At 36.9% G+C, this 72,089-nt stretch overlaps 4 protein-coding genes and 1 pseudogene across 4 annotated transcripts in view; 2 read left to right on the top strand and 3 right to left on the bottom strand.

Annotated features, from left to right (window-relative positions):
* The first annotated feature begins 17,265 nt into the window (after positions 1 to 17,265).
* On the top strand, positions 17,266 to 19,265 carry LOC148585783 (uncharacterized). The gene is made up of 4 exons (XM_088516747.1): positions 17,266 to 17,964; positions 18,120 to 18,309; positions 18,589 to 18,918; positions 19,036 to 19,265. Exons 1-4 carry the CDS (start codon positions 17,266 to 17,268, stop codon positions 19,263 to 19,265), a joined length of 1,449 nt encoding a protein of 482 aa, XP_088372873.1.
* Positions 19,266 to 37,861: 18,596 nt separating this feature from the next.
* LOC132182974 (trihelix transcription factor ENAP2) lies at positions 37,862 to 39,100 on the top strand. Its single transcript, XM_059596350.2, has one exon. It carries the CDS (start codon positions 38,068 to 38,070, stop codon positions 38,866 to 38,868), a length of 801 nt encoding a protein of 266 aa, XP_059452333.2. The 5' UTR covers positions 37,862 to 38,067; the 3' UTR covers positions 38,869 to 39,100.
* A 6,889-nt stretch (positions 39,101 to 45,989) lies between these two features.
* Positions 45,990 to 46,456, bottom strand: LOC132181840 (uncharacterized; annotated as a pseudogene).
* A 13,523-nt stretch (positions 46,457 to 59,979) lies between these two features.
* Positions 59,980 to 62,229, bottom strand: LOC148585782 (uncharacterized). Its single transcript, XM_088516746.1, has 4 exons — positions 62,150 to 62,229; positions 61,706 to 61,934; positions 61,297 to 61,525; positions 59,980 to 60,230 (listed from the first exon to the last, which is right to left on the bottom strand). The coding sequence occupies exons 1-4, from the start codon at positions 62,227 to 62,229 to the stop codon at positions 59,980 to 59,982; spliced, it is 789 nt and encodes a 262-aa protein (XP_088372872.1).
* Positions 62,230 to 71,825: 9,596 nt separating this feature from the next.
* Positions 71,826 to 72,089, bottom strand: part of LOC148585781 (uncharacterized) — a 1,810-nt gene continuing 1,546 nt past the window's right edge. Inside the window, exon 3 of the mRNA XM_088516745.1 lies at positions 71,826 to 72,089. This exon is cut by the window's right edge and continues 228 nt beyond it. Coding sequence (XP_088372871.1) covers positions 71,826 to 72,089 — 264 coding nt within the window.

Genomic DNA, 72,089 nt, shown 5'->3' with positions numbered 1-72,089 from the left:
TAACACCGCTCTAAGTAGAAAGCAGACTTCATGACAAAAACCTATCACCAAGTTCAAACCTTTTTACCAAATATCCAACATTCTTTGTTTTGTAGGCCTTGCACGTTTAATTAACTGGATAGTTTGATGCCTTCCTTCCGGAGTTGTCCTTATTAATTCCTCAGAAGAAATAAAGAAAATGTCAGCCTCAGAATTGATCAACCTTGTTCTTCATTGTGAACGTTTAGGTGCCATAGACAGAAAAACCAAACAACCAAAAAAAGATGGTCAAAGGTTTTGGTCTCAAATTTGCAAAGCAAGATCTTACACACATACACACACAAAGCTTAAAGAAAAATAAAAGAAGAGGAAAAAAAAAAAAAAAAAAAAAGACAAATCCTTCTTTAATCATTGATCCAAATCAGGAAAACTACAACATGTCCCCAAACAATCATAACCCCAATTCGGCAAAAGCCTACAACATTTAAGCTGATAATTGTTGAGGAAGGTTAGTCCTTATTCATTATTTTGATTGGAGAATCTATGACACGTGCCATGTCACCAGTTAAATGATGTGCCAGTAAAAATCAACCTTTATTTATTTTTTAAAATTTATAAAAATTGGTTCAATAATTAATTTTCATTGCTATATCATTATGGCAATGGTATAACTGTCTACTAAATAATATAGTACAAATATTTATAAAGGGTGGGCTCTGGGTAGTAAAGAGCAATAATAAACAAAAACTTTTGAAAAAGAAAAAGAAAAAGAAAAAAAGTTGCATATACATGTAACACTTGCATAGGATGTCAAATTTTATTCAATTTATAAAATAAGAAGATAGAAAACTTTTGAAAGAGTATATGTATATAGCATCAAGCTAGCTAGCCTCTCTCGTATGAAGTATTTTGTTAGTCACACGAAAATAAAAAAATTTTGAATTTACTTTACCTGTAAATTGTTCATCTTGTACCATTTGAATTGGGTGATGATTCTCAAAGGCTTACTTTATTTGTATTATTTATTTAATTTTAAGTTGTGGAATCACGGAAATGCATTGGGGGAGAGAAATAATAATAATAATAATGTGGTTAATTAAATTTTATGGTGGATCATAAGTAAGAGATAAAAGATTTGTGGGGCTCACGTATCTCTATGTTTCTTTTCTTTTCAAACCTTAGCGCGATTATTGTTCCCTAACTTCTTGCTCTTTTATTTTTTATTTTTTATTTATTTTAATTTTAATTTTATAGTAACGAGTTTTAGGATCAGCATTAATTTATTAAGATTTTTTTTTTTTTTTCAAAATAGGGCCCAATGCACTGCAGCTGGCCCCTTCATATTAAAAAAAAAAAAAAAAAATTAGTGTATGTTTCTTTTGGGCCTTTGGTGGCTACATGGTCTGATATTATTTATTAAAAATATTTTGTTTTTTCCCTTTCTCAAATCTCAATTTCACGCATCTTCCTCTTCTCCCTCTCTCTGGCTCTCCCCCTCACTGCCCTCAATGACTCAGTCTCTCTAATATATCAATTTGAGCACATATTTATAAACTTTTATAGATATTTTTTTGTGATGCATATATTGTGTGAATTACCAAATTTTCAGTGTGAAAAAAAATTTTAGGACACGAAATTTTTTTTTTACGGCCCTACATTCTCAAACGTCTGGCTCCGCAACTGTTCTTAGAGCATCACATTGGATCCTTTAATTTTTTTTTTAAAAAAAAAAATTGAAAATTAATCTTATTTAAAAAAAAAAAAAAAATTGAAGAACCATTTTTTAAAGGAAAAATTTACGTAATTCCTTGATCAATTGTCGCTGGCTCCGCAATTTCCTCCAAAAATTTCAAAAACTCTTCATTTAGTGTATCTATTTTTTTAATTTTTCTTCAATTTCACCCATATTTTTATGGTTTGGTGTCCAAATTTTTAAAATACTTTTTTTTTTTTAGAAAAAAAAAAAGAAAAAAATTGCAAGGATTTAGGAGTTGGCCAAAATTTAACGGAACTTGCAAAAAGACCCACGCCTGAATCTTTTAAAAAATTTAGTACTTTTTAATAAAATAATATGGATATTTTGAGAATTTTGACTAAATTAAACGGAAAATCTTAACTGAGGGGCGAAATTGAAAAAAAATGGAAGATGAATATAGTAAATTTAGAGTTTTTAAAGTTTAGAAGTATAATTGCAAATGATGCGACAATTTAAGAGGGTTATTATTTAATATTTATCCCATTTTTATCTTGGAGAATGACTCATTATTTATTTATTTATTTTTATTGTTTCTCTATTAGGTAAGAGAGAGAGAGGAAGTTTTTTTTATTAAGTGAAAGAGAGAAAAATAAATAAAATAGGAGATAAAAAAGATCATCTCATTTAAAATGAACGATGGGATGCTTTTTTATATAATAAAAAAAAAGAACGAAGGATGGGAAAAAATAAAAATGAGAATGGATTTAAGATGGGGTTGTAAAAGATAGAAAGAAAATGGTTGTTCAAAGCATATATAAATAATAAATATGATGTGGATGCTCTTAGGTCTTTGATAAGTTCTAGCCGCCGCCATCATGAAACTCGAGAGATCGATAGAGATTCTTCTACAAGTAGATGAGTAATTGCGTGTCACAAGCTCAATGCATGGATATCAGCAGCTTAAAAAAAATAAAAAATAAAAAATAAAAAGAAGAGAAATGCTAAATGCCTAATTTTTTTTGTCCAACAAAAGTTCAATTTTTGCCTTATTTTTTTTAAAAATAAAAAAAAATAAAAATAAAAATGTCTGAAGTAACTCTATCTATTTTTGGCATTTCTTTTATTTAATATTTTTTTTAAAAAAAATGAAAAATGGTATTTTTCTTCATAATAATGACATTTTCTTAAAAAAAAGTGACATTATTATGAAAAAAAATACTATTTTTCATTTTTTTAAAAAATACCAAATAAAAGAAAGACAAAAAATAAATAGGGTTGCTTCAGACATTTTTTTCATTTTTTATTTCCTTTTTTAAAAAAAAAAAAAAAAGAAAAAGGCAAAAGTTAAACTTTTGTTGAGCAAAAAAGTTGAGTCCCTATCATCCCTAAAAAAAAATTAAAAAAAAAAAGGCAAGGATTATTGGATTTTATCAGGAAACAGGCAAAAATATTGCAGTCAATGTCATCATGTTGTTTTTTTTTTGTTTGTTTGTTTGTTATTTATTTTTTAAAAGTTTTTCACATAAAAATATATTATAATATATAGATATAGATGCCACGTTAGTTAATGCCATTCCACCGCTCAGCCACGATGAATTCGTCAAAATACGACCAGAGTTTCTAGAAGATTAAAACAGCAGTATATATATATAGTCTTTTGTTTTTTAATGTAAAAGAAAGTAGTAGTATTTAGAAGAATAATGGATCATCACGCCTCTTCCTTTATATATATATATGGAGTTAATTAAATATGGAAATAGTAATAGACTAATAGTGGTGAGGAATTTGCATAATTATTGTCAATCCTTCACGAAGAAAAAGTGGTATCCAAGATAACCCCACATTTATACTCTCAACCACTTGCTTCCAACAACTTGCAACTTCTATGCCAAAATTCTCTTCAACACTAAACTTTGTTCAAAGAATCACAATATCATATAAAAGGGAAGCTTTATACTACTAAATATTATTTTTAAACTAAAAGAGTATTATTAGATTTCTTTCGACGGAAAATATTTTTTCCGGCAAAGAAAATAAGTTCGGTTTCTCGTATGTAAAGTCAGAAACTGTTGGTGACCTCTGACAGTGGCTAGAAATGATCGGCCACTTCTGGTGAATACTTGTGGGGGATTCTAGTGACTTCATGCAACAATCGGCTAGAAAATGGCTGATGACTTTTGGTGAACTCCAGTGGTGGATCCCAACAATCTCTAACGGCGGCCGGTGGTGAATCTCGGTGATCTCTAATGACTGCAGAAAATAAACTGAGAGAAAGAGAGTGGAAAACTTGAAAAATGGTTTACGGAAATAAAAGGAAAAACAATTTTGAAATAACTTTACTTTATATTTTTGAATTACTACTCGATTTGACAAATCTGAAAACTTCAAAACCTCTCAATTTAGTCTCCTGAACTTTTAATTAAAATCAATTTAGATCCCTCTCTTAAATTGAATCGTGAACCTCAAACACAAGCGTCAACACGTGACCTTTTTTACCCCTTTCGTACCCGGTACCCTCACTGTCATGCTCACCCTTGCTAACTTAAGAGAAGACCCGCTCGAAGATGCAGTCCTTCTGACCCACGGCTGAAATCTGCTCTTGCTCCTTGACAAATCTAGAAACCGAATGCTTGGTAAATCACCAATAAACTCTGGGATTGACCCGGATAACGCATTGGAACTGAAATTGATCTTCCACAATGTCTGAATGTTAGCATATTCTTGTGGGATATTACCCGAAAATTGATTTCGAAACAATGTTAAAATCCTCAAATACTTCAAACCCCAGCAAGACTAGTGTTCCACAACACAATCCTTTCAACGAATCCAGCTGTAATATTGGCAAGGATCCCCACTCCAAACCCATGAACTTAAGCTATTGTACGGATCATTGGAAATGTTTCCCTTGAATTGAAGCAAAATCTCTTTCTCAGTTAGCGGCGAAACTGTAGCAATTCCAAGAAAGCAAGAAAGAAGGCACAAAAGAGCATGAGAAAGACGGAATTGATATGAGTCTTCTCATGCTCTCAAGGGCTGGTAATTGAAAGAGTCTATCCGTTTGGCATTATCATAGTTGTATCCAACATAGAAAGGATCTCGGTTTTCTTCCTGCTGAATGTTAACAATCTTTTGAGTATGAGAAATAGAGCATCGCGATCATGAGCAAAGAACAGCATATTTCTTTTCGAATGTGTTTGCCAAACTGTTTTGATCGAAAGATTTTTCACAGGTTAAATTTGAGTTTTTTTTTTTTTTTTTTTTTTTTTTTTTTAAAGGAGGGTAATTTGGATATTTAAGTTAAATAAGTATGAGGGTATAATGGGTATGGAAGGGATAAAAAATCACGTGAAGGTCATATGTTGAGCTTCCATTTGAAGTTAACGATTGAATTTAACGGATGAGTTCATCTAAAATACTGAAGCGTCACTTAATAAGTGGTGGACATAAAAGGGGTGGGATTACACCACCTCCTTAGAAGTCACTCTCTAAATCAATACACAATTATACCAAAAAATTAAAAAGAACCACCAACATAATTATAGAGGGCTTAAGACCGCAAGCGCACTGCACGGACTTTCTTGGACAGTGGCGCAGAAACTTCTTACCATTCTCATCATTCCCTGGCATTATTTTTTAAAAACTAAGTCAGCATCATATATATATATATATATATTTTTAAAATAATAACCATTTAGATCACAAGAACACTATAAAAACGTAAGGAAAACAGCTAACATTCTTTATTTCGAAAATTATACATTTTCTTTGAAAAAGAATTATATTATGTGTAATATATATAGAGAATAACTTTAATTAGGTCGTAGTGTAAATTAGTGTTGTTTATATTCCAATAGAAAATAAACACATTAACTTGAAACCCCAAAAAATAATATAACCCTTTACGCCAAATATATATATATATATTGCTTGACAATATACACATTGATAAAACTACTGGAGTCACCGTCTTAGTTGGTTTTAGATGCACGGGCATTTAGGACTCGGAGGTGGGTGGTGGATGTTAGGTTAAAACAAATGAAAAAGTAATGAAATTGATTTAAATTAAAAATACTATACTTTCATCATTATTGTATATGATATTTTTACAGAATGTGTCAATTTTTTATTAAAAGCGATAAAACGAAATTTTACATCACATCGGGATAGAAACGACTCTCCATCAAAATCTTCAACTTCAAACTTTTGTTATGAATTATAATTTTGGAAAAAAAAAATATGGACTATTCTAATATAAAACTAGGAGTGTTTAAACTAATCATACTTTTTAGATCAAAATGAAAAAAAGAAAGAAAGAAGAAGAAATAAATAAATAAAGAACACAAAGTAGATTGTAGATAAAGTGGACTAGGCTGCCTACTTTACCAAGAGTTCTTTTCCTTTTTGGGTATTGATGTCGTGCCAAGGACAAAGGTCAAAGAGTATGGGCCGCAAGTGCTTAGGAATTATCCTTTTTTTTTTTTTTTTTTTTTTTTTTTTTTTAATTTTTTTTAATTTTTAATTTTATTATTATTATTATTTTATTTAATATATATATTTTTTATAATTCTTAAAATTTAATTAAACAAATAAGCAAGTAAAGAATTGAGCATTTATTTTTGTGGTGATTAAATAAATTAATTTGTTGAATTAATGAATGAGAAAAATAAAAAATAAAAAAGGCAAAGAGATTGCGGATAATGGGCAGCTAAGCCTAAGAATGTGAGATTATGGAGAGGTTTATAGGCTTATCCTGTAGAGGGTGGGATTCTCTTGAGATTAGATTTTTGGTTCTTGTTGGGGCCCAAAAGAAATGCCTTTTGGCGTTGATTGATTTGGAGGGTTCTGGACTTTGAAGGCGTATTTGAATATATTTATGTGGAACAACAAGGACATTCATCATAACAATTGTCCACTAGGATACAGATTGATGTGGGATCCAATAGGATAGGGATTGATGTGGCATCTCTTCCATGTGCCACGTCACGGTCATATACCTGGCAATTTCTTTAGTGGGCCTATAACACCTTCCTCCAGCCCACTTGGCATAGGTTGGCCCATTAAACTTTATTTTTAATATTTTAATTTTTTATGTCAGTCCAACCCAGTCGGGACTTTCATTGATTTAGCAAGAGAGAAAAAAAAAAAAAAAAATGTTAAAGCAATTTTCTGCCTAACTATTTCCGAGCTGTACATTCGAGGTGTGAGTGTACTAGATTTGGAATATGCTTGTGAGGCTTCTTGATGACTGCAAAATAGTAAGAGAAACCCCGATGCCTAGGTTAGTTTCTTGGAGGAAGAACAACTTGATAAACAAAGCTCAATAATCAGATATTAGATTATGAGAGAGTATGAGAGGGGCTTATTTATAGACTAAAGAGTTGGGGTTGGGTTGAACTTAGTCTTCCTTGTTTGAGTTGATTTGGGATTCCTAAGAGTTGTAATTGGATTTTGGCTCTTATTTTCTTGTATACTTGGAATAAGACTCTTTTATTCCAATATAATCCTAATTGGAATATATTTTCTTCCAATTAATTAAAGGGTTAAACCATGATTTTCATTCATTAGCAAGCTTAAAAAAATAAACTCCATCTTCATAATGAATAAGAATTTTAAAGTCTAATTACTTACAAAAGACAGGTTAAGACATCACAAGTTTGAAACAGTGTAAAGTGAACTAACACATAAATATGAAGCTTCTAATTATTTCCAATGTGCACTGCCTCAATATCTAAAATTTCCATTAGAATGAATAACTATGACATAAATTTTTTTTTGTTAGGCTGTGCAATGTTTGGTTCCCTTAAGCTTTCTAATTGACCCATGTAGTGAGTGTTAGGCCAATGACTTCCAAACCAGGTAGTTTTAAGGCATTAAGTGTAAAACACCTCTAATGACTTACTAACTCGAGTAAAAAAGGCTACGAAGCCAATTTAACCATGACATTAACCAAATCAAAATTCTTCACCTTTTGACATGAACACTCAATGATTTGAGGCAAGATGTCCAGTTACTTAGTGAAAAGCTTATCAATGATCATTATTTTATTTTATTTTTTTTCTATTTTTTTTCTATACTCTTTTTCTCTTTATATATATATAAATACGCCAAAGTATCTATCAAATAAGTTATCCAGTTTTACTCAAGACATAGAAACAGATACATCCGACTTTCATGTCATACCCAACTTATGTGCTATAATGTGTTTCTGTAAGATCAGATTAAACATGTGAATTTTCAACTGCCCTAAGCAAGTAACCAAATTGAAAAACTCTATCATTAGATCCTGTGTTCAAAATTTTAAGCTCACCAATGAGAATCAAATCATAATTTTTTAAGATCAACAAAAATTTTATGACAACATGAACATGCATATTTTTTTTCTTTTTCAAAAATGGGACAAAGTGTGTGTAAAGTGTCTCTCATATCCTCAAACTTAAATTACACATTGTCCTCAATGTGTGTATAATATAGAAAGATCTTACCCGGGAGATGGACGAAACTGTCTAGAATAGCATACCTCAAAACTTGAATTGAAGCACACTTGTCCCTGTAAAATAAAACACTATAGTAACAAAAGAAAACAAAAACAAAATAAAAATAAAATAAAGATAAAATAAAAAATAAAAAAGAAATAAAAGCAAAAAAACAAAGAAATAAAAAAGATATGCTATGGGGTGCCTCCCATGAGCGCTAAGTTTAACGTCTACAGTCAGACTGTTGCACTTTAAACTTGAAGCACCATTCTTTCCTTCTCTTGGACCAAAGGAAATGGATTTTTTCTATTGCAAGGTGATTCCAAACTTTATAGATCGGGGAGGACCACTTTGAGTTTTGTCCAACAGTTTCTCATCCGGGAGAGAATCATGAATTGGGTAGTACTCAGAGAATTCATCTATCTTGATGTCCTCAATTTCCTCATCACATAACCCCAGCAGACTTCTCTCTTGGATTCTTGGTAATTCGGGAATAGGAGCTGATGTTGAAGAAGTCTCAGTGCTCTCTTCCTTTTCCCGATGTAGCTCATCTAAAACTTTAGTTTGCTCATCTTCTTCTTCCACCTTGTTGTTCTCAGGAGTGGAATTCAATAATGCCTTAGCTTGCTCATGTATCATGTTAAGGTCCATATCAAATTCATATTGAACAAAGTGCTCTTCCAATGGATCCTCTAGACTTGACTCACTAAACATCTCAGCTTGCTTGAAGAACTTGTCAAGATCCAGATCAAATTCAAATTGATCAAAACGCTCATTCAATGTATCCTCAAGACTTGGCTCATTAGAAGTCTCAACATATTGATGCGCAAATTATAATTACTCGCAAGTGCACGAATCGTGTGTAGTACAGCTTATGCAAGTGCGAGGTCGATCTACAGAGAATTGTGTTTGTGAAATTTAATTTATATCTAAACTAATCATATTTTAACCTAGTTCATAATTTTGAAAATTTGAAATTGAAAACAAAACAAATAAAATAAATCAAACTATAAAAACACTAAAGTTTTCATAATCCACCTCAACAAATCAAAGCACATACAATTATGTTTGTTCATACATCCGAATTTCAAAAAAATCTCATACATGTTCTTTTGATTTTATAAAATCCTATTGAAAGATTCAATGAATCCATCTCTATTAAAAAACAAAACATATCTGGTTTAGTTCAAAAGATCCAATATATCTATGCTTTGCACAAAAGACATTGGATATCTAAAGTAAACCAAAAGATGAAATGTATCCGTTGCATGAAACACAATGAATATCCAATGTTTTCATGATTTATAATCAACAATCAATCACAATTTTGTCACACAATTGAATTGAAGCGAACATACATTACATTAAACGACAGAATTGTATAGACTAAACATAAAAATATGTAAACAAATCAATGGTGAGGCTTCATCTTTAATCTTAGTTGAAGATTTAGCCTTTCATGACAAAAGAAATCATAAAGAAACTAATTTCCTTCATTAAAATTAAAAACTTACAAAAGAATTCGAGTTTCAAGCTACAAAAACCCAGAAAACATGAAAAACGACCAAGAACGGTGCCCCCGGCGTGTCTCCGTTTGTTTACAATGGAAAAGAATGATATTTATAATCTAATTTTAGGGTTTTAACGTTGCCAGGTCGGCCAACTTGTCTCCTATGGCGCAGGGTGCGAGTGCGCTCAATCGCACTAAAAGTGCGCTCGAGCGCACTTCCAGTCGGAATTAGCCTACTCTTGTGAAACATAACTTTGTAGATCTTTGAGTTAGTTTTCCAATGACACCAAGATCGCTTCAATCCAAGCTATACAACTCTAGATATGACCTTTTTAGTGGGACTCGTCGGGTGCAAATCATCGCTCAATCCAAATTTGCTGCCAATGTTCCATGAAGTGTCTTAAGCCCCAGAATTAATGGAATGAGTTGCAAATTTCACCTTAAAGCCGCATTTTTCTCTTAACAACATGCAAATCACTAAAACACCAAAACTAACCAAAACATCAGAACATAATAAAGTTAAAGGCTTAGCAAATGCAAATTAAGGGGCCTAAATATGCAATATTTGGCGCTCATCAAATACCCCTAAACTTACATTTTGCTAGTCTCTTAGCAAAACAAAATAAAAAACAAAATCAAAGCATGAAACATAAGTCCTCTGTCGTGGGAGAGACGATTGCATTTAGCATATGCAACAAGCCTTTTAAACCCCTAGGCATCCCTAGTGGACGAGTGAAGTCTCGTGAGGGTTTAACAGAAATGAAACCCACAAACATTTTTAGCACTATGTCATTGACAAACACAATTTCCACACAAACACATGGTTCTCACATCATGAGTAGGTTTAACAAAGTAAACACCACAATCAAATCATCAAGCCAACCACAAATCATTCAACTCAAAGGTGGAAATTTGAGACAATACAAGCTCCAATAGGTGCAAACTGAGGCTAACACAAAGTTCAGAGGCTTTAATTTTTCTCAAAGTTTGGTGTACCTTAAAATTCATAGGAATTCACACAGATGAAAACACCAAAGACTTAGATCAATACATGCATTATATATATATTCTTTTTATTACTATTATTATTTTTAAAAAATTTTTTGCGTAGGCTGTGCAATTTTCGGCTCCCTTAAGCTTTCTAATTGACCTATGTAACGAGTGTTGGGCCAGTGACTCCCAAACCAGATGGTTTTAGGGCACTAGATGTAAAACATCCTTAAGGCTTAATTATTCAAGTCAAAAAGGCTACGAAGCCAAACTAGCTATACAATCAACCAAATTGAATTTCTCATCTTTTTACGTGAACACTCAATGCTTAGTGAGGCATGAGGTCCGGTTACTCAATGAAAAGCTCAAACTGATGATCACACACACACACACACACACACATATATATATTTTCTATCCTTAATCCAAGGTTTCATCAACACTTCATCCTACAAATCGCAAGGCACACCCTAATCAATTCAAATCTCATACCTCACAGACTTTATGCTAGTGTGCTTGTGATAATCAACTAAGACATGTGAAGTCTCTCTAATCCACCAAATGAGTCAAAGGACTCAGATTTCTAATGACATACAGTCTTCAAAAAGTTAAACACACTAATGACATGCAAACCACAGTTATGATGTAACTCATGCCCAATCAACAACATAGCACAATTTTTCTTTCTTTTTTATTATTTTTTATTATTTTTTAATTTTTATTTTAACAAAACAAACAGATAAAAATAAACAAAAAGACACAAACAAACAAAAAGACAATGTGTTTTTCCATACCCCCAAACTTAAATGACACATTGTCCCCAATGTGGCAAGAGATACAATATCGTGGGATGAGGAAACTCGAGTGTGCAAAGGCCAAGGCGTCCCCCAAACTTGAACACCAAAACACTTGTCAAAATCTAACAGAAATATTTTCTCATAGAAACAAATATCAAAAGATTAATTGCTGATAGAAACAAAAAGAAAACGACACACAAAATAAAATAAAAATATGAAAGAAAGAAAATGTGCAAAAATAAAAATGGGGAAGAAATTTTACAGTGCTTTCCCCGATCATTTGGATGTCCGACCAATCCCTTCCACCCTTTCTTCTTAAGAATTTGATATCCCTCTGGAAGGAGGTTTCACCATCTTATGTAGCCAACTTGCTTGCTCCGAAGGATCTTCTTGGGACGATGGTTCCTAGGTTTGCTCACTTGTTTGCAAAGATTCTTGAGAGTCTTGGCATAAAATGGCTCTTGGAGACATTGAATAAGTGAAGCTTGGGGTTCATGGAGTGTCTCAAGAGGGATTGTGACGAAGAAATGAGCTTCAGTACTCACTTCCTTGTCATTGGACAGACTTGGTGTTGGCAAAGGATCAATTTGCTCAACTTGCTCCTCTTTTTCTTTCTCCTCTTAGTGGTTTCCCCATTCTCAATTCGCATCTTGGGAGTGGAGCCCAATAAAGCATCAGCTTGTTCAAGTAACTTGTCAAGGTCTAGGTCACATCCAAATTGAGCAAAGCACTTTCCCAATGGGTCCTCCAGACTTGGCTCATCAACAGTCTCCTCAACAATTTTCTCTCACCCAATTGGGGTGGTGGCTTGGACATGCTCATGATAAAGATGCTGGAATCATCCTCATCAATCATGTAGTGCCTTTCAGCTATCAACAGAATTTGAAGCTCTTCTTCCTCTATTCCGGTGAGTTTAGCAACTAAATGACCAAGCTGTCTTCCAACTTTTCAATTGCTTGAGTGTTGGCTATGGTTGCATTCTTCACTTCATTTATGGCTTGGGAGTTGACCATGGTGGCATTTTTAAGCTCTTGCAAGGTTTGGCCATTAGACTATATGAACGCTTTGAGGGTGTTTTCCAATGATAAATCTTGTGGAGGATAATTGCAGGGTGAAGGGGTAGAGGATTGGTTGTCGAACTGCGGATATTCAGGATGGTGTAGTTCATCAAATTAGGGAGCATAATTTCCCGTAGCATTAGCTTGCCACGAGAAATTAAAATGGTTGCTCCAGTCTAGGGTGTAGCAATTGAAATTTGATTCAAACCCCAAACTGGAGAAGTTGGTGTTCATCTACTCATGTAAAAAATTGGAAAATTATCCCAAGGATGGACAATTACCTGAACTATGATAAGGGTTAGAGCAGTATGAACATGGTCCATGTGGGTGAAAATGGTGAGGATAGTTGGTAGGAGCGAGTATCCTACAACTAGAGGTAGCATTAAAATTACCTAAAGAAAAATTCATGCTTATCCTCACTCTTTAACCAAAACACACTTCCACTTGAAACGTTAACCAAAATTTTTTTGTTTTTTGTTGGTTTTTTGTTTTTGGTTTTTTGAAAATAAAATAAACAAAAATACCAAAAATTAAAAACAAAAACTCACAAAATGGACCAAACATAAATTTGGCAAAATTCAAGGTGCTGGCTCGTTTTGGTGCAGTCTGCGGAGGTGCGCTTGAGCGCAGGTGTGAGCTGGTCCAGCAGGTGTGCTGCTGTTGTGCGTGTGTGCTTGAGTGTAAGCGAATTGCGCTCGAGCATATGTTTGCTGTGCGCTTGAGCTCAACTAGGGAGGATCGAGCACAGGCGCACTTCGTTTGCTTTCTTGTGCTCGAGCGCGAGTGGTGTGCGATTGAGCGCACTGGCAGGGAGTAGATTCCGTAGAACTGCAGAAAAAAAATGAAAATAGAAACCAAACACTTTTTTATTATTATTTTTTTTTTATTTTTTTATGTTTGTTATGGTTAGATGAAACAAAACAGAAACAGATAAAAATAAAAATAAACAAAAATTGCAAAAAGAAAATGAAACAAAAATCAACCTAAACTAGTAGAAAAATAAAATCAACTTAAACCAAAATCAATTTTCGTAAAAACAAACAACTCACCGGAAACGACGCCAAAAACTTGATGTGCAAATTATAATTACTCGCAAGTACACGAATCGTGTGTAGTACAGCTTATGCAAGTGCGAGGTCGATCCACAGGGAATTGTGTTTGTGAAATTTAATTTCTATCTAAACTAATCCTATTTTAACCTAGTTCCTAATTTGGGAATTTGAAATTGAAAACAAAAAAAATAAAATAAATCAAAAGATAAAAACACTAAGGTTTTCAGAATCCACCTCAACAAATCAAATCACATATAATTATGTTTGTTCATACATCCGAATTTCAATAAAATCTCATGCATGTTCTTTTGTTTTTATAAAATCCTATTGAAAGATTCAATGAATCCATCTCTATTACGAAAAACAAAACATATCTGGTTTAGTTCAAAAGATCCAATGTATCCATGCTTTGTACAAAAGACATTGGATATCCAAAGTAAACCAAAAGATGAAATGTATCCGTTGGATGAAACACAATGAATACCCAATGTTTTCATGATTTATAATCAACAATCAATCACAATTTTGTCACACAATTGAATTGAAACGAACATACATTACATTAAACGACGGAATTGTACAGACTAAACATAAAAATATGTAAACAAATCAATGGTGAGGCTTCATCTTCAACCTTAGTTGAAGATTTAGCCTCTCATGACAAAAGAAATCATAAAGAAACTAATTTACTTCATTAAAATTAAAAACTTACAAAAGAATTCGAGTTCGAAGCTACAAAAACCTAGAAAACACGAAAAAAGACCAAGAATGGCGCCCCCGACGCATCTCCGTCTTTTTACAATGGAAAATAATGATATCTATAAGCTAATTTTAGGGTTTCAACATTGCCAGGTTGGCCGAGTGCACTCGATCGCACTCGTGCAACATGTCTCTTGAGGCGCAGGGCGCGAGTGCGCTTGATCGCCCTAAAAGTGCACTCGAGCGCACTTCTATTCGGAATTAGCGTACCCTTGTGAAATATGATTTTGTAGATCTTTGCGTTAGCTTTGCAATGACACTAAGATCGCTTCAATCCAAGCCATACAACTCTAGATTTGACATTTTTAGTGGGACTCATCGGGTGTAAATCATCGCTCGATCCAAATTTGCTGCCAATGCTCCTTGAAGTGTCTTAAGCCCCATAATTAATGGAATAAGTTGCAAATTTCACCTTAAGGCCACATTTTTCTCTTAACAACCTGCAAATCACTAAAACACCAAGACTAACCAAAACATCAGAACATAATAAAGCTAAAGGCTTAGCAAATGTAAATTAAGGGGCACAAATATGCAATATTTGACGCTTATCACATACTATGGAGATGGCTCTTCTTCATGAAGTTGTGGTGCTTGAATTCTAGGAGCTTGAGCTTGCCATGAGAGATTAGACTGTTGGCTCCATGACGGGTTATAAGAATCAAAATAGCTGTCGTTCCCCGATGTGTTCATATGCCCAAAAAAATAATTAGAAATTTGTCTTATTGATGGACAATTTCTAACATGGTAATAAGGGTCATGGAAAAATGAACATGGCCCATTGGGTGTCAGAATGTTTCCCCACATATACGAAAACAAAAATAAAATAACAAACAGAAGTTAAAATTAAAAGGGAAATAAAACGAAATTAAAAATACTAACTTACGAAAATGCAGACTCGAATGACCCTGCATGAAACAAAAGAAAGAAAAATCAGATCTATAATTAAAACAGTTTCCGTGCTGCTGTCCGGATGTGCGATCGATCGCACTTGCTAGTCCCACTACAAAAAAAAAAAGGTTTAGTAACGCTTGGAATAGAGGCACTTTAATAAAACATCCTCTTATAGGGACGTTTTATTGTGTAAACGACACAAAATAAAATTAGCAATGCCTGCACAGAAAAACATCCCCTTAATTCGGGACATTCTAATAGGGCATGCCTCAATTTAGTTGATTAAGTGCGCCTGGTTGGCAAGCGCCCTTAATTCGGGATGCCTGCTAGCTAGGCGCCCCTAATTAAGTGCGCCTGGCTGGCAAGCGCCCAGGCGCCCTTAATTCGGGGTGCTTGCCATCTAAACGCCCTTAATTAAGTGTGATTGGCTGGGAAGCGCCCGTAATTAAGGGCGCCTGGTTGGCAAGCACCCTTAATTCGGGACGCCTACTATCCAGGCGCCCTTAATTAGGGGCGTCTACCAGCTAGGTGCCCTTAATTAAGTGCGCCTGGTTGGCAAGTGCCCCTAATTAAGGGCGCTTGGCTGGCAAGCGCCCTTAATTCGAGACGCCTGCTATCCAAGCGCCCTTAATTTACGGGCGTTCTTAATTAATTAGGCTGGCAAGCGCCCTTAATTCGAGACGCCTGCTATCCAAGCGCCCTTAATTTACGGGCGTTCTTAATTAAGTGTACCTGGCTGGAAAGCACCGCTAATTAAGGGTGCCTGGCTGGCAAGCGCCGTTAATTAGGGGAGGGGTGCTTGCCAGCCAGGTGCACTTAAATAAGCGAGCCTGGATAGCAGGCGCACCAAAATTATTTTTGTTAGTGCGCGAGCTTAATTTTCCCTAGGAAAATTAAGCTCGCCTATGATTCCTTAGCTCTCGCCTAATACTTTCCCCTTCAATATTTTCCCTCTCCCCGTACAATATCTTTAATTCAAATAAATCTTATGAAATTTTTCGTTAATTCTAGCCCAACGCCCACGCACTCACCACCGAATCCCTACCTATGAACAAGTCGCATATACGTGATGGCCAGTTGATCCTGTCCGACTAAACAACCTTGACTGACAGAATGTTGGTTTTTGGTAACGAAATGATAGTTTAATTTGATGGGGTCGTAATGTAAAGTTGGTAGTTGATGGGGGTATATGGTAATCGAGTGGTCGTAGTTCATTGGGGGGAAATAATAATTGCCCCTAAAATTTACAATTTTTTTTTTTTTTAAAAAATATGGGTTGGTTGCCGGTTAGTAGCCACCCCTGGGAGGGGTTGGCCAAGGAGCCACCCCGGTGGCTCGCCGCCACCCCGGTGGCTCGCCGCCACCCCCGACCCATTAGGGTGGCGAGCGGCCACCACTAGCCACCCTGGGGTGGCTTGCGTGCCACTCCGCAGGTGGGGTGGCCGTCGGGACGCTCCCAGATTTGGCTGGGGGTGGCTTGTGAACCACCCTTACGCCATGGGGGTGGCTGTGCACCACCCTCAGACCCCAGACAAATCAACGATCTCCCGAAGAACACCCCCACCTAAGGGGTGGCACGCGGGCCACCCCTTGGTGGCTAGGGGTGGCCACACGCCACCCCCGACCATTTCTTGGGGTTCGTTGGCCACCCCATCCCTCGCCGTCATTTCTCTAGCTTTAGCTTACCCTGGAATGCCACTTGGAAACGTGTGGAATGACATATTTTCTTTATTGTGTTCCTATCTTGCATCATTCACTGAGCATTTTTCAGCCTTAATTGATCATCCTAATGAAACAAATTTAATACCTTGATCTATCATTTCTCATTAAAATTTAGTATACTAGTAATGTAGAATTCCATATGAATGTTTAATTCCTTCTTTGATGCCATCCTAATTTTATACAAATTTAATGCCATCTGAATCTGACATATTACTCCTCACATCCTGAGCTTACTTTAACTATGTGAAGATTATAATAGTAATTCAGCAACAGTCTAATTAAACAAACCTAAGTCTTATTCATTATAACTTGTAGACCTTTTATAATGTAGTCACGCTATGGACAAGAGTTGGGTGACAAAGTTTAGGGGTTTAGTTGGGTATATGAACGGAGCCAAATCATTTGTAGAATTTGCAGTTAGAGAGTATACAAATAAGGAGTACATAATCTGCCTATGTAAGAAGTGTAAATTCAACAAGAGCCTTAGTCCAGAGTTGGTTTACACACATTTAACAGGTGGAATAGGTATTATGCCTGGTTACTCCGAATGGGTGTTCCATGGAGAAAGGATGTGTGATCTTGTTACTCAAAGAGAACCAACAGTTAAAGGATCTTCTTCAACCCCTGTACCTGACGAGTCGAGAACTATGAATGCCATGCTCCTTGATGTTTTCGGCTTACACCCGTCAATAACAGACGAATTTACTGGTCACATGGAAGCTCAACCTAATGTTGTAGATTCAGTGCAGGACGCAGTTGATGATGAGAGTGCGAGAAAATACTACAACTTGCGTATGGAATCAGAAAAGCCACTACATGATAAAACCAAACATAGCAAGCTAGGTGCTATTGTACATCTATACAATTTGAAGTGTATGGGTGAAATTAGTAATATTATATTCACATTGTTGCTTGAGTTCATCAATCAGTTGCTCCCGAGGGATGGTGAAGCCTTGCCAAAAAATACATATGAGGCCAAAAAGTTTTTGAGGGACATGGGGTTTGGATATGAGAAGATTCTAGCTTTCGAAATAATTGTATGTTATTTTGGAAGGATCTTGAGCATTTAAATTTGTATACAAAATGCGGATTATCAAAGTGGAAGGACGATATTAGAGATGGGTAGTCTCGACCATCTAAAAGACGAGCCATTACGGTGTTGCAATGGTTTTCACTGATACCACACTTGCAGAGGTTGTTTATCTCGCAGCATACCGTTGCCTCTATGAGATGGCACGCTGATGGCGCACAAAAGATGGGAGTGTTGAGGCATCCGGCAGACGGTGAAGCATGTAAGTCATTCGATGAGAAACACCCAGAATTTGCATCGGATTCACGCAATGTAAGGCTTGGACTAACATCAAATGGATTTAATCCATTCGGTAACATGAGCTCAACCCACAGCACTTGGCCTGTCATGGTAATTCCATACAACTTGTCACCTTGGTTGTGCATGAAACATCCGAATTTCATTTTATCCTTGATTATTCTAGGCCCAAGTTCACCTGGAATGACAATAGATGTATACTGATAACCCCTGAAATCAGAACTACTGGAATTATGGAATGTAAGGGTAAGCACATTTGATGTATCAATGAAGAAGTCCTTTGTGTTGCGATTGGCATTGATGTGGACAATAAATGACTTCTCTGCCTATGCAGATATGTCAGGATATAGTAGAAAGGGAAAAAAAACATGTCCAATTTGTAAGGGTTCAACACGATCTAAATGGTTAACACATGGGAAGAAATGTTGTTATATGGGGCATAGGCGATATTTGCCCATTGATCATAGGTGGCGAATGAACAAAAGAGCTTTTGACAGTACACAAGAATTGGATGGTCTGCCTGTTGTGCCAAATGGCAAGGACATCCTAAGGCAATCAGACGTATTATTTGAATGTGAGGATCATGACGCATGTAGAGAGAAAAGACAAAAGACCGCGCAAGATATAAATGGTACAAATGTTGATGTTGGGTGGAAGAAGAAAAGTATTTTCTTCACTTTGCCCTATTGGAAAGATAATTTGTTACGACACAATCTTGATGTGATGCACATAGAAAAAAATGTCATGGACAATATACTTGGCACATTGCTTGACATTATAGGGAAGACAAAGGACAACCATGAAGCCCGTAAGGATTTGCAAAAAATGGGGTTGAGAGAAAAACTTCATCTATTCACCGACAACAATGGGAAATTATATTTGCCCGCCGCTTGCCACACAATGTTCAATGTGGAAAAAACTAATTTCTTGAAAGTGATTAGAGATGTACGAGTGCTGAATGGATATGCATCGAATGTCTCTCGATGTTCAAACTTAAGGAACGTACCATAGTGGGTTTGAAGAGTCATGATAGCTGATAAGTGCCAAATATTGCATATTTAGACTCCTTTATTTACATTAGTTAATCCTTTAGCTGTGTCGTTATTTAATATTTTGTGTTAGTTTTGTGTTTTTAGTGTTTTGTAGGTCATTGAAGAAAAACTGCAGCTTTAAATGGAAAAATGCGAAGTTTGGAAGAAAGCATACTTTGAGAAAACCTAGATTGTGTGGTTAAGTCTAACCAAATCTAAGGAAAGGTTAAATCAGATTAAAGTTCAGATTGGATAAGATTTCGGATCGGATTCAAATTCAGATTCTGCACACGTCTTAGTATTTTGACCATAACTCTCTACTCAAATATCGGATTGAAGTGATTCAAACGGCATTGAAAAGCTAGCTCAAAATACTACAATTTGTTGTGAAATAGAATTTTCATAATTCGGACGGTTTCTATGTCAAAATCGCCCCGCAATTAAGAGACACAAATTTGGACGAATCCTATTCCGATTTCAGACTTCTATTTTGACTGGGAGACAGACTGCCGAATTATCTAGGTATACTTGGGCTTCTAGGATTTTCCTAAGCCTATAAATAGACTTCTTTGCATTCAAGAAAAGATACACAATCCCAGAGAGCAAAATTCTTTTGTTTAATTTTTCTTTAGGTTTAGGTTTAGGTTTAGATTTTATTTTTATGTGGAGCTAAATTCCCAACTATGGTTGGGGATGAAGTCTCACCGATGAAGAACATCAATACTTTTATGTAAGTTTTTATTATTCTGATTTTATTGGGTTTTTTATTTCAATTGTTTTACTTTTAATCAATTGTATGGATTGATTCTTGGATATCTCTTGTGATTCAAGGATACATGTGATGATTTGAGATAATTTCATATGATTGATTGCTTAGCTTTTAACTCATAAAAATTGGATATCCCTTGTGATTTGTTCTACGAATACATCTGGTGTTTCAATTGAATTTGGATTCCTTTTGTGATTTGGTCAATGAATGGATACATGGGATGGTTTTGATTAATTCTTTGAAGCATAGTAAGACATATTTATGATTTAATTTGTGAGAACTTCGGATTAATATTGATGAACATAAAGTATGTTGTTATGATTTGGTGAGTGTGAATTTCCAAACCTTAGTACCTTTATCCTTAGATTTACTTATTTTATTTAGTTTATGTTTATCCTTTAATTTTCAAAACTCAAAAATCAAAAACCCTTTTGGAACTAGATTAGGATTTAATTAGTTTAGATATAAATTGCTCTTTCAAAAATACAATTCCCTGTGGGATCGACCTCGCACTTGCAATCCATAAAACTACAATCGATTCGTGCACTTGCGAGTTAAATAAATTTGCACAACAATAGCCATATACTCATGCAACAAATTAAGCCTATTGGATTGCGCGGATCCTTGACAGACAAGGTTGTCAGGCCTCTGATAGAGATGTCGATATTCTTTCGAGGCATATGTTCGAAAACATTGTCAGAATCAGACCTAAACCGGCTCGAGAATGATATCATCATAATTTTGTGTAAGCTGGAACAAATATTTTCACCAGAATTTTTTACCAGCATGGTTTATGTTGTTGTGCATTTAGTTCGAGAATGGCGACTTGGTGGACCGGTAGCACTTCGATGGATGTATCCGGCTGAGAGGTATTCAAATATATAATATTATATATTTTTCTATATATGTATAATGAATTATTTCCATGAGCAAGGTGATTAAATGTATGTAGGAGTCTTGGAAGTTTAAAAAATGACGTGCGCAACAAATCTGCACCTGAAGAGTCTATTGCAGAAGGTTACGTAGCGAGAGAACTGGCGTCATCTGTTTCAATGTTTTTAAATAATGCACCAACAGTACACAATAGGCCACAAAGAAACCCTGATGAGGCTAAAGGGGCAGTAACACAAGTTAACCTTGACAACCGCACTTTGGCACAAGTTCATCGATATATTCTGTTTAACTCGGACGAATTCCATCAATTGCGGATGTGAGTTGTATTCTTAGCACATGTTACTTCATTTATTACCGTTATTGGTGAATCATAAAACATTTATTTCTAATATATATATATATATATATAGAAGACACTTGGATACAACATAAGGAGTAATTTTGTGATTGGTATCGTGAATACGTAAGATGCAAGACATGTATTCCAAATAATAAGTTAACTTAAAAGTTTCAATAACATATTAAATATTTTTATTATTAATACTAAATCGCAGGTTAATCGAATGGATGCAACATGTCGCACTGAACTGGGGTTGAAGCTTGTATGCCATTTTAAAGGGCCTATTCAAAATGCTCTAGAATATAACCGCTATGTAGTTAATGGTTCATTGTTTCGCACTTTGACCCACGATGAAGGTAAAAAGACTTAAAACAGTGGCGCGTGTGTGCCAACCATTGATGGCTATACATATTATGGGAAGTTGACTAGAATAATCGAGGTAGAGTACTACGACACCACTAGATATGTGTTGTTCAAGTGTGATTAGGCGGACATAAGAAGGGGTATGGGCTACAAGGAGGACCAATATGGGTTCACGCTTGTGAATTTTAAAAACCTGATACACACAGGAGAGCAAATTACTAATGATCCGTATGTGTTATCTTCACAAGTGTCACAAGTATTTTACGTCGCTGATGAAAGGCACCCAGATTGGTCTTGCGTTATAAGGACTAAACCTCAAAATGTGTACGACATTGGTGAGGGCGAAGGCAATGATGATTCATGTGCCAACTACCATGAGAGTGAGCTGCTAAACCTGAATATTACTCATGATCCGAACGGTGTCGTTGAATGTTGCCGAAACGACCTACCGCCAACTGAACTACCCATACCCTCCAAACGACCTACCTCCAAATGACATGGGTTTGCATTTTTTTTAAATTATTATAATTGTTTAAAATTACAATATATATATATATATATATTTGAATGTGATATCACCTTCCTTATTTATCTTGTAGGTGAAAAACATGTCAAGAAAAAGAGCATGGTCAAAGTTACCAGTATGAGATCAGATTCCGGCAATAATACTGCCATCACAACAATCAACTTCGTACGCCGACGATGATACACAGGGCCTGCAGGCCAGACTATACTGACCTATACCACCTCATGATCAGGTTCATGATGATGGTGAATGGGCTAGTGATCAACATGTACATACGAACATAAAAAGGTTAATCGATCCACAATTCAATCCGTTCGATGGTGATGATGAGAATAGGCCTCACTCCATACATGGGTGGGATCATGAGTGCAATGCCACACAGGAGCCGGATGGGCAAGATCATGATACATATGACACACAGGAGCTTGATGATCCTCTGTTAGCCCATAATGAGGTCCGAACAGTAGGAATGTATATGTTTCGTATTTATTTATGTTATAAAATCTTCTAATGATGTCATTCATATGTTATATACATTATATATAATCTTATACGTGATTCATGTGTTACACAAATATAGATGAAGAAGGAAAATTTCATGTGCGGATTCTAAATGATTTGCTTAATATGTGGAGTATCCCAAAGGGGGAGAGGATTGTCGTTGAGTTCAATAGTGTGGGTCAGCCTGTAGGTATTAGCGGTCAAAAATTATGTAGGTGCGCTAGATGTTATGTATGTGGGCATAGGTGCACTTACTTTGAAGCAGGTTCCAAATGATAGAAAGGAAGAAATTTGGAACATGTTGATGGTATTTCTTTGATGTAATTATGTATGTGGTCATAGGTGCACTTACTTTGAAGCAGGTTCCAAATGATAGAAAGGAAGAAATTTGGAACATGTTGATGGTATGTCTTTGATGTAATTTATTGTTGTTTTGTGTTGTTTTTTATTTATTTTCTGCATGTTTCTACCTGTTGCGTCCCTGCTTGTTGTAGATAAAATTCTATGTATCACCCATCTACGAATGGATGATATTAAACAGTGTGCATTCATGGACTTCGGAAAAAAGTTGAGAAATTACAAGCATGTGGTGAAGAAATCTCTTAAACTCAAAGACGACGATACGAAGGAAAGCGTTCTATAGTCGACGCAACACTTTGGACAAGTCAACCCAGTGGAATTGGAAAGCGCCATCAGCATATGGATGACTTAGAAGAATAAGGTATGTCATGTTTGAGCCACTTACCATATTGATGCAATCGTATGAAGACTAACATAATCATAATGTAATTTATGTAGGATATGGCTAAAAAGAACAAGGAAATACGAGATAAGTACAATATGCCACACTCGATTGGTTCGAGGAGCTTTGCCTATATTGCACACGAGATTGTATGTTATTTTCAACATATATAATTGTATTAGTATATATATCAGCAACACTAATAAATTTTATGTTTATTTATTATTATTTTTTTTAAGAGGAAAAAAGAGAAAACACCTACGAGGGCGGTCGTTTACGATATAACCCATACGAGAAAGGATGGCAGTTTCCTCAATGCAGACATTGAGGACAAAGTTGTATGTGATTAACTTGTATATTTAAATTGTATATGCCTGTGTTTATTTTTTCAAAAACACTATAATATGGTAAGTCTTTATGAGTCGATTAGTTGGTGCATAACACTTTTCCATATTCTATATAAATATAGGAGAAGATGAGAGCTTTGAGTTCACAGGACACTTCAGTAAGCTTAAGCTTGACACATGGATCAATAAATTGGGCAACTGATGACGCTTATGCCAAGGTCATGAGGAATGCAGAATACACTGGCCGTTTACGAGGAATGGGACCTAAGCATCTACCAGTCAAAGGCAGCACACATGCAAATAAATCATCGGCCTCAGCTGCACAAGTCCCTGCACTACTTGAGCGTATAAATGAACAAGAGCAACAGATTTCCAAACAAAATGAACAGATTGTCGTGTTAACATCTGCCTATGTCGACGTCTAGAAATTTATGGAAAATTATTTTGCGAGCCAAAGAACGAGCAATGTAAACATGTGTACTCCACATGACACTGAGTGTCCTGGTGTTGTGAGAGCAAGATCATTAGTTGCTAATCGACCTAGTAATTAATTAACCTTTACATTATATTAGTTATATTTACATTTTCATGATTAAAAATGTTACTTAAGTACATATATATGATTACATAATATACATTTGCATCTATTTATATATAGGTGAGAATGGATTGACAAATGAAGATGAGCATGCAGCTGATGCAGAAGGGGACCATCGTGGATCATCACAAAGGATGTGTGTAGATCTTCATATCTTAGTCACTTGTAATATAATCTAATTATATATAGGTTTGCACTTTCATAATAGTTGGATATAGGTTTGATTTAATATTTTTTTTTTGGGTTTTATCATTTGCAAGTAATCGTTAAGTGACGTACGTATACTTGGCTTGTTAGGTTGGGTACGTATTTGACGCCAAATGCTAAGCGAACTCGTTGATATATTTTATTTCATATGCAATATACAATTTCTGTGAACTCTTTTAAGAGGTGGTACACTTTGTGTTTATGATATCGTTTTGGATATTTTATTTCATATGTATGGTACAATTTTTGTTAACTCTTTAAGATGTGGTACACTTTGTGTTTATGATATCATCATTTTGGATTTAGATGTCTTATGAGATATGAGATTGTATATATGATTAGATATGTATTGTGAGATATATATATATTGTATGAGATTGATGAATAGAGAAAATACGCAATACAATATTGTATTACGTATTGTATATTAGGATAAAATAAAAAATATATATGGATTGCATGGGGGAAATATTTTCTCTATATATTAATTATTGGAGGCGCTTCGTGGTGTGGAAGCGCTCCCATATAAAAATAGGGGCACTTTATACGCAAGCGCCCCCTTTTTAGAATGAGGGCACTTCCTAAGCAAGTGCTGCCAAAAGAAGTGCCGCCATTTGAAAAATGGGGCGTTTTTCACCATTAAGCCCCCCTTTTAAAAAAGGGGGCGCTTTGTTCCAAACGTCTCATTTTCGAGGCGTTTTTTAGTAAAAAAAGTCTCAAACTTAAATTCTAGTCGCCATAAAAACCGACGTGTCCCAAGTGCCCCTAATCAAGCATTGCGAAATCAATAGGGACGTTTTTTGGCAAAAAATGCCCCCAATAACCATGTCCCTAAACCTTTTTTTTTTGTGTGGTGCCTGCTCGATCGCACTGGTGTGCTCGATCGCCCTGGAATGGGCGCTCGAGTGCACCTCCGGAGGCAGAACAGTAACTGCGAAAAAACAAAAAATAGAAAACACAATTAAAACAAAAATAAACTAAGGGAAAAAAAAAATCCAAACAAAATCAAACAATCTCCGGCAACGGCGTCAAAAACTTGTTGTGCCAAATACTAAATAAATTAATAGATAATAATTCGTATGTTTTAACTCGCAAGTGCGCAAGATGAAAACAGTAGTATAGTGCAGCAAGTACGAGATCGTTCCCACGGAGATTGTTGATTTCGCTTAGAATTAATTAAAATATCAACTTTGCCATGAAATTGATATTGATATATTCAAAAGAAATAAAAAATAAATAAAAGGTAGGGCTTTGATATCCACCACTAATCATGCTAAAATAATATAACAATATGCCAATGCTCTAATCATATTATGAATACCTAATGTTTGTCAACCTAAGGGTATGAGTGTCTACTCCTTAAGCTATTGATCTCCTTAGGCAATGAATTAGGCATGTGTGTCTACTCTAATTTTTTTCTTTCCTAAAGGATTTAGCATAGGCATCTACTAAGTTATTGTTTAAGAAAGCATAAATTTATGAAAATCGACAAACACATGAGGCCTAGGTCTTGAGTATCTACTCCTGGTTCCTCATGTTGATTAACCTATGAACTCGGGGTGAGATTCTTTTGTTACTCTATTAAACCCAGGACTCGACCACCCAAATTAATTTAAATAACTAATTCATACCACATGCATATAATGGGCAATCACACACATATGAGGAATTCAATAAAACATGAATTAATCAAGTTAAGCATCACAATATGATTATCACAAAGGCACCAATATTGAAATATTTAAATAAACATAATTAGGGCTTCAATCTAGCCCTACTAAAGAGTTGGTTACATATAATTAAAATAAAACTAAAAGGAAAAGGGAAAGAAAAAACCAAAAACGACTCCTTGAAGTAGCCTCCAATTCCTCTCCCCAAAGTTGTCTTCTTGAAATTGTCTATTCAATTGTGAGGCTTAGAAGTCTATTTATAGGGCTTAGGAGAGTCCCATAAGCCCTAGTAATCCTAATTTGGAGATTTAAGTCATAATCCAATTAGGATAAAGAAAATCTAAGTCCAAATCGGAATAGGATTCGTCCAGAATTGGGTTCCTATATTGCGGGGTGATTTTGGTATAGTGGCAGTCCGAATTAGGCAAATGCTATTTCACAATGATTTATATCATTTTGAGTTGGATTTCCAATGCTGCTTGAATCACCTCAATCGGATATTTGAGCTGAAGGTTAAGGTCAAAATACTGAGATGTGTGCAGAATCCAGATTTGAATCCAATCCGATTTTGACTCAAATTTGAGAAATTTCGATTTAATCATTTCCTTTATTTGATTAAACTTAACCACATCATATTATGATTGGTTAAGCTTAATCATATCTTCTTGGTCTTCCCAATTTTCCCTTTAAGTTTGGAACTTTTTCGGAAACATTTTCTTTTCTTCCAAAAACCTATAAAACAAATAAAATACAAAAATGAAATAAAATAGCACAAACTAACAAAACTAAGGAATTAACAAATATAAGTTAAGGGTTAAAATATGAATATTTTGGCACTTATCACTAATTCGTTACTTAGGAAGATCTATAGCTTAAGGAGTATACACCCATGCCTTTAGGTTGGCAAACACTAAGTGATCTTGATATGATTTAAACATTGGCATATTGTTATATTATCTGAGCATAATTAGTGGTAGATATCAAAGCCCTACCCTTTTATCTCTATTGAATCAAAAATCAATCTTTTATCTTGTTTTATTTACAGAATTAATTTTAAGCATAATTTTAGCAATCCTCATGGGAATGATCTCGTACTTGCACCCTATACTATTATTTTGATCTTGTGCACTTACGAGTTAGAACGTACATTTATTCGTCTATTAATTTAGGTAGATATTTGCACAACACCACTCTGGGGCAGCCAAACCTAGGAAATCACTAAATGAAGATTCAGAGTTACAGAATAGATGATATTCATAACCTTAAGGACGTCTAGACTTAGTAAGAACAACAAGCTTCCTACCTTGTCTCCATCCTGATCATCTTCACGGAGTGCATTTCCTCACCAACCCTTTCGGTAGACTTCTTCCTTCAAGTAACCAACTAAGCAATCTTTGTATGGATGAACGAACATACAACATGCCAATCAAGATCAAAGAACAGCCTGAAGCTTTTTCACGTCTTCTCTTGAACAAACACTCCTGAGACACTGAGCCCCAAGAGAAACTTTAAGACTGCATAGAGAAAAATCCTCCCAAAAAAGTCTGCAATGAACAATGCATGAAAATCCTTAAATTGGAGAACATTTCCGTCTTCGTGTCCTAACGGGATACTTTCTCGTTATGAGGGGAAGAACAAATTTGTAGATCTGAGAAATCCACGTCCTAACGAGAAAGTAATCCCGTTCTGAAAGGAAGAACAAATGTCCCGTCTTAACACACCTTTTGACGAGAAAACAGTAGGTCCAACATTGGTCCCATTACATGTCCCGTCTTGAAGAGATTCTTGACGAGAAAACAGTAGCTTCACCTTTACTTCTGTTACATCCCCGTCTTGACGCAACTCGTGATGAGAAAACAGAGACTCTCCATTACATGTTATGTCTTGAAGCAACTCCTGACGAGAAAACAGTAACTCCCTATTACATGTCTCGTCCTGACGCGACTTTTGACTAGAAAATAGGGAGTGACAACAAAAGACCAGTTAGGGTATTTTGGCCATAACATTTTTACCTGAGCTCCAAATGATGCACACTCAACGGCTCTGGAAAATTTTTTCCCTGATCTACAACTTTATCTCTAATGAGCTTTTTCAAAAATAGATGTTTTCTAGGTCAAAAAGGCTTCCAACTTTTTGCGAAAACCAGCCACATCCTAACGGGATTCAGCTTCGTTATGACGGGAATTGGGCAGTAACTTACTGTTTTCTTGTCACGTGTCCTATTATGATGCTCAAGTGACAGGAATTTCATTCCCAAGAGAGCTAATCACTTCTAAGTGATGCCCAAGAGATGTCTGGGTGCCGGAATATTGTAGAACACTTCTGTAAACACATCCAATGCTTTTCCAAGAGCAATGGGAAGATGAAAAGGGTTACATGCAAAGTTTTTCACATTAAATAAGGCCAATTTCTAAAACCTAACAATGTGTTTAAAGGGTTTTCCACTTCGTAAACAAACTTTGTGTTGTGTTTGTGATTGATGCTTTAATTCCACTATGCATGTTATATGTTTGTTGTGATGCTTAGCCCCATGTTTTGTTTATTTGGCAAATAGAGGTAGAACTCGATCCTAGTAATCTTTAAATTGGTATCAGAGCGGGTTCGTGTAGTTTTTGACTTATGTCTTGAGTGTGTTCATTGACCTCCATGGTATGGAGCCGAATACTTTATCTTCTAATGCCCCTCCCATTTTTAATGGGAATGACTATGCTCATTCGAATGTCCGTATGAGAGCCTAGTTGAAAGGGCTTAATGACAATATATGGATTGCTGTTGAAAAAGGGTTTGATAACTTGGATGGTATTTTGACAAGGAGAGTAAAGAAGATACGATAAAGAGCAACTAGAATAATCGAGAGTTAAGTTGGATCTTCAATTGTGTCTCTAGATGAGTTTCGATGAATCACTCTGTGTGAGACCTCGAAGGAAGCTTGGGATATTCATGAGAAAACCCATGAAGTTTCAAAAGGGGCGAGGAAGGCCAAACTTCAAGTGTTGACATCTCGGTTTGAGATAGTGAACATAAAGGAAGATAAAACCTTTGGTGAATTTCACACTAAATTAAGTGAGATTGTGAACTCTATGCGAGGGCTTGGTGAGAGAATTACTGAAGTTAAGGTGGTGGAAAAATTTTTTTCGATCACTTCCTTCTCGTTTTGATCCTAAGATAACTGTGGTTGGAGAAAGCAAGGATGTTGAACTACTGGATGAAGATGAATTGGTAGGATCTCTAATAACCTGTGAGAGTAGGAGATTCTCTCCAAAAGCAAAGAGCGTTGCTTTGAAAACCTCCAAGAAGGAAAATGAAGTGGTACATGAGGAATCCAGTGATGATGAGTCCTTTAATTCTAAACCAATAGCTATGCTAACCAAGAACTTTCAAGAGTACCTGAAGAACGTTAAAATAACTGGATGAAGATTTTCGGAGTTGCTATCTAAAGGAAAATCTCAGAGGGATTCAAGAGATAATTCATTTAGAGAGAAGAGAAAATATTTTCCTTAATGCTATGAGTGTCAAGGATTTGGTCACATTAGGGGTGACTATGGAAACCTGAAGAATGCATGGGAAAATGCCATGAATGAATCATTGAGTGATGAATCAGAGTCGAATGAATCTAATGACCAAAAAGGGAAGAAGGTTGTGTACATGGCAATTTCAGCCATCGCTCAAGGTTCCAGTGATCTGCAGATGTTGATGGTGAGTCATATGTGGAAGACTCAGATGATTCAACTAGTTGTTGTGCCAAATACTACATAAATTAATAGATAATATTTAGTACATTTTAACTCGCAAGTGCACAAGATCAAACGATAGTTGAGTGCAGCAAGTACGAGATCGATCTCATGGAGATTGTTGATTTTATTTAGAATTGATTAAAAATATCAAGTTGTCACTAAATTGATATTACGAAAAAGAAATAAAAAGATATAAAGATAAGTAAAGGTAAAGGTAGGGCTTTGTATCCACCACTAATTATGCTTAGATAATATAACAATATGCCAATAATCCAATCATACTATGAATACTTAATGGTTGCCAACTTAATGGCATGGTTGTATACTCCTTAAGCTATTGATTTCCCTAAGCAATAAGTTAGGCATGGGTGTATACTCTAACTCTTTTCTTTCTCAAAGGATTTAGCATGGGTGTATACTAAGTTGTTTTTTAAGAAAGCATAAATCTATGAAAATCGACAAACACACGGAACCTAGGGCATGAATGTATACTCCCGGTTTTCTATGTTGATTAACCCAAGAATCCAGAGTGGATTTCTTTGGTTACTCTTATTAAACCCAGGACTCGGTCATCCAAATTGATTTAATTAACTAATCCATACCACATGCATATAATGGGCAATCACATACATATGAGGAATTCAAGAAAACATGAATTAATCAAGTTAAGCAACACAATATGTTTATCACAAAGGTGCTAATATTGAAATATTAAATAAACATAATTAGGGCTTCAATCTAGCCCTCCTTAATAGTTAGTTACACATAATTAAAAAAAAAAAACTAAAAAAGAAAAGGGAAAGAAAGAACCGAAAGGTAGCCTCCAATTACTATTATCAAGGTTTAGAGGTCTATTTATAGGGCTGTAGAAGCCCTTGTTACACTAGTAAATGCGCTCGATCGCAGGACTGCAATCGATCCTATGTGTGCGGCGCTCGATAGCAGATGCTGCATCGCTGCTTGTCTTCTCTGGTAGTGCACTCGATCGCAGGTTCCCTGCGCTTGATCGCACTGCCAGGGACTCCAATTTTTCCCAATTTTTCTCTTTGAGCCCAAATCTTTCGGATTTACTTCCTTATCTTCCAAAAGCCTACAAAAGCACGAAAAACACATAAAAGAACTAAAATAGCACAAATTAACCATACTTAAGGAATTAACACATATAAGTTTAAGGGCTAAAATATGAATATTTTGGCACTTAACACACCCCCAAACTTACATATTGCTAGACCCTTAGCAATATGAAACTAAAAACAAAATGAAAAAACAAAAAAACAAAAGGATAAATCGATCTTTCGTGGGATGCACGATTGCATTTAGCATATGCAACAAGCTTTTTAAACCCCTAGGAATTTCCTAGAGGACGAGTGAAGTCTCGTAAGGGTTTTCTTGGAATGTTACCCACAAACATTATGCAAGAGTCCATGTTATCCAAAAATTAAGGTATCACTCAAAACCATGATTTTCATTCATTAACAAGCTTAAAAAGATAAACTCCATCTTCACAATGAATTGAACTTTTAAAATTCAATTACTTACAAAAGACATGCTAAGACATCACAAGTTCGAAATAATGTAAAGTGAATTAGCACATAAATATAAAGCTTCAAAGCATTTCCAATGTGCAATGTCTCCATATCTCAGAGTTCATTGAAATCCCTATTAGAATGAACAACAATGGCATATATATATATATATATATATATATATATATATATATATATATATATATATTTTCTTTTTTGTCAGGTTGTGCAATGTTTGGTTCCCTTAAGTTTTCTAATTGATCCATGTAATGAGTGTTAAGTCAATGACTCCTAAACCAGATGGTTTTAGGGCATTAGGTATAGAGACACCCCTAGGACTTACTAACTTGAGTAAAAAAGGCTATGGAACCAAATTAACCATGACTTTAACCAAATCAAAATTCTTCACCTTTTGACATGAACACTCAATGCTTTGAGGCAAGAGGTCCAGTTATTGAAAAGCTTATCAATGATCAATTTTTATTTTATTTTATTTTATATGCCAAAGTATCCATCTAATAAATTATCCAGTTTCACCCAAGACATAGAAACATACACATCAGACTTCATGTCATACCCCACAAATTATGTGCTAATGTGCTTGTGTAGATCAGATCAAACATGTGAATTCTTAACTATCGTAAGCAAGTAATCAAACTTAACAAATTCTATCATCAGATCATGTGTTCAAAATTTTAAACTCACCAATGAAATCAAATCACAATTTTTAAGATCAACCAAAATTTTAAGACAAACATGATTATGCATATATATTTTCACAAATAAACAAATAAAACAAATAACATGAAAATGGGACAAAGTGTCTGTAGAGTGTTTCCATACCCCCAAATTTAAATGACACATTGTCCCCAATGTATCTAAAACAAGGAAGAATTTACCTGGGAGATGGACAACACCGTCTGGAAGAGCATGGCTCATAGCACACCCCCAAACTTGAATCAAAACACACTTGTCCCTACAGAATAAGAAAAACATGAAAACAAGTAAGAAGAACAAAACAACTAAAGATAAACAAAAAGGTTAAGTGAAACACACTAAAACAAAATAAAAGGATAAACTATATATGGGGTGTCTCCCATGAGCACTAAGTTTAACGTCTTCAGCCAGACTGTGGTACTTTAAACTTGAAGCATCAATCTTTCCTTCTCTTGCATCAAAGGGAATGATTTTTTTCTGTTGCAAGATGCTTCTGAGTGTTTGTAGATCGGGGAGGACCACTTTGAGTTTTCTCAAACAGTTTCTCATCCGGTGGGGAATCATGAACTGGAAGAAAGTAGGAAGAAAACTCAGAGAGCTTCTCTATCTTGATGTCCTCAATTTGCTCATGTGGTAGCTCTAACAGACTTCTCTCTTGGCCTCTTGGTGTTTCAGGAATAAGAGCTAATGGTGAAAAAATCTTAGTGCTTTCTTCTCTTCCCTGATGTGGCTTTTGTGGAACTTCGGTTTGCTCCTCCTTCCCCTCTTCCACTTGATTTTCAGCCACCTCTTCACTCCTCAATGTGACAGCTTGCTCATGATAGTAGGTGCACTCTTCCTCCATGTAGTGCTCATTAGGATTGGCCACCAACTGACTTTGGCGCTCTTTTTTTTTTTTTTTTTAAGTATGTCTGATATTTGCTTGAGGTGAGCCTCCATCCTTTTAAATGATTGCATGCGAGAGTTTTCCATTCTTTCAAGTGATCGACTTCTTTCCTAGGCTTTATAATGAATTTTAGGGAAGCTTCAAATTGACTAGTCCTTATGGGGTGATAGCGCAGATGTGGCTAGCGCTTTTCTCTGGGTCGTTACATATGGTATCAGAGCCATAGCCCAGCCTGAGATGGGGGGAGCGTGCACAAGCCCATGAGGGTCGCCAGCGAGGACGCTGGGTCCTAAGAGGGGGGTGATTGTGACGTCCCACATTGCCTGGGCATGGAAAAGATGAAGTGTTTATATGGAATATACTCTCTCTAAATGGTATGAGGGCTTTTGGGGGTAAACCCAATAATAAAACCGTGCGGGATTGGCCCAAAGTGGACAATAACATACCACTTGGAGCAGGGGTGTTACACAATAGGTGGTCTACGATTTCTCCTAGCAGTTCTTTCTATTTTGGGATCTAAAGGTATAATCTCTCAGTTCAAGGATCTCCGACCAAGCATACACCAAACAAAAAATACTAAAATAAATAAAACTAACAAACACAAAATAATCACAAAATTAAGAAAATCAAAATAGAAAGTAAATGCAAAAATAGAAAACAAAATACTCACAAAATGGACCCAAAAAAAAATGGCAAAATTTTTTTACTTAGCTTCTGCCAGTCTGCTGATACTGTCTGCGGAGGTGTGCAGGTGGAGCAGGATCGAGCACAGGCGTGCAATTGTCCGTCAGAGGTGCTGCTTGTACGCTCGAGTGGCAATGGCTTGCGCTCGAGCATGCGTGTGCAGTGTGCTTGAGCGCAAGTGTCGAAGGGTCGAGCGCAGATGCGCTCACCTTGCTGCCTTGTGCTCGAGTGCGCTCGAGTGTGCTGAGGTGCACTCAAGCGTACTACACCTGGTACGTTCGTCCGAGACTGCAAAATCTGAAACCAAAAACAACCCAAACTTCTTTTTTTTTATTATTATTATATAATAACATAGAAACAAATAAAATAAAAATAAATTTGCAAAAATTAAAAAAGAAAAAAAAATCTAACTAAACTAGTAGAAATATAAAATCAATTATGACAAAAATTAATTTTCACAAACAAAAAACAATTCCCCAGCAATGGCCAAAAACTTGTTGTGAGTTTTAAATGTACTCGCAAGTGCACGAGTCGTTTGCAATATAGCTTCTGCAAGTGCAAGGTCGAATCCATAGGGAATTGTGTTCGTGTAAATAAATTTCTATCTAAATCAATTTAATTTTAACCTAGTCCCAATTTTGAGTGATTTTTCTTGCAAAAAGATGAATTAAATCAAATGATAAAAACACTAAGGTTTCGTAATTCATTTTTCCAAATCAAAACAACATAGTCTCGTATTTTTCTTATACAACTGACAAACAATAATGCCCTATGTGTTGTTCTATGTTTCTTATATATATATATATATATATATATATATATATATATTAAAACATTCAATGAATCCAACCATTAAAAAAATCACAACGAATACCCCATTGAAATCAAATTATCCAATGTATCCGTTTGATTTACAAATCACAATGGATATCCAATTTCAATGAAATGATTTGATGTATCTGTTGGATGAAACACATCGAATATCCAACATTTAACACATAACAATCACAACATTCAATTAAAAGAGATTAATCAACTAATTGAATTGGAATAAAACAACACTTTTATTAAGAATCGGAATTGTATGAACAAAATAACGAGAGTGCAATGATATAAATATTAAAGCCTCTCATGATTACAAAAAGCCTAATGAGATGAATTGCTAACATAAAAATTAACAAACATACAAGGAGAAACGAATTCAAAGCTCAAAAAGGACAAAAAGTAAAAAATATGGACTGAACAGCGCCCCTTTGGTCTGTTTACAAAGAAAAGAATGATATAAATACTAAAGAATTAGGCTTCGGCACTGCCAAGTCAGCCTGAGTGTGCTCGATTGCACACTAGGTGCGCTCAAGCGTACTCAGGCGTGCTTTAGGACTCTTGCGGGGCAGCGCTTGGGCGCTACTTGTTTAGGCTTAGGCGGTGCTGCGCTCAAGCATGGGTGCCATGCGCTTGATCTCGACTTCCAGAATTGCACTTTTTCCCGCTTCTTTGCAATTTTCACATTAAGACCACAAGTTTCTCTCAACAGCCTGCAAAACACTAAGACACCAAAACTAACCAAAACATCATAAAATAATATGGCTTAGCAACTATAAATTAAGGAGCCCAAATATGCAATATTCGGCACTCATCACTTTTCGTCTTAACGAGGATTTTCTTCCGTCAGGACAGGAAGGCTAAAATCTGATATTTTGAGCCATTCCCGTCATAACAGGAGTTAATCCTTGTTAAAACACAAAGAGTAAAAAAGTAGATCTAGATACTTGTCATGAGCCCGTCATAACGCATCAGCTGACGGGAAACTAGGGAGTCCAACTTTTATCCCGTTATATGTCCCGTCCTGACGGGGTTGTTGACGAAAAAATAGAGGCTTCAATTTTGCTCTCGTCACTTGTCTCGTTCTGACGAGGTTCTTAAGGAGAAATGCTCTCGCCCCTTGTCCCGTTTTAACAAGGTTCCTGACGAGAAATGCTCTCGTCACTTGTCCCGTTCTGACAAGGTTCCTGACAAGGAACCAATAGCCTCTCGTTACATGTCCCGTTCAGACGCGACTTCTGATAAGGAAATAGAAACTCCCCGTTACATGTCCCATCCTGACGGGGTTCTTGATGGGAAACCAGAGAGCACTCCTTCAGTGCTGTCACGAGCTCGTTTGACGCCCCATCCAACAGGGAAGGTAAAAAACTCTTAACAAACATCAAATCTTCACCCCGACACTTGAGGAAGAATGGGAAAATACAAACATATGTTTTGATCATTAAATAAGGCCAAACTAAACCTAACAATTTTAAACCTTGTACTACTCAAACAATGCATGAGTATGCCTACATACCAAATCGCCATCTTCAGATTATGTACGAAGTATCTTCTTGGGCCTGCTAGCACCAAACGCACAAACTCTTCTCCCAAAATGAAAATAAAAAACAGAGTAATTAGTGCAAGAATTTTACCCGAATTTGGCAGAACATGCTTGGATAGAATTCAAAGAAATATATACAAGAGTTGCAAAAAACAAGGGAACATTTCTGGTGCAGATAAAAGAAATTAATTCTCATTGGGCCATTACCGTGACCCAAGGGAATGTCAAGCTACTGGTGTGACAATGGGCTTTGCCTCATAGGCCCAAAGAAAGCCCCATTTGCCTCACAGGCCCAAGGAATGCCCCACACCTACACAAGCGCCAAGAGGCCTGAACGCCCCACCTTGAGGCCAAAGGCCCACGAAGCAAAGGAGGCGCTAAGGCATATCGACTTAAACAAATCCACCAAGATCATTCGGTTCAAACAAACTACATGTGTCCAACAATAAAGAAAGTCAGAATCTCTCCAAACAAACCCAATCTAAGTCCAACAACTAGATGCGGTCAAAGAATCTTCATATCACATTTCAAAAGGTGGTTACGAGGAAGATCCCAAAAATCAAGTCAAGTAAAAGTTCCACAATGACTCACACACTCTGCTGCATCTATAAAAGGAGCAGCCCACTACAACACCAAACACACAGTGATCCCTCTCTCTCTACTTTTATCTTGATATTATTTTCTCAATCTTTGGAACTTTTAGAGTGAAAGAGAAGGGAGAGAGGAATAGAGAGAAAATGGATCTTATGGGTTTCCACTCAAGAGGTGGTAATCTCTCTACTTAATCTTGTTTCACTTATACTATATTAGCTTTTTAATCTTAGATTTGCATGAGGTTGAGTAGATTTTAATATCTAGGTTGGTTTCCATGAAGTTATTGATGGGTTGATGGTTAGATAGTCTTGATATGTATTACTATGGGTTATTTGAGATATTATGAGTATTTAAGTTTCTGTTTATATGAATGGAAGTAAATTTATATGATTAAATTTAGATCCATGATTGTTTAGAGAATGGATTGAGGTTTTGATTCGCTTAACAAGCATGGATGATTTTGGAGGTTGTGTTTTCTATTAGGTCGGTGTTAATATATATTCATGATTGGACCATTAGTTATGTTTAGAACACGGATTAGATGGATCTAGAGGCATAATGGCATTTCTAGTAAATAATCGATCGTTTAGTTGCTTAGTTGATCGGACGGCCTTGATAAACAAATGATCGATGGTTTGGTAGAAAGACTATTTTGCCCTTAGCTCAAGGTTTATGACGTATTAGCTTAAATCTAGCTCCGATTAGTGATTCTTTCAATGATTTCAAGATTTGGGAGACCTTGGAAGGTTTTGTGGAGGAGCCTTGCAGTTCCAGTGAGTAAACTCACATAGATACCTGTTATTTTTAGATTACTTTATGGCATGACTATTTAATATGATAAACATGCTTATTTGCAACTTATATGAAAAATCTTTTAAAGCTGTGTGAACTCTAAACCTTAAAAATGACATCACTAGGGCTCCATGTTACAACCCCATGTCAAATGAGATACTCTGTTAGTATTTTTGAGGACAATTTTGTCATTTTACTTTTTTTCTTGGACAAAAATACCCTCTTAAAACAACTAAATGAATCCTCCATTTTAATTGGGATCTAAGCTCAAGCGGGCCTTTATGCCTTAGCAAAGCCAAGCCCGTTAAATTAGGGTGCCAATTTTGACATTAAACGGGTTAGAATTATAAACGGATGAAGCAAGCGGCAAGTGGTAATCTCCGCCCTGAACCTCACGCTCGGCGTCATTATATAAAACTCTCAGCTGCTTTTTTGTGTCTCTCTTTCTCACACATGCATCTCACCGCCCTCACGCCGCGCTCGCTGCCCGCTCCGTAAAATTCATAAAACACACGCACTCACCTCCCATGGGCTCCGTGCCACGGCCGTCACACACCGTATTCCCGGGCCGCGAGGACTGTTGGAGCGAGGACGCCACGCACACTCTCATCGAGGCCTGGGGCGACCGTCACCTGGAGCTCAACCGCGGCAATCTCCGTCAGAGGCACTGGCAGCAGGTCGCCGCCGCAGTCAACGCCCGCCACGGCCGCGACGGAGCCAAGTCCCGCCGCTCCGATGTTCAGTGTAAGAACCGCATCGACACGCTCAAAAAGAAGTACAAGATCGAGAAGGCTAGGGTTTCCGAGTCGGGCGGCGACTACGCCAGCGAGTGGCCCTTCTTCGCCTCCCTCGACGCCCTGGTAGGATCCACCTTCTTCAAACCCTCGCCGCTGGCCGCCGGAGCTCACCGAGAAACCCTGCCGGAGGATTCTCCGCCGTGGACGCTCTCCTCGCCGGTGCCGGTGGGTCCCCGAACTAAGAAACGTCCGGCGGCGTCGATGGCAGAGGAGTCGGGCTCGGACAGGTGGAGGTGGAGCGGAGGGAGCAATAGGAAAGGAGGGGAAAGGGAGGTTGGGTACAGGGAATTGGCGCAGGCGATAGAGAGGGTGGGGGAGATATACGAGAGAGTGGAGGGGGCGAAGCAGAGGCAGATGATAGAGTTGGAGAAGCAGAGAATGCAATTCGCAAAGGATTTGGAGTGCCAAAGAATGCAACTCTTGTTGGAAACGCAGGTCCAGTTTCAAAAGATTAAGCGCGCCAGGTGGTCCGGTGAGAGAGAGCTCTTGCATATACTCTCATCTCTCGGTAACTCGGTTCATGTTTTGTAATGGGTGTGAGTTTTTTTGTTTTTGTTTTTGTAGGTGTTATTTTTCAGTCATTAGTTCCAAAATGTGAAAATTCTTGTTACTATTTACTTGTTAATGTTTGGTATTTGTTTTAGGGGAGTGTTTTTTATTCCTTCTGGGGGTTGGCTTCTATTGTTTGTGGAATTTTTGATATTTTACAGCTTTGGGGATTATGGTCCGCTAATGCAGTGTATTAAGAATATTCTTCATGATTTTTGTTTTTGTTTTTTAAATTTTATGAATGCAATATTTGCCCGTTAATAGAATTAGTATTGTGGAAAAGGAGGATATTTTGCAGAACTAGTTAGTTCTCTTAGAAAAGGCTCGCAGCAAGCATTACATGGAATAAAATGTGCATGATCAAATAGTGTAGTTTTGTTTTGTATTTTTTTATTTTTATTATTTTTTTTTTCATTATATGTTTTTGAAGTACTGATGCTTATTTAGACGAAAACGGGATATTTATTACCGACTTGCATTTTGGAATAAAATTGTTGCCTTCATCTTAGAGGGTCATGGAATTGTCATCAATAATACTTCATTCCTTGTGACATGAGCACATTGGAAGTCTGAAGTTGTTGGTACATATTGACTGGACACAGCTTTATCTGTTCTGCGGGTTAGTATCAATTCTTTTTTCATTGTTGACTTTAGTCATTTTATGGATTCTTTCATACCTTTCTTTGTGTGGATCTTTGTCAAATTGCTTTGATTTTATGGTGTATAGACTGGATTTTCTACAATGGTATCTAAAAATGAAACTTTATTTTATTCCAACACAAAGTTGAACCCAAAGTTTAACATGGGCATTTGTTTGTTAGGATGGATGCATTATTTCCTGTTTGAGACACTTGTAGCCATGCTAAAAGAATAGACTATTCATCTCTAATATTCTTTTTTTTCACTTATACTCCTGGTTCCATTACCAATTTGCTGGTGTGACATTATCTTACTCTACCATCCTACCATCATTGGCAGTCACTTGGAAAGATAAGCTTTGCCCTTCTGTTTGCCTTGGCTTTTGCGCCATTTATACTCTAATAGTATTGGAACCCCTAATTTCACATCAACAATACGGCCAACACCCCTGAAACTGTACACTAGCCAGAGTAGCCATTATACATTTCCCTTTAGAACATAATACCACATTTCTTGTGACAAAAGGACTAAATATAGAAAATTTGTCTGGCCGAAGCAGGTTTGCCCCTCCTGTTGAGTTGTGTTGCTAGTAATTTGCTCCAGCATTTCTGCTTTGTCCTCAGGATAAAGAAGTTGTGATTTTGATAAGGAGCATATCAAGTTAGAGTCTTCTGAGATCCTCATGTTGCTCACTTTTAAAATGATTGTGGTTATGAGCAACAAAAGTTAGTTCATGGATAGCAGTGCTGTGGTTTAATTCAACATTCCACAAGTGAAGGTGGTGGTCCCGCATTAGAAGCACAAAGGGAATTGGCTTTTATATTGTATCAGTGGCCCTAGGTCAAGCAAAAGGATACATATAGTGACAATGGGTAGTACGCTGGCATCAAATTCTATTGATAACTTTCCACTACCTGAGTCATGTTTTTTCCCCTCCTCTTCTTTTTCCGATTCAAGAGAAGCATCTTGTTGCACTCACAATCTCTGGGATAGGAAGCCTGGTTGCTGTCACATACTCTGCGGCCAGCACCCCTTTTAAGGTTCTTATGCATACAAGTCAGTGGCGGAGGAAAAAAAAGGGGAAGGGGGTGGAATACTCAGTAGTGAGAGATGGACACTTGATTAGTTACTGACATGAGCATGTATGTCTGCACCTTTTGGTGCATGCTGTTTATAAGCCAGTAAAATTTGTATGTTTGTCAGCATTTTGATTTATTTGTTACTATATCTAATAGCTTTGAGTATCATCAGATGTTATGGACTCATGTTTCTGCTTTTATGTCTGTTGAAATATTGAGTTACCTACCAATGTATTGTGAATATACTTGATCTTAGTCTGATGATGCTGTCATTGGTAAATTTTCTGATGCATGGAAGTATCATTTTGTTTGCTTATTGGGTTCACACCATCCAACATATTGTATTTCTTCTTTTATTATCTAATTGGTGATCGACTCTGGTATTTGTGCCAATGCTAGTGGTGGATTAAGAGACAAAGGAAGTATCTCTTTCCACTTTGTCACAGTCATTCCTCCCTCGTTCGTCCCTGTTCAACCAAATCACCAGGTGTAGTGGACTGCTTCATCCCTACTATTTCCCTTTCCCTCCCTCCATTCCGCAACCGTAGTGTAGAACATCTCTGTGTGCGCCCATTTGTGTGTGTGCATATGCATATGTTGTCTCATATTTTTCTTAATTCTGTTGAAGTATGTTTCTCTTAGTGTTAAGCTGACGGGTCTCTGTGTAGTGTTTAACATCACTATGAACATCAATGCATATATGGTTACCATCTTCTTGAGATCACAACAAAACAATGGCAATGACTTTTGAGACTTTGACTTTAACAATTTGCGTTTTATTTAGTTTCAGTTTTTTTTTTTTTTTTTGGGGGGGGGTGGGGGGGAATAGTAAGTGGTATTTTGTGGTGAAGGTGGTTATCGATAATGACTTCTTTGCAATTCTGAAATATCCCTTTCTAGATAAATTTTCCTTGATCTTGTTCATATTAGGCTTCCAATAAGATTTTATAATATCTTATAATTGTTGAAGAACTTGACACAACATGAATGCTAATGTTACACTGATTTTGAAATTTTTTGTTAACTTATCTTTTTTATTTTGAACTTCGCAGACAATAACTCATACCCAACAATGTGATGCCCCACAAGTATTTGTTGGTCGTTTCAATTGAACATGTCAACATTGACTTAATGTATATTATTAAATGTACCAACTTTAAAATCTTAACCATAAAATGAATATTATCAATTTCATTTGAAATTGAGAGCACTCTATTCTTATAGGACCCTATTATGGGAAATGGATTTGCGCCGTGGTGCTTGGAAGCAAAGAACAGACAAATTTGAAGTAAATTTGTTTCTTTTTGGAACATCATAAAGTCTGAGGACGCCTAATATTTTCAACTAAAAAAATTTTCGTTATGAATTCCTGTTTTATCTTTCATTGCTCTTGTTATGGTCAGACTTCAGAATGTAATGTGTAATTTGCGTTCTTCTACTTTTAGCATTGCATCCTTTACTCATTAACTTGAATCCGAAAAAGGGAAGGAAAAATGTTGAACTTTTGTAATACCTAAGAATATGTAATGGAGTCTAACGACCAGTATTTTGTGAACGGCCTTTTAGCCTTATGACAAATTCTGCACCTTTGCATATATCGAGCAACATCCTTTGAAGATTTGGCCAATATAAATTCTCTTCTACTATGGCTGTGTTTTTTCCCTTCCCAAATGTTCTCTAGGGTGTTACGATCCTAGTGTCCGACATAGGTTAAGAGTATGTTTAAGATTGTATTTGAGAAATAGTTTTTAAGTCAAAAAAACTTTTTTTTTTTTTGGGCAAAAGCTTTATTTTAAGCTTTAACTAAAATTGGATTTTGGCCATTTTTAGAGTAAAAAAGTCAAAAAAGTATTTTTGAAATTTTTTACTAAACATGCCAGTTTTTGTTTGGCACAACTTTTTAAGTACTAAAAGTACTTTTTAAGCCTCTCTAACGCAATCCCAAATAGGTCCCGAGTCTAATATTAACGATGCGTATATATAAGCTATTGGGCACCCTTTCCTTGCAAGTTGGTTTTCATGGGTGAATTTTACCTAAAATTTATATAATTTGGTATGCTATAGCCATCACGTAGAGTATGGGATCGAGCGCAGTTTGTCAAGTATGTGATCGAATGGGTTGCGGCTTTGTAATTAAGTCATGGAAGAGGTGACCTATTTGGGCACCCTTCCCTTTCAAGCCAGTTTTCAAGGGTGAGTTCTACTCAAGATTTGTATTACATGGTCACCTCCATGTTTTCGATGATTGCTTGCCATAGCGAGCAATTCGGCACACAATGCTTCCTTCCCTTGAACAAAGAATAACGCTACACTTACTCCCACTTGATTACACAATTTTTTCACATCCACATGTCACTTTTAAAATCACCATTGAATATGAGATGAATTTTTATTGGATTTTAATTCAACGGTAGTTTTAAAAGCCACTTGTGAGTGAAAAAATTGTGTAAAGAAGTGGAAGTAAGGCTTCATTTGGTTTGTGGAATGCGTATTCCATTAGGAAAAGTAATAGATACTATTGTGAATAGAAGAGTGTGGAATGAAATAATCACTTATTCCTATTCTTTAATTTGGTTACAACGTGTCTGTTCTAATTAGAATTGAACCATAATAACAAAAAACACCCACATTATTTATTTCTTTTTTAAAAACTCAAATTAAAACTAAAATAATTAAAAAAACAGAAAAGGTTGAATTTGCAGTGGTTGGCTGGCCACCCACTTGAGTACCTGGGGTTGGTGTGACCACCCCAGAGCACCTTGGGGTGACCCCTAATGTGCTCTGGGAGTTGTGCGACCACCCCCGGCGGATTTGTGGTTGGCCAAGTGTAACACCCCGTGGAAATCCATTAACTGGTAATTGACTCCATGGTTCGCCTCCTAGCCTTATCCCTCACAGGACAAGACTAATGGATCTTAACCTCTTCTAAACGAAAGAATACAGCAGAAGACTTTAAAGTATAGGAATAGAAAGCAATAACTAAATACAATAATTATAATCACTAGAATAAAGATAAACACCATCACATAAATAGATCCGTCATCAAAATATATATTACAGACCAAAAGATAAATGTCTGGAAATAAGATAACAAGATCAATGCCTAATCTTGAGTAATGCTAACATGATGACAATCTCAATCATTTCCGCTCGTTTAGTTCCTCTATCATCCCACATGAACTTCAGCCATACCGAGTCCATATCTTAAAAAATGACTTGAATCAGGTCTTGAGCAACCACCATGATTCGGTTCGAAGGCATTCTCCTTTACGCTAGTTAAACCGCGCAATTATACTTAATGGAGGGAGAAAGATAAAAGGAGTAAGTCCAAATACTCAGTGAGTAATAATGCACATAATGCCTATGCCACTTAGTAATGAACTCCGTTTGGTAAAGTATGCAACATTTTAGGTATGACAGCTATCCATGAATGCAATATAGATATAGTATATGATATAATCATGAGAATCAGTGATAGTTCAATAGTATGGTGTACCCGAGATATTACCCCTTCTCAGCAGAGTTGATGCTATCCCAAGGCACCTGTAATAGACTGCCGGTGACCCGACTATTGTACGCTACTGTCCATAAAACTAGCAGCTCGACCAAGTCCGACCTTGGGTGGCTTACGCTACTAATGATGTATGTCGTATAGAGACCGCTCGTTAAGGTTGCCCCGGTCACGAAGGCCCATATAACAACACACACATTTGAGCATAAGGTTAACATGTATAATAAGCCCATGGTCGTTATCCCGTACGTACCGGTGTACCATGTCATACGATACAATTAGTCTTGTCCGTATTTTATATGTATGCTTTTACAAGTCTCATTGTCATTATCTTGTTAAGTAGCACATTTTTACAAATGATATAGTTCATAGTGCAGCAAAGTGTATATCATGAGAGTTATAACTATGCATGTTTGGTACACGAAATAGTCATGCAATGCGGAAAAATAAATGGTGAGCATTATGTGAGTTAGAACTCACTAGGGTCGAACAAATTCTCCGAGTACTTTTCCAAGTGATCCGGGTTCTCCAAACCTGTGGAAAACCTACTACTAGTCCTAAGTCCAACTAAAACGAACCTAAGACTCGAAAACAAGGGTCGTAGGGTGCTCGACCAAAAAGGCATTCCCCTAAACGTCTTTGGCCGAGTGCTCGTTCCTTAGGGGCGAGCGCTCGGTCAGTGAGGTTCAGGTAGAACCTCATTTGGTCCAAATGCTTCTCGAGCCTCCTCAACTGGTCCTAAGGCTACAAAAAGGGTTTCTAACACCTCCTAACCAAAAAAAGTCTCCAGGCAACAAGATTAAGTTTAACGGAAAGGAAAAGCTTATAACGAGATTAAAGCTTAAACTTCTAGATGCTAACGACTAAGCTACTGTAAAACAAGAAGCTAGCATATAACCTAATGAAATAAGCAAGGAAAGGCAGTGGTTACCTCAACACAACAAGCTCTCCAAGAAGACCTCCTTCTTCTCCAAGAATACTCACAAACTTCACAAACTCTAAAAAAAAATCAAACAAGCACGGTTTCTCTAGAGAAACAGGGTCGGAATGGGCTGCAGAGGGCGTGGGAGGGGGGTATTTATAGGGTAGAAAAGTTGTGAGCTTCGTAGGAGGATTTATGAAAAGCAGTGAGCACTTGTGTACTATAGTATCGAGTGCTCGTGTATTGTTTATCCAGGGTTTTTAAGTTGCAGGTGGCACACGCGGGCAAAAACCAACGGTCAACAAAAAGTCAACGAGGGCTCGGCCTGGTCCCCACATGAGCGCTCGTGTACTGTAGCCAGGTGAGCGCTTGTGTGGTCCCCTACGTTAGTGTTCGTGTATTGTAGCTCAAAAAGTCCAAAATTCCAAAAGTGCCCCTCTAGCTGTCCCTAGTGATCCAAAGTCCAAATTAACCTTCTAATCAAGCAGTCTAAGCCTTGTTAATTATTTGGGTCACTACATTCTCCCCTCATAAAAATTTCATCCTTGAAATTTTAAGATAAAATAGCAAAAGAACAGCACTAAAAAGGGGTGAAGTTTTACCTCTCGTCCTTAATATCATCGATATCATGCTCAGTAGGTTCTTGGGCTATCTCCTCCCTCTTACCAATTGGCACTACTTTGTCCTCAAACAAATGCGGAAAATCACCTCATAAATTGTCTAGAGCATCATACTCGATGTTGCCCACACTGTACTAGTCCTCATCAATCTCGACACCCAAGTCTATCAACTCACAGAATGAGTAGTTCGACATGCAATTTGGATCAACTCGCATTGGTGTCATAACCCTGTAGAGGAAAGCAAACTCTTTCTTAGTCAACTATTCCATTATCCAAAAACAGAAACAGGTATACTGTCCAAGTATAATCTTTTAAAAAAAGAGTCATACAAATCAAGTCTCAAATAAATGCGGATAACTATTCCGCATGTCCTGCTCTGCCTCCTATGATGCTTTAGTACCTTAACGATGGGAATCGTCTTGGTACGTAGTGCTTCCTCCTTTCTGTCCATGATCTTCACCGGCTCCTCAGTGTATGTCAGTCCTTCCTGGATCTCCGATGGATCGTATTCCACAACCACGTCGGGGTTAGCAATGTACTTCCTTAACATTGAGACATGAAAAACATCATGCGTCCCTACTAAATCTGGGGGTAAGGCAACTCTGTATGCTAGTCTCCCCATCCTTTGAGGGATCTCAAAAGGTCCAATAAATCCGGGGCTGAGCTTCCCATTCTTTCGAAATCGCATCACTCCCCTCATGGGTGATATCTTCAGGAATACATGATCCCCCACTTCAAACTCCAACTAACGTCTCCGATTATCTGCATAACTATTCTGCCGACTCTAGGCTACACTCATCCTCTGTTTGATGGTAAGAGCTTTGTCGTGAGTATCTTGAATCAATTCAGGCCCCAACGTTAGTCTCTCACCGATGTTGTCCCATTATAGGGGCGACTGATGCTTACATCCAAAAAGTGCTTCATAAGGTGACATTCCAATAGTTGCTTGGTAATTGTTGTTATAGGCAAACTCAATCAAAGGTAGGTACTGAATCCAACTACCCTTGAAGTCTAATACGCAAGCCTGTAACATGTCCTCAAGAATTTGGTTAGTTTGCGTTGATTGACCATCTGTCTGCAGGTGAAAAGCAGTACTAAACTTTTGTTGTGAAAATTTTAATGTACTCGCAAGTGCACGAATTGTTTTGCAGTATAGTGTTGCAAGTGCGAGGTCGATCCCACAGGAAATTGTGTTTTTGAAAACAAAATATATATCTAAACTAATTAAATCCTAACCTAGTTCCAAAAAAAAGATTTGATTTTGGGTTTTGCAATAAAAAGAAAACATAAACTAAATAAAATAAAAATAATCAAAAGATAAAGTACTAAGGTTGTGGAATCCATACTCACCAAATCATAGCAACACATCTCATGTTCATCAATATTATCCAAAGTTCTCACAATAAAATCTTAGGTATGTTTTACTTTCGCTTCAAAACGTTAATCAAAACCATCCCATGTATCTATTCTTTAACCCAAATCACAAAAGAAATCCAATTTAATTTAAATCATCAAGTGTATCCGTAAATCACAACAAGATATCCAAATTAAATCAAACATCAGATGTATTTGTAGAACAAATCACAAGGGATATCCAAATTTTTTATGAATAAAAAACCAAGCAATCAATCATGTGAAATTATCCTAAATCATCAAATATATCATTGAATCACAAATGATATCCAAGAATCACTCAACAAATTGATTAGAAGTAAAACAATTGAATATAAAAACTCAATAAAATTGGATAACATTGACTTACATGAATACAATGTTGCTCTTCGTTGATGAGGCTTCATCATCAACCTCAGTTGAGAATTGAGTAACTAAACTAAAAGGGAGAAAAGTTGTGGAATTTCGTTCTTGGCAACCTCTCTTTTTCTGAAGCTTTTGGGGTCTATTTATAGGGAGCAAACAACCTTAGAAGCCATAGGAATCCCAGAAAAATCGTGCTTCAATCTTCTAGTCAAATTAGGAAGCAATCCTAGTACAAATCGGAATAGGATTTGTCTAGATTTACGTTCTTTTATTGCGGGACAATTTTGGCATAGCAAACGTCCGAAATAGGCAAATCCTATTTCACAAGAAATTGTATAATTTTGAGTTAGCTGAAATTTAATCCAATCTGATTTTGACTCAAATTAGAGAAATTTCGATTTAATTATGTCCTTGATTTGGTTCAACTTAACTACATCATATAGGTCTTCTCAAAGTGTGCTTTCTTCCAAACTTTGCATTTTTTCCCTTTAAAGGCGTAGTTTTCCTTTAGTAACCTACAAAACACTAAAAACACAGATCTAACACAAAATATTAGATTAAGACACAACTAGAGGATTAACAAATGTAAATTAAGGGGCTCAAATATGCAATATTTGTTACTCATCAAACACCCCCAAACTTACATTTTGCTAGTCTCTTAGCAAAACAAAATGAAAAAAAAAATGAAAGCATGAAAGCATGAAACATAAGTCCTCTGTCGTGGGAGAGACGATTACATTTAGCATATGCAACAAGCTCTCTAAACCCCTAGGCATCCCTAGTGGATGAGTGAAGTCTCGTGAGGGTTTAATAGAAATGATACCCACAAATATTTTCAGTGCTATGTTATTGGAAAGAATGAAGTTTCATACAAAGCATGGCTCTCATTTATAAGCAAGCTTAAAAAAGATAAACACAACATCACAATCATTAGGGCATCCAAAATCAAATGGTTCATAAATGGACAATTGAGACATCATATGTTCTAATAGGTGCAAAGTGAAATTAGCATGCAATCATGAGGCTTCAATTTAATCTCAAGATAAAGTACCTCAAAATTCGTTGGAATCCCTATCAAACGAAACAACCAAGGCAAGATATGCACTTTTCTTTTTTCCTTTTCACTCTTTTATTATTATTATTATTATTATTATTATTATTTATGTAGGCTTTGCAATGCAACTCTTTTAAGCTTTCGAATTGACCTATGTAACGAGTGTTAGGCCAATGACTCCCAAACCAAATGGTTTTAGGGCACTAGATGTAGAATATCCCTAAGGGCTTATTAACTCAAGTCAGAAAGGCTACGAAGCCAAGCTAGCCAGATCATCAACCAAACTGAACTTCACACATTTTTACCCAAACACTCAGCGCTTAATGAGGCAAGAGGTCCGGTTACTCAGTGAAAAATTCAAAATGATTTTTTTTTCTTTTTTATTTTATTTTTTTTATCTTGCAAGCGAGGGTTATTCATTAATAGGTCATCCACCAAATCTCAAAATAAACATGGTTAAGCTCAAATATCTTACCTCACAGAGTATATGCTAATGTGCGCATTATAATTTCAACTCAAAACAAGTGAAGTCTCTTTAGCCCAAAAATAAGTCAAAGGACTCAGATTCCTAATGACATGATGATGTGTTCAAAATGTTAAGCAAGCCCATGAAATGCAAATCACAGTTACAGTTTTACTCAAACTTAACAACAATAAAGCACAATTTTTTTTTTTTGACAAATAAAAACAAACAAACAGATAGAGTGTCTTTCTATACCCCCAAACTTGAATTACACATTGCCCTCAATGTGTAGTATAGAAATACATTACCAGAGGTAAGGAAACATCAAGGTGTAAAACATTAGTTAATTGATTTCCATAGGGCGTTATACCAAGGCCACCCCCAATGACGTTCGGGGGTGGCCACTATTGGGAGCAGAATAAAAATGATCCCCAAGACTTTTTACCATCAAGATAAACATGTTTAGATTTAAGGCAAACATATAAGTTATAATTACTTACATGTAGATCCGGTCTCTCCTAGGCATTGGGGCATAGAAGTATCCATCGATTCTTCCACTAGTGTTGGACTAAGTAGTTGAAGTTTCAACATGCTTGCAAACTTCAAGTATTCATCCATGCTCATCTTGCCTTAGTTGCGTTCTTCGTGTTCTTCATGAACTTGAAGAACATCTTTATGTTCTTCATCATATTCATGAAGAATTTCTTGAAGACTTGAGAGTTGATAAAAAACTTCAAGATTTTCTAACAATTGGGGTGAAGATTGCTCTATAGGATCTTATTTTTGATGACTAAATATGAGTGTGAGTGTGGTCTCATAAAGTTTTCTCAAAAACAAGAGAAAACTAGAAGCAAAAAGTTCGAGAGAATAATCTCCCTAGTGGTCGTGTATTCACCCTTGTGGGAGAGTGAAATTGTGTTTTTGTTTTCACAAAAATCACAAGCTTCTGAATTGTTTCAGATGCCTTTGCTTATCAATTTCTCCTCTATTTATAATACTAGGATCCCATGAGAAGAAGGAGTTTTAAACCATGTGGGACTGGGATTAGAAATCCCAGTCCTTGTAGTACACAGCCAAGAGGTCAAAATGACCTCCCTTGCCTCTTGAACTACACGGCCCTGGGGAGAAACTTGCGCCTAGGCTAGGGCTTTTAGGGCCTGCCTACTCCCACTTGGTTTAGCACTTGGGCTTGAGTTTTATCCTCAAGCCCAATGCTCATTTCATTAACTTTAGCTATTTGGAATTAATTCCATAAAGCCCAAAGTTATTTAACAAGCCTAAAGAATTGAAATTATAAGCCTAAGGCTTATTTTAATGACGAGTGCTACATATCCCAAATTTGTTTCCCAAAAGTTGGTTTCCAAATGATGTGTCAACATCTCATGAGATTTATTATTTTGGGAAGTGTGTCACCATCTCATGTGATGGTGACACATCATTTGGGAACGAACTTTTGGGAAACAAATTTGGGATGTGTAGTATTTCTCTATTTTAATTCCTTAGCCCGCAGGAATTAAATTATGAGCCTAGTGCTCTATTTAATTCCTTAATACAATTTCTCCAAATAATCAACAAAATGAAATAAATCTTTTGGCACATATTTTATTAAAATAAAACATACCTGTTAGGTTTAGGTTTGGCCTAATTCAATGAAAAATCTAGTAATTTATTTGTTGTTTAAAACTTTGGGAAAAAGGAATTGGGTTTACAAATGTTGGGAAGTGTTTGATGAGTGCCAAATATTGCATATTTGAGACCCTAAATTTGCATATGTTAATTCCTTAGTAATTTATTTGTGTTTTCAGGTTCCTAAGGAAAAATGCAATAAATTCCATTGATTTTGAGCTTAAAGCACACTTTGAGAAGACCTAGATGTTGTGGTTAAGTTTAACGAAATCAAGGAAAGGATTAAATCAGAATTTCTCTAATTGAAGTCAAAATCAGATTGGATTAAATTTCACATTCTGCACATGTCTTAGTATTTTGAACATAATTTTACGATCAAGTATCGGATTGAGGTGAAACCAGTGGCATTGGAAAGAAAACTCAAAATGCAACATATTATTGTGAAATAGGATCAGATGTTTGCTATACCAAACTTGTCCCACAATAAAAGAATGCAAATCTGGACGAATCCTATTCCGATTTGTACTAGGATTCTTGAAAAATCTTGGCGAATCCTATTCCAGTTGGTACTAGTGGGCAGCACCAACAGACTGGCAGTAGTTGAAAAATTTTGCTAAATTTATTTTTGGTCCTTTTTGGGAGTTTTTAAGTTTTATTTTTACTTTTTGGTATTGTTGTTTAATTTTATGCTTCTGTTTTAGTAGTCATTTTTGATTTTATAATACTTATTTTCGTTTATTTTATTTTTAAAAGAATGGTTAATGTTTTATGTGAGATATTTGCATGCTAAAAAGTGAGTGATCATGTATCCTTTTGATTGGGTGCAATATGGTTCAACTTGTGGCGGGGCACATTCTCCAAATGCTTAAAAGAATGAAGGTTTCTTTGATGAAAGTAGCTCTAGAAATCTGCATGCTAAGATCAATGCCTTATCTAACAGAGTAAACCAACTCATAGCAGTTGGATTTGCCTAGCCCATTTTTCTCACACTTACACGCCATATGAATCATGTTCATACTGCTCCAATCCTTATTATCGTATTAGTAATTGTCCATCTTGGGGACAATTTTCTAATTTTTCATATGAGCAAATGAACACTAATTTCTCTAGCCCGGGGTTTGAATCAAATTCCAATTTTTACACTTCGGGATGGAACAATCATTCTAATTTCTCATGGCAAGCTCAGGCTATAGGAAATTATGCTCCCCAATTTTATGAGTTGCAATATCTTGAATATCAACAGTTCGATAACCAAGGTTCCCATCCTTCATCTTACAATTATCCTCCTCAAGATTCATCATTGAAAGACACACTCAAAGCATTCTTATACTCAAATAACCAGGTAATACAAGAATTGCAAAAATCCATGCAAGAGATCAAAGATGCCAACACTCAAGCTATTGCAGGGTTGGACGAATGGATTGGCCAGAGTGAGAGTGAATATTCAGCTGAACATCAACTTGTCCCAATAACTCAATATTGGGACAATGAGATCATAGAGGATAACAATGAGGAAGAAGAGCATCAAAGTCAGCTAACGGCTAAAGGACACTACATGATTGATGAGGATGATGCTAGCAATTCTTGTGATGAGCATGTTCAAGACACCACCACACTTGGGAATGAGGAAATTGTTGAGGAGATTTTTTATGAGCCAAGTCTGGAGGATACTTTGGAAATGTGATTTGCTCAATTTGAATGTGATATAAACCTTGACATGTGTTGTGACAAATACACACCTAAATTAATAGGCAAATATTCGCTACGTTTTACTCGCAAGTGCACAAGATCAAAACGATAGTATAGATAGCAAGTACGAGATCATTCCCACGAGGATTGGTAATTTTTGCTTGAAATTGATTTTCACATTAAAATATTTGAACTGTCACAAATTGAAATATTGAAAAGAAATAATAATGAAAGGGTTAGGGTTTTGACATCCACCACTAATTAGACTAATTAAGATAGCAATATGCCAATGTTCCAATCATACCGGTAATTAGGCATGGTATCTACTCTAATTCTTTTCATCCCCAAAGGATTTAGCATGGTATCTAATAAGTTGTTCTTTAGGAAAGCATAAATCTATGGAAATTGACAAACACATGAATCCTAGGGCATGGTATCTACTCCCGGTTTTCCATGTTGATTACCCCAAGAACCCATGATGAGATTATTTTGTCACTTTATTAAGCCCAGGACTCGGTTATCCAAATTGACTCAATTAATAGATCCAAACATATGCATATGATGTTTAGGCACATTCACATGAGGAATTCATTAAACCAGAAAATAACCAATTTAAATATACCAAATATTATTGTAACAAAGGTGCCAATATTGAAATCTTAAAAAGACGTGACTAGGGCTTCAATCTAGCCCCTAAAAAAATATTTACCTACACATGATAAAACTAAAAATAGAAGAAAAGAAAAGAAGAAACTAGAAACAACTCCTGGAAGTAGCTCCAAATTCTCCTCTCTAGAATTGTATATTTCTCTATGAGGCTTAGAGAAATATGTGCCAAGCATTAAATATACCGGTATGATTGGAACATTTGTGATTAAATTCAATTTGATGACAATTTGTGATTGTCATTAAATTCATTAAATAATTTAATAATACCGGTATGATTGTCATTAAATAACATTTATCTTTTATTACCTTTTTATTTTATGATTAAATTCAATTTGTGACAATTGATTTAATTCTGTTAATTAGTTATGAAATTACATTCTAAGCAAAATTACCAATCCTCGTGGGAATGATCTCGTACTTGCTATCTATACTATAGTTTTCTTTGTTTCTGTTTGTTTGTAATTCTGTTTTTAACTTTTATTTTCCTTATGTTTTTTTTTGTCGTTTCTGTTTTTGTCCGCAATTGTTAAGTGCCAAAATATTCATATTTTAGCCCTTAAACTTATGTGTGTTAATTCCTTAATATTGTTAATTTGTGTTATTTTAGTTCCTTTTTGTGTTTTCCATAATTTTGTAGGCTTTTGGAAGAAAATGAAGTAAATCTGGAAGATTTGGGCTCAAATAGAGAAAATGGGAAAAGTTGGAGCCCCTGACAGTGCGATCGATCGCAGGTTCTATGCGATCGAGCGCACTACCAGAGAAGACAAAACATGAAGCGGCCACGAGCGATTGAGCGCACAGCAGAAGAGGCTCGATCACAGATGTGCGATCGAGCGCACACGGGTTGCGATCAATCGCTCCCGTGCGCAGGAGACACATTAGAGTTGCGGCCAGAATGCTACTATTTCCATATTAGGGTTTTCCAACTCCCAATTGTAATAGGATTAAAACCCTACAAAATTCCTAGGTTTGCTAGTTTGTCAAGGACTTCTAGAGCCTATAAATAAACCTCTAAGCCTCAAGAATAATCATGCTGGGAAGAGGCACAACTTTGGGGAGAGGAATTTGGAGACCACCTTTTGGTTCTTTCTTTCCCTTTTCTTTTTAATTTTATTTTCATTATGTGTAACTAACTCTTTAGGAGGGCTAGATTGAAGCCCTAATTATGCTTATTTAATATTTCAATATAGGTGCCTTTGTGATGATCATGTTGTGATATTTAACTTGATTAATTCCTGTTCTCATGAATTCCTCATATGTATGTGACTGGCCATTATAAGCATGTGGTACAGACTAGTTAGTTAAATCAATTTGGATGACCGAGTCCTGGGTTTAACATAAGTAACAAAAGTAATCCACACCGGGTTTTTGGGTTAATCAACATGGGGAACTGGGAGTATACACCCATGCCCTAGGCCTCATGTGTTTGTTGATTTCCACATAATATATGCTTTCCTAAAGAACAACTTAGTATACACCCATGCTAAATCCTTTTGGAAAGAAAAGAGTTAGAGTATATACCCATGCCTAACTCGTGGCTTAGGGAATTCAATAGCTTAAGGAGTATATACCCATGCCCTTAGGTTGACAAACATTAGATATACATAACATGATCAAAACATTGGAATATTGACATATTATCTAAATATAATTAGTGGTGGATATCAAAGCCCTGCCTTTACCTTTTCATTTATGTTTTTATTTCCTTTTTCACAATATCAATTCAGTGACAAGTTTATATTTTTAATTAATTCTAAATAAAATCAACAATCTTCATGGGATCGACCTCGTACTTGCCGCACTATACTATTGTTTGATCTTGTGCACTTGCGAGTTAAAACGTACTTAATATTATTTATTAATTTAGGTAGTATTTGGCACAATAGCAACTCTGATCTTTTATGCAGCAGTGCGATCGAGCGCAAGCTCGTTGCGATTGAGCGCATCATTGCCAGATAGCAGTACTGATGCTGCTGTGAGTCCTTTATGTTATGGTGTTGTGACAATGCGCTCGAGCGCCCATTCTAGTGAGATTGAGCGCAGCTGTGTGATTGAGTGCATAGCCAGATAGCAGTACTAAAACTGCAATTATGTCGAGTCTATTTTTTTTTTCTTTATATAAACTATTCTGTTTTCTGTTTTATTTTATTTTATTTTTTGTCTCTATTTTTTTTAATTTTATTTGGTTTATTTCTGTTTTATTTCTTTTTTTTTTTCTTTTCTAATCTTTCCTATTTGCTGTGATCCTATTTTTGATATGTAGTAGCGCGATCAATCGCAACTCTACCGTGATCGAGCGCATCACTACCAGACAGCTACAGTAAAGCTGCTGTAGCCGTTGTTCTATTTCTACCTGTAGCATTGCGATCGCGCGTATGCCCTCTGCGATCGAGTGCACCACTGCCGGAGAGCAGTATTGAAGTTACTATAATTCTATTTTACGGCAGTGCGACCAAGCACCCAACTAGAGGAATCGAGCGTACCAATGCGATCGATCGCAGTCCTTTAGCAATGGAGCATACCTCTAGGCAGCAGTACTGAAGTTGTTGTAAATTTTGAATCTGATTGGTTTCTTTGTCTTGTAGGGTCGTCGATCTAAGACTTTATCCGTCATTCCATACGATGCCTGCTAGGGTCCAGCAGCGACATTCTAGCACTCCAAGGCTTCATCCTTGGGCCTTTATCATGGCCAGGGTACATGATCTCCTTCTAGGTTTTATCTTCTCCATTGTTTTTCCATTCTTTTATGATATTTTTACAACAATGTGTTGCACTTGACTGGCATTTGGGTGGAGTATCATTTATTTGTTTTAGGGACAAGTGCTCTTGCAAGTTTGAGGGTATGCTATGAGCCATACCTAGTCCAACTAGCATTCTCACAAGAATAGTAGTACTGAAGCTACTACGAATAGCACTCGAACTACTACAGAAGGAATTGAGCACACCTATTGAGAACAGTGGTACTGAAGCCACTTCATGCATGAGAGTCACACAGTCTGGCTGAAGACGGAAAACTTAGCGCTCTTGGGAGGTAACCCATTCCATGACAAAGTGTCTTGCATTCAAGTTTGGGGGTATGCTAAGAGCTATACCTTTGTCCAACCAGTTTTCTCATCTCCTGGGTATGATCTTTCCATTTTTACACATTGAGGACAATGTGTAATTCAAGATTGGGGGTATGGGAGACACACACACACACACACACACACACACACACACACACACACTTTGTTTGAAATTTTAAAATGTTCAAAAATTTTAAAATTGCATATTCATGTTATTCCTAAGAGTGCTTGATCTACAAACTATGATTTGAATTTCATTGGTGAGCTTAAAATGTTGAACACATGATCTCATAGTTGGAATTTCTAAAGTTTGATTACTTACTTTTGGCACTTGAGAATTTACTTGTTTTGATTTTAAATTGCCACAAGCACATTTGCACATAGTGTGTGGGGTATGACATGTGAATCTGATTGTGTATGTTTTAATGTCTTGAGTAAGCTGGGAGACTTGTTAGATGGAGACTTTGGCATATATTTATATAAAAAATATATAAAAAAATAAAAAATAAAAAAAAATAAAAAAAAAAAAGAAAAAGAAAAAATTGATCATTGTGAGATTTGCACTAAGTAACTGGACCTCTTGCCTCATTAAGCAATGAGTGGTCACGTAAAAAGGTAAAAATTTTGATTTGATTAATGTCATGGCTAGCTTAGTTTCGTAGTCTTTTTGACTCGAGTTAGTAAGTCCTTAGGGGTGTCTTTACACCTAATGCCCTAAATCCATCTGGTTATGGAGTCATTGGCTTCACACTTGTTACATGGGTTAGTTAGAAAGCTTAAGGGAACTAAGTATTGCAAAGCCTGACCCCAAAAAAAGAAAGAAAGAAAAGAAAGTATGCCTTTGTTATTCATTTCGATGGAAATCTGAGTGAACTTTGAGGTATGAAGTCATTGCACATTGGAAATATTTTGGAAGCCTCATAGTTATGTGTTAGTTCACTTTACACTAAATTGAACTTGTGATGCCATAGCCTGTCTTTTGTAAGTGGTTAGACTTTGGAGTACCAATACATTGTGAAGATGGAGTTTATCCTTTTAAGCTTGCTAATGAATAAAAATCAGTGTTTTCAATGATACTTCAATTTTGGGGTTAACATGTTTGCATAATGTTTGTGGGTAAGATTTCTATTAAAGCCTCACGAGACTTCACTCATCCGACTAGGGATGCCTTGGGGTTTAAAAGGCTTGTTGCATATGCTAAATGCAATCGTACATCCCACGACATAAGGATTTATCTTTTTGTTTTTATGTTTTGTTTTTATTTTTAGTTTTGTTATTGCTAAGAGACTAGCAATATGTAAGTTTGGGGGTGTGATAAATGCTAAAATATGTAAATATACATATTTTAGCCTCTTAATTTACATATGTTAGGCTTTTAGTTTCGTTATTATTTGATGTTTTGCTTTGTTTTTGTGTTTCCTTATGTTTTTAGGGTTTTTGAAGAAAAGCAAGTGTTTTTGGCAATTTTCAGGTTTAAACGACAAATTGGGAAAAAGCTAGAAGCAATAGGATTGATTGCAGCCCAATCTAGGCTCAAGCACAAGACAGCCAGGATCAAGCGCACCAGCGCTCGATCACATATCAATCCAAGTGCATACGCAGGCATGCGCTCGAGAGTCCAACACAAGGATCGATCACAGGAGTGCGACCGAGCTCACCTCTCCGATGATCGAGTGCACTCGTGTGCCTGGATACGCCAGAAGCCCCTTTTTGACATCATAGTGGCGTTTCAGTCTGCTAATCCAACTAGGAGACTGAACTACAATTCTATTAGGACTCCTAGAATTTTCTTATCTCTATAAATAGACCCTCTATTCATCAAAATAAAGGGGGGAGAAGGCAGACACAAGCTCGGGATAAAGGATTGAAGGCTAGATCAAGAAGGGTTTTGGTTTTTCTTCTCTTCCCATTTATTTTTATTATGTAGTTAGTATTTTAATTAGGGCTAGTTTGAAGCCATAATCATGTCTCTGTAAGATTACAATATTGGCGCTTTTGCTACAATTATCTTTTGGATGTTTAACTTGATTAATTCTTCTTTGATCAAATTCCTCATATGCATGTGTGTTGGATTTGTTTTATTTAATTCAATTTGGATGACCGAGTCCTAGGCTTAATAAAGCGACAAAAGAACCCCATCATAGGTTCTTGTATTAATCAATATGGGGAATCGGGAGTAGATACCATTCCCTAGGCTTCATGTGGTTGTCGATTTTCATAGATTTATGCTCTCTTGATGAACAACTTAGTGTAATGCTAAATCCTTTGAGAGAGAGAAGAATTAGAGTAGATACTATGCCTAATTCATTGCTTAGGAAAATTTATTGCTTAAGCAGTAGATACCATGCCCTTAGGTTGGCAAATATTGGGTATCTTGTTATAATTGTAATGATTGCATATTGTTAATCTTATTTGAGTATGGTTAGTGGTGGATTTCAAAACCCTAATCCTTTTTAGTCTTAGTTAATCTTCTAGTTTATTTTATTATTAAATTCAATCTCTGACAATTGTTTTAAAACCGTTAATTAAATAGGAAATTACATTCTAAGCAAAAATTACCAATCCTCGTGGGAATGATCTCGTACTTGCTATGTATACTATCGTTTTGATCTTGTGCACTTGCGAGTAAAATGTACAGAGTATTTGCCTATTAATTTAGGTGGGTATTTGGCACAAAATCTCGTGAGGGTTTAACAGAAATGTTAGCTACATACATTATGCAAAGTTCATGTTATCCAAAATATTAAGGTATCACTCAAAATAATGATTTTCATTCATTAGCAAGCTTAAAAAGATAAACTAAATCTTCACAATGAATTGGAATTTCAAAAGTCTAACTACTTACAAAAGACAGGCAAGGGCATCACAAGCTCAAAATAGTGTAAAGTGAACTAGCACATAAATATGAAGCTTCCAATTATTTCCAATGTGCATTATCCCAATATCTCAAAGTTCATTGGGATTCCAATCAGAATGAATAACTCAGGCATAATTTTATTTTCTTCCTTTTTGGTTAGGCTATGCAATACTTAGTTCCCTTAAGCTTTCTAATTGATCCATGTAATGAGTGTTAGGCCAATGACTCCCAAACTAGATAGTTTTAGGGCATTAGGTGTAAAGACACCCTAAGGACTTACTAACTCGAGTCAAAAAGGCTATGGAACTAAACTCGCCATGACATTAACCAAATCAAAATTTTCACCTTTTGACGTGAACACTCATAGCTTAATGAGGCAACAGGTCCAGTTACTCAGTGAAAAGCTAAAAAATGATCAATTTTTTTTTTTGTTTTTTCAAACTAATGCCAAAGTATCCATCCAACAATTCACGCAACTTCACTCAAGACAGAGAAACATAAACATCAGGCTTACATGTCATACCTTACAAAAGATGTGCTAGTGTGCTTATGTCAACTCATATCAAACAGGTGAATTCTCAAACGCCTAAAGTAAGTAATCAAACTTAGAAACTCTATCATCAGATCATGTGGTCAAAATTTTTAAGCTCAACAATGAAAATCAAATCACAATTTTTCAGATCAACACAAATTTCAAGACAAACATGAACATGCATTTTTCAAAAATTAAGGACAAAGTGTGTGTAAAGTGTCTCCCATACCCCCAAACTTAAATTACACATTGCCCTCAATGTGTAAATAACATGGAAAGATCTTACCAGGGAGATAGGAAAACTGGTTGGACATAGGTATGGCTTAGAGAATACCCTCAAACTTGAATGCAAGTACACTTTTCCGAGAAAAACAAATTACTCAAATAAAAAGAAAAACAAAAAGAAACTAAAAATAAACAACAAAAATAAAATGAAAAACGAACATAAAAAATAAAAAAGGATATGATATGCATAAGCGCTAAGTTTAATATCTTTAGCCAGACTGTTGTACTTCTCGCTGCTCATAGCGGCCACAGTACCACTAATCTGGGCAGACATGGTCGAGCCCCTTCAACTCGGGGCTCAAAGCTCTGGTAGTAGCTTCAGTGCTACTGTCCTTGGGAGATGTACTCAAACTCATCCAGTTGTGGCTCTAGCACTCTTGGTACTGCTGTATATTGGGCAATCGGGAGCGCCATGTCCTCATCTCTTGGCTCAAAGTCCGTCTCCAAATAGGGCTTCGCTCCGTGTCCATCAACCTTGAATGTTTGATTTTCTTTTGGGTTATGAACCTCTAATGCTCCATGGGGGAACACTTTGGTGACAGTATATGGGCCATACCATCGTGACATAAGCTTACCTGGAAAAAGTTTCAACCTTGAATTGTACAGCAAAACTTTTTGTCCTATGTGAAACTCTTTTTTGACAAGTTGCTTGTCATGATATGCCTTGGTCCTTTCTTTGTACGGCTTGGCATTTTCATAGGCATCATGCCTCAATTCTTCTAGCACAACCAGCTGAAGTTTTCACTTTTCACCCGCCTGCTTCATGTCGAAATTGAATTTCTTTGTGGCCCAGTATGCTCGATGCTCCAATTCTACATGCAGGTGACATGCCTTCCCAAAGACTAACCAATATGGCGACATGCCAATGGGAGTCTTGTAAGCAGTTCGATAGGCCCATAGTGCATCATTCAATCTCAGGGACCAATCCTTTCGGTTAGTGCACATCATCTTCTCTAGGATGTTCTTGATTTCTCGATTGCTAATCTCCACTTGTCTAGGGATGATACGGAGTGCCCACTTTATGTGTGATCCTGTACTTCTTTATCAAAGAAGTGAAGGGTTGATTATTAAAATGGCTTCCTCCATCACTGATGATTGCTCTTGGTGTCCCAAATCGAGTGAAAATATTTTCCTGCAAAAACTTCACAACAACTTGATGATCATTAGTCTTTGAGGGGACAACCTCGACCCATTTGGTCACATAATCTACACCCACAAGAATATACAAATACCCGAATGAGTTAGGAAATGGGCTCATAAAATGAATGCCCCATACTTCGAGGAGTTCGACCTCTTGAATGTTTTGTAATGGCATTTGATTTCTAGAAGAGATGTTGCTGGTCCTTTGGCATTTGTCACAAGCACTATAAAACCCAAAAGCATCTTTAAATATATGAGGCCAAAAAAATCCAGATTGTAATACCTTGAGTGCCGTTTTCTTGGCTCCAAAATGTTCGCCGCATGCAAGCTAATGGCAATGCTGTAAGATGCTAGTATGCTCTTCCTCTAGCACACATCTTCGAATGATTTGATCAGGGCAGAATTTGAAAAGATAGGGTTCTTCCCAATGGTACTGTCTAGAAATGGATATCAATCTCTTCTTTTCGTGACTAGACATGCTTGGAGGGATGACCCTTGTACTAATGTAGTTCACATTGTCAGTATACCTTGGTGTGTGGACATTGATGGTAAATAACTGCTCATTAGGAAATTGTTCGCCTAAAGGAAGCTCATTCCCTTCTTCTTCTTCATCGAGCAGCCTGGACAAGTAATCTGCCATGACATTTTCACTTCCTCTTTTGTCCTCGATTTCTAGGTCAAATTCATGCAGCATCAAGACCCATTTGATCAATCTAGGTTTTGCATCTTTCTTTGCAAACAAGTATCTTAGCGTAGCATGATCAGTGTAGATGATGACTTTAGATCCAATTAGATATGACCTAAATTTTTCTAGTGAAAAGATGATAGCTAACAACTCTTTTTAAGTGGTGGAATAGTTTAGCTGAGCATCATTCAGGGTCCTAGAAGCAGAATAGATGGCATGAGGTACCTTCCTAACTTGTTGTCCTAGAACAGCTCCCAGTGCAAAGTCGCTGGCATCACACATAAGCTCGAACGGGAGGTTCCACTCTGATGCCATCATTATTGGTGCAGATGTGAGCAACTTTTTTAGTTTGTTGAAAGAATTCATGCACTCATCAGTCCATAAGAACTTGACATCTTTGGCCAACAGTGCAAAGAGTGGCCTAGACATCTTGGAGAAGTCTTTGATGAATCTTCTGCAGAATATAGCATGTCCCAGAAAACTTCTCACACCCTTTACTGTCATAGGAGGAACGGGAGTTTGGAGATGATGTCAATTTTTTCTTTGTCCACCTTAACGCCCCTGCCAGAGATGCCATGACCCAGCACAATACCTTGTTGTAGCATGAAGTGGCACTTTTCCCAACTAAGCACTAGATTACATTCTTTGCACCTCTTAAGGACCATTTACAGATGGTGGAGGCATTCATCGATGTTAGTGCCAAAGACTCTAAAATCATCCGTAAATACCTCAATGAACTTTTCCACCATGTTTTAGAAGATTTTTATCATGCTTCTTTGAAATGTGGCTGGTGCATTGCATAATCCAAACGACATCCTTCTGTGGTGCTATTGCAATTTGATTGTAACCACTGTACCCAGCCAAGAAGCAGTAGTGGTTGTAGCTGGCCACTACGGATAAGCGCCGAATGTTGCACATTCAAGCCCCCTAATTTACATATGTTAATTCCTTAGCACTGTTATTTGTTTGATTTTGTTTTGATTTTGTGTTTCAAGCCTCATTTAAGAAACCATTGGAAATTGGGCTTTAAAGGACAACAAGTTGAGCATTCTGGATCTAGGATCGATTGCAGCACTCCTGGGATCGAGTGCAGGTACGCTCGAGCGTCTGTGGCCAGGGATCGAGCGCATGCCTGCTCTCGTGCGCACAACAGTTAAGCTCGAGCGCATAAAACCACGGATAGAGCACACTTGAGCGTGTACAGCACGGCAGCAATCCTTTTCCAGCATGGACTTGGTTTTCAGTCTCCCAATTGGACTGGGAGACTGAGCTCCGGTTTTCTGAGGATTTCTAGGGTTTTTAGGGTTCTCCTAATCCCTATAAATAGGGCTCTAAACATTGTAAACAGACACACCGCTTTCTAGAGTTTAAATTTCAGTAAATTGTCTGTGGAGCTTAGAAGATCATGAGCGGCTAAACCAAATTGTGGGGTATTGATGTAACCCTATCTAAGCACAATGGTTTTGATTGTATTTAATTTCTAGAATTTCAATTTATGCATGTTGATTGTGTGACTATGAGGATTCCTACAATTGACTTCTGTTCTTCATATTCAATTCAATTGTTCTTAAATTTCAAAATCAATATTTGTGAAATTCTTCTATTGTCTTAGAAAGTATTTTACTTTTATTGAGGATGATGGTTATACAATGGGTTTAATTGACATATGATCAATAGGATTTGATAGGCCATGCCTAGGGAAGACGGATTGTACTACACCCTAGTTTGGTTTAATTTATGTAGACAGTCTGTGCCAACCGAAGATGGGTTACACTTATTCATTGATTGTATGTATCCTGTCAAAGAATTTGATAATTTATACCTAGGGAAGGCGGGTCGTACTATATCTTAGTGGTTAAGTGGACGATCCGTGCCAACCGAAGATAGATTATGCTTATTCTTTAATAAGGTAGTTTCTTGTTTATTTATAACATGCATAGAATGAATTTCTGGGATTAATTATGATTAGCCATTGTTGTGCGGATAGAGGTGAAGTCAATACCCTACGCTCTCTCTCTTATTTTAAATCTCTTTTATTTTCATGCACTTTAGCTATAAAGAAAATCAAATCAAATATCTTTTTAATGAAGTTAATTTTAATCTTTCGAATTTTGATAATAAAACCCCTGCAGTCCTTGAGGTTCGATACCCTCAATATAGCCGTATCCTACAAAGATTCGTCCTATTGCGAGTGGTTATTTTTATTATTGATATTTTTGGTCACAAAAATACCACATCAATTTTTGGCGCCGTTGCCGGGGACTGCTTAACGGTTTCATTATCAAATTTTAAGGATTAATTTTAGCTGAATAATCTAATTTCCTGTTTTTCGTTGCTAACTTTAATTCTGTTTTTGTGTTTTATTTTTATATTTTTAGAATTCTCAAATAGGTCCGTAGCTGCCTTCTCTGTGACTGCGATTGAGCGCACGGATGCAATTCAGCAGTAATCAGGCCAGCAGCGCTCGAGCCCTCCCCCCTGCGCTCGCAACCATCTGTGGCAGTACGCTCGAGCGTACCCTGCCGTGCGATCGAGCGCACCAGCAGCAGCCTACATCCAAAATCCCAGCGCATCTAAGGGCCGTTTGTGAGCTTTACTTTTCTGTTTTAGCTTAGTTTTTCTTTTCCTTTTGTTTTGTTTTTGCTCGGTCGTCGTTCTTTGTCTTTTCCATTAATTTCTTGCAACCTTGAAATTGAATGCAGTCTTAGACAAATTAGATCCCAAAGGACCCCTAATTTGATAGAAGAGCGTTCCACTGAGACCATGGGAGACGGTAACCACGTAGCTTTGCAAGATCATTATCTTCCCACGACTTACACTACTCCCACATGTCTCAGGCTGCTGGAAATTACAGCAACCCATTATGAACTTAAGCCCAGCACTATACGAAGTTTACCTTCATTCCTAAGACTTAGCACTTAAAATGCTTATGACTTCCTCAGTGATTTCAAAGCAATTTGTGATACCACTAAAATGAACAGATTCACTGAGGATGCCCTAAGGATGCATCTTTTTCCTTTCTCCCTCAAGGAAAAAGCCAAACATTGATTCTAGTCCTTAACACCCAACTCTATCACTTCTTGGGCTCAATTGCAACAAGAATTTCTTAAGAAGTATTACCCCATAGGAATGACCAATGACACTAGGAGAACCATCACTACCTTCTCCCAATATGAGGGAGAAGATTTCCATGAGACTTGGGATAGGCTACAGAGCTTGCTTAGATCATGTCCACACCACGCTGTCCCAAAATGGCAGCTAGTGCAGTGTTTTTATGATGGCCTAACTGAGTCCAATAGAAAAATGGTAGATGCATCATGTAGGGGAACTTTCATGTTAAAAAGTGAAGATCAAGCATGGGCTATGTTTGAAAATTTGAGTAACAATTCTCTTCAACAGGTCTCCACCAGATGAAGGGCACCAGCACCTAAAGCAATCAAGACAGAGAGTTTGTATGAAGTAGGCTATCCCCCAAATATGGCTAACCAAGTGGTTGAGGCTATCACCAAGAAGCTAGATCAATGGATGATTGCTGGTTTTGCTCCTAATGTTGCTCACAGGCACACACTACCTGAACCATGTTCAATTTGTTCTAGTCCTATGCATCATGTAAATAATTGCCCTGTTACTGGAAATTATACTGATATTACTAATGAGCAGGTTAATGCAGCTTTCTCCAGACCGGGTAATGATCCATACTCCAATTCTTACAACCCCGGGTGGAGAAATCATCCAAATTTCTCATGGAAGAATGCACATTTAGGCAACTTAGCCCCTGTGCCACACAATCAAGCTCTATCCAACAGGCAGCCCTATCAACCTCAGTCCACTTACCGGCTTCCATAGCAGCAATACCAGGCCACAAAGTCTAATCTTGAGGATCGGGTGCTCAAAATAATGAGTGAGCTGGTGGGCGAGATAAAGCAGACAGTCAAAGCTCAAGAGGAAATAGCAAACTCGTACTCCCAATCCATTGCCAAGCTACAAGCTGAAGTCGGACAACTTGTGAACACCCTCAATAGAAGAGACAAATGAAAGCTTCCAAGTTAGCCTGTGGTAAATCCTACGGGGCACTACATGGTAGATGAGGGCACTTTATACCATCAGCAAGTTCAAGCCATCACCACCTTGAGAAGCAGAAGAATAGTTGACAATCATGTGGAGGAAAAGAAGGATGAGCACGCGGAGGTTGCACGGAATCTGTAGAATGATAAATGTAATCAAGTGAGCAATGAGGCTTCGTCATCAGTAGCTCCCACTCCAGAGATTCCATATGAGGCACGGGCTCCCTTCCCAGAGTGTCTCAAGGCACCAGCCCACTTTGGGAAACAAGGAGAGAAAATACAAGGAATGATGGAGATGTTCAAACAGGTAAAAATCAACCTTCCTCTTCTTGATGCCATCGCACAAGTGCCTGCCTATGCCAAGTTCCTTAAAGACTTGTGTACTCAAAAAAGGAAGACCAGAAATAACATCCCCAAGAAAGTCCTTTTGACTGAGCAAGTGAGTTCATTGATGAGGCATAACACTCCTCCGAAGTTCAAGGATCTCGGGCTCCTACAATTTCATGCACCATCAGAAAAAGGGAGATTGATAAGGCACTCTTAGATCTGGGAGTTGGTGTGAATTTACTTCCATATTCAGTATATCAGCAGCTCGGCCTAGGGGAGCTGAAGCCTCCCACAGTGATTATGCAACTAGCGGATCGTTCGATTAAGAAGCCTAGAGGGATTGTTGAAGATGTGATCATCCAGGTGGATAAGTTTTTCTTCCCAGTTGACTTTGTAGTGCACCGAGCCTGTGCCCAATCCTGAGAAGCTGGTTCCTGTCATCCTTGGGCATCCTTTCTTTGCCACAGCGAATGCCTGTATCAATTGTCGAACTGGAGTCATGGAGATCTCATTTGGCCATATGAAGGTTCGGTTGAATATCTTTACTGCATTTCAGGATGCTCCTGATCAGAACGAGTGTTTCTTTTTGGATAGCATTGAAGAATATGTAGAAGATTCACTACCTAGTCTCTCGACAAAGGATCCAGTGGAAGCCTACCTGAATTACTTCGACTTTGAAGAATTCAACATTGACCGGTACATCAAAGAGGTCCATGAGTTGCTAGAAACAGCTGCAAGTGCCAATTTCCACCCATGGAGGGTAGTAAAGGAGCCCCTACCTATGAAATCGAGCACTCCTCCGGTTCCATCTCTACTGTCTCCACCGAAGCTTGAGTTGAAGCCTTTGCTAGCAAAGCTCAAGTATGCATTTCTTGGGTCTAACAACACTTGCCGGTTATCATTGCTTCTGACTTACAAAAGGACCAAGAAGACAATTTGCTAGCAGTGTTAAAGCAGTACATGGAGGCCATTGGATGGTCCGTGGCAGATTTGAAAGGCATTGACCCCACTATCTGTATGCACCAGATCCATTTGGAAGAAGATGCTTGACCCTCCCGTGAGGCACAGTGCCGGTTGAATCTCAACATGAAAGAGGTTGTGATGAAAGAGGTAGTCAAGTTACTTGATGCAGGCATCATCTACCCTATCTCAGATAGCAAATGGGTGAGCCCCACTCAAGTAGTTCCAACGAAATCTGGTATCACCGTCGTGAAGAATTCTGCTGGAGAGTTGGTTCCACAGTGCACAACCACGGGATGGCGCGTCTGCATCGACTACCGGAAGCTCAATTCCCATACCCAAAAGGATCACTTCCCACTCCCATTCATTGATCAAATTTTGGAGCGTCTTGCTGGCCAAAGCTACTATTGCTTTTTAGATGGCTATTCCGGGTATAATCAGGTTGCAGTTGATCCCCAAGACCAAGAGAAGACGACATTCACATGTCCATTCGGCACCTTTGCTTACCGACGCATGCCCTTCGGCTGATGATGTACAAATTTAATTGTACTCGCAAGCGTACGAGTCGTGTGCAATATAGTGTGTGTGCAAGTGCGAGGTCGATCCACAGGGAATTGTGTTTGTGAAATTTAATTTCTATCTAAATCAATTATATCTTAACCTAGTTCCGAATGATTTTGATTTTGAAAATAAACTAACATAAACTAAATAAAATAAAAATAATCAAAAGATAAACGACTAAGGTTTTAGAATTCACCTCACCAAATCAAAGCATACATTCTTATGTTTTCATTCATGCATCCGACAAACAATTAAACCCTATATATGTTCTATTGTTTTTTTATAAACCAATTGAATCATTCGATGAATCCATCTCTATTACAAATCACAACGAATATCCAATTGAGATCAAATCATCCATTGTATCCGTAAATCACAATGGATATAAGTCTCAATCAAATCATTCGATGTATCCGTTGGATGAAACACAACGAATATCCAACATTTTCATGATTTATAAACAACAATCAATCACAATTTTGTCACACAATTGAACTGAAACGAACATACATTACATTAAACGACGGATTTGTACGAACGAAACATAAAAATATAAAACTAATCAATGGTGAGGCTTCATCTTCAACCTTAGTTGAAGAATTAGCCTCTCATGACAAAAGAAATCATAAAGAAACTAAATTACTTCATTAAAATTAAAAACTTACAAAAGAATTCGAGTTCCAAGCTACAAAAACCCAGAAAACACGGAAAGCGACTAAGAACGGCGCCCCCGGCGCGTCTTCGTCTGATCCCCCCTCAATTGTGAGGCTTAGAGGTCTATTTATAGGGCTTAGGAGAGTCCTAGAAGCCCTAGTAATCCTAGGAATTTCGGAGATTTAAGTCCAAGCCCAATTAGGTTAAAGAAAACCTAAGCCCAAATCGGAATAGGATTCGCCCAGAATTGCGGTCCTATCTTACGGCATGATTTTGGCCTTGCGGCGCTCCGAATTGGGAAAATTATATTTCACAATGAATTGTAGTAGTTTGAGTTAGCTTTCCAATGCCGCTTGAATCACCTCAATCGGATATCTGAGATGAAAGTTATGGTCAAAATACCGAGACGTATTCAGAATCCAATTTTGCATCCAATCCGATTTGACTTCAAATTGAGAAATTCCGAATTAATCCTTTCCTTTATTTGATTAAACTTTAACCATGATTGGTTAAGCTTAACCATATCCTCTAGGTCTTCCCAATTTGCCCCTTTAAGCTTGGAATTTTTCCAGAAATGCTTTCTTTTCTTCCAAAAGCCTATAAAACAAAGAAAATACAAAAAGGCAGTAAAATGTCCTAATTAACCAAAACCAAGGGATTAAAACATGCAAGTTAAGGGCTGAAAATATAAATATTTTAGCACTTATCAGCTGATACAATGCACCTGCCACATTCTAGAGATGTATGATGTCTATCTTCTCCGACATGGTGGAGAAATTTTTAGAGGTATTTATGGATGATTTTTCTGTTTTTGGATCTTCTTTTGATCAGTGTCTCCATAATCTTTCACTTGTGCTTCAACGTTGCAAAGAAGCTAATCTGATTTTAAGCTGGGAGAAGAGCAACTTCATGGTGCAGGAAGGTATAGTTTTGCGCCATATAGTGTCCAAAAGAGGTATTGAGGTGGATCGGGCTAAGGTTGAGCTAATTGAAAATCTACCGCCGCCTACTTCAGTGAACCATATCCGTTCCTTCCTAGGGCATGCCGGCTTCTGTCGTTGCTTCATTAAGGACTTCAGTAAAATTTCAAGGCCCTTATGTAACTTGCTTGCTAAGGACGCCCCTTTCCACTTTGATGAAGCATGTCATGAGGCATTCCAGAAGCTTCGGTCTTTGTTATCTTCTGCCCCCATCCTGCAGCCTCCTGACTGGTCTTTGCCCTTTGAAATCACGTGTGATGGATCTGACTATGCTGTGGGTGCAGTTTTGGGACAACGGGTATGCAAGCATGTCACGGCTGCCACCTGATTCGAGGGCATCCTCTTCTGCACCACAGTGATAGGCCAGGTACTTCTATCCTTTGCACTGTTTTTCTGTTGTTTTCCACACACTGAGGACATTGTGCATTTTAAGTTGGGGGGTGTGGGCATACATGTTAGTTCTGAGCATGCAATTGATTTTCCTGTTGTGATTTGAAATTCATTGATGGGCTTAATATGACAAACACATAATCACTTGATTAAGGAATTAAAATTGTGTTACTCTCATTGGCAGCATGAAATATTACTTGTCCAATTTGATTTTCACAAGCACACTAACATGTAGTCTTGTGGGGCATAAAATCTAGAATCAATAATGTCTGGGTTTAATATTCGGAATATAGTTGGGCAACTTATTGGAAAAATGACCTTGGCATAAATTCCAAAAAAAAAAAAAGTAGCTTCGCTTTGTAGCCTTTTTGACTTGAGTTAGTAAGTCCTTATGGGTGTCTTTACACCTAATGCCTTAAAACCATCTGGTTAGTCATTGGCCTAACGCTCGATACATGGGTCAGTCAGAAAGGTTAAGGGAGCTAAGTGAGCTTGAAAAAAAAAAAAAAAAAAAAAAAAAAAGAAGAAGAAGAAGAAGAAGAGAGGAAATTTCTGCCTTTGTCGTTTTATCCGATGGGGAGTCTAATGAATTTTGAGTATTGATCCATGCATGATTGAGATTAGTTTTGAAATCCCTTGACTATGTGTTGAGTTCACATACACTAGTTGAATCCTGTAATGCTTCATAATTGCCATGATTGGAGATAATTTATGGTTCCTGAAATTGTGAAGATGGTGTTTGTTTTGTTAATCCTGTTAATGACTGAGAACCATGATGGTCATGATATTGCATTCTTGGGAACTACATGGTTATAAAATGTTTGTGGGTATCATTCCTGGAAAACCCTCACGAGACTTCACTCGTCCTCTAGGGAACTTCTAGGGGTTTAAAAGGCTTGTTGCATACGCTAAATGCAACCGTACATCCCACGAAAGCTGGGATGTAAGTTGCATACGCTAAGCGCCGAATGTTGCACATTCAAGCCCCTTCATTTACATTTGTTAATTCCTTAGCATTGTTATTTGTTTGATTGTGTTTTTTTTTTTTTTTTTGTGTTTCAGGTCTCATTTGACAAACTATTGGAAATTGGGCTTAAAAGGACAACAAGTTGAGCATTTTGGATCTAGGATCGATCGCAGCACACCTGGGATCGAGCGCAGGTACGCTCGAACGTCTGCAGCCAGGGATCGAGTGCATCCCTGTGCTCATGATCACAACAGTTAAGCTCGAGAGCACTGCGCTCGAGCGCGTAGAACCTCGGATCGAGTGCACTCGGGCGTGTACAGCAAGGCAGCAATCCTTTCTAGCATGGACTTGGTTTTCAGTCTCCCAATTGGACTGGGAGACTGACCTCCGGTTTTCTGAGGATTTCTGGGGTTTTTAGGGTTCACCTAATCCGTATAAATAGGGCTCTACACATTGTAAACAGACACACCGCTTGCTAGAGTTTAAATTTCAATAAATTGTCTGTGAAGCTTAGAAGATCTTGAGCGGCTAAACCCAATTGTGGGGTATTGATGTAACCCTATCCAAGCACAATGGTTTGATTGTATTTAATTTTTAGATTTTCAATTTATGCATGTTGATTGTGTAACTATGAGGATTGCTACAATTGACTTCTATTCTTCATATTCAATGCAATTGTTCTTAAATTTCAAAATCAATATTTGTGAAATTCTTCTCTTGTCTTAAAAAGTATTACTCTTTTATTGAAATCAAATCTTTCTTGTTTTCTGTGATTATGAGGATGATAGTTATACAATGGGTTTAATTGACATATGATCAATAGGATTTGATAGGCCATGCCTAGGGAAGACGGATTGTACTACACCCTAGTTTAGTGTAATTTAGGTAGATAGTTTATGCCAACCGAAGATGGGTTACACTTATTCATTGATTGTATGTATCCTGTTAAAGAATTTGATAATTTATACATAGGGAAGACGGGTTGTACCGCATCTTAGTGGTTAGGTGGACGATCCGTGCCAACCGAAGATAGATTATGCTTATTCTTTAATAAGGTAGTTTTTTGTTTATTTATAACATGCATAGAATGAATTTCTGGGATTAATTATGATTAGCCATTGTTGTGCGGATAGAGGTGAAGTCAATACCCTACACTCTCTCTCTTATTTTAAATCTCTTTTATTTTCATGCACTTTAGTTATAAAGAAAATCAAATCAAATATCTTTTTAATTAAGTTAATTTTAATCTTTCGAATTTTGATAATAAAACCCCTACAGTCCTTCAGGTTCGACACCCTCAATATAGCCGTATCCTACAAAAATTCGTCCTATTGCGACTGGTTATTTTTATTATTGATATTTTTGGTCACAAAAATACCACATCAATTTTTGGCGCCATTGTCGGGGACTACTTAACGGTTTCATTATCAAATTTTAAGGATTCATTTTAGCTGAAAGTTTTTCTCAGTAGCACCTTGAATTAAATAGACACCAAAACAATCAAGGTCATCTTGGGGTAATTTCCGTGCATCAAAACTTTTGAACTGTATCTTCACATTTACCTTCATACTTATAGTACCCTTCTTCATGCAGATTTTTGTATCTGCGGTCCTTATAAAGGGTCTTCCCAAGATAATAGGTAAGGGTAAAAGCATAGGAGATTCTTCCATATCTAACACAATGAAATCAGCTGGTAGGATAAATTG

Source organism: Corylus avellana, chromosome 5, assembly GCF_965113065.1.
Source record: "Corylus avellana chromosome 5, dhCorAvel1.hap1.2, whole genome shotgun sequence".
NCBI lineage: Eukaryota > Viridiplantae > Streptophyta > Magnoliopsida > Fagales > Betulaceae > Corylus > Corylus avellana.
This window is presented reverse-complemented; position numbering and strand designations above follow the sequence as displayed.

Coding starts and splice junctions, on each gene's coding strand:
- LOC148585783 (XM_088516747.1), top strand. CDS start 17,266: ATGGACAAGAGTTGGGTGACAAAGTTTAGGGGTTTAGTTGGGTATATG. Junction 17,965..18,119: donor TTCTAGCTTTCGAAATAATT/GTATGTTATTTT, acceptor CCACACTTGCAG/AGGTTGTTTATCTCGCAGCA. Junction 18,310..18,588: donor AAATGGATTTAATCCATTCG/GTAACATGAGCT, acceptor CTGCCTATGCAG/ATATGTCAGGATATAGTAGA.
- LOC132182974 (XM_059596350.2), top strand. CDS start 38,068: ATGGGCTCCGTGCCACGGCCGTCACACACCGTATTCCCGGGCCGCGAG.
- LOC148585782 (XM_088516746.1), bottom strand. CDS start 62,229: ATGGTGGAAAAGTTCATTGAGGTATTTACGGATGATTTTAGAGTCTTT. Junction 61,935..62,149: donor GATGAATGCCTCCACCATCT/GTAAATGGTCCT, acceptor TATATTCTGCAG/AAGATTCATCAAAGACTTCT. Junction 60,231..61,296: donor TGACAATGTGAACTACATTA/GTACAAGGGTCA, acceptor AACTTTTTCCAG/GTAAGCTTATGTCACGATGG.